The sequence below is a fragment of the Spermophilus citellus genome (assembly GCF_964194105.1).
Source record: "Spermophilus citellus genome assembly, chromosome: 8".
In the NCBI taxonomy this organism is placed as follows: Eukaryota; Metazoa; Chordata; class Mammalia; order Rodentia; family Sciuridae; genus Spermophilus; species Spermophilus citellus.
In genome coordinates, this window is record NC_138189.1 from 6,340,993 (window position 1) to 6,412,285 (window position 71,293).

A 71,293-nucleotide genomic window follows, 5' to 3' on the forward strand; every position below is an offset into this window, starting at 1 on the left:
TGTAATTTCCGTTAATATGTGTTAAAGAAAAACTAACATCATACACATCCTCTGGCCTGGTAGTGTCTGTCATGCTTTTGTGGATGGTATTTTTTTTCCTCTTCAATGTGGATTTAAAGTATTTATACACACAAACGTATATCCCTTTTACCCTCTAATTTTTGTTCTTCCACACTTGTGCTTGTGATTAAACTCGTTTCCTTCTTGTACTCTAGTGTAAATGGTCCCATTTGCTAAAATTCAGAACTTTGATCTATAGCTAACTTGGCCTGGTCTAAGGACAAGGTAACCACCTCATTCTCAGATTGTCACAAGTTTCATCCACACCATTATTCAATAATTCAGTGTCCACCCCAGCTCTAGACATCAGAGTAATATTTAGTCTCCTCTTCCTGATTTATAGCCGTTTTATACATGAATCATAGGAGCCACTGATTAGCTCCTTAGGAGGAGAAAACATTTATTGGGATTGTAAATTCCTACCTAATTTTATGATGTCTTTCCATCAGGATCAGCACCTTTCACTTTACAGCTTATTTGGATGCTTGGGAATTTTATTTTCATCTAAATGCCCCAGAAGGAGCTACCTGAAGCCATGAAGGTCCCCCAGACCTTCCCACGAGTCCCCCCCACAGGCCCCATCACACAAAGCCAGTGACCCACAATGAAGAGAAAAGATATTTAATTATTTCTCAGGCTAATGTCTTAAAGCGCTCCAAGTGTTTTCACAAGTGCAAGGCGGGGATTGTTCTCAGCCAACATTTACCAGTGATTCCGACACACGCAAAAGACTCCAAATCATGGTGCTTTATACTTACTTTTAATTTATGCACTAAAAAAAAAAAAAAAAAAGGTAAAAACGATGACAATTAGGTAACAGTGACTTCAACTTTGCTGTTAAATTAACCTTTGCTCCTGTGGCAGAGGGGCAGGGAGACAAGAACATTGAAGTGTGACGATGGTGGTGACCAGGACATCTTAATCTGGCTAATAAGGGCTCTGAACGCCTGGACCTGGTGCTATAGCCGCTAGCTCGGGAACATGACAGACAACAGTCAAGATACGTTAAAAAAAAAAAAAAAAACCCCACAATTCCATTCTTAAAAGCAAGCACAAAATCGACAAAAGAAACACATCCAGGGTTAATGTGTGCCCCTGTGTGATCTGGGGGCGGTTCCTGGAGGCAGCCCTGTGGCGACACACCACAGGGGAGACAGACGTGGGCTCCTCAGAACACAGCCTGTCGGCTGCAATGCGCATCCCTTCTTCCCTCCCTATGCAGGAGGAAAGGGGGAGCCCACTCACTCCCTGTCCAAGCTCCCAAGCTCCCGTGGGACAGCAAGAGTCATGGGCTGGGTCTCTGTGCTTTGGAGGCTACTGCCTCTGGAATGTTCCGCGTTCTCAAGCTCTGGTTGGGCTGTGGGTTTTAGTTACGCTCCACACGCTGTTTAAGTGCTCACTTTATTTTTCATGTGCAAACTGCTACTGTCTAAAGCTTTCAGAAGGACGCGTACAGACACGAGCACCCTGCAGGGACGCAGGTGGCCACCCAGGCCCTCTTCCCTCCTGGGCGGCGGGGGGCGAGGGGCGCGTTACAGAAACAGTTAAAGAGGATATGCTCCGCTGCGGTTAAACACTAGTCCCTGATTCGGTCCATGGGTGGGGAGGGCGTCCTCAGTAGGTGATTGTCCACTCCTTGACAGAGGCGTCATGGGAGGTGGTGACCAGCGTGTGCTCGTCTAGCCAGGCCAGGCTGCTGACATGGTGTAGCCGGTGTGCATCTGGGGAGAAAGGGAGCCACTTAGGGAGCTGGACCTTCTCTGCTTCTGTGTACACCTCAGTCTAGGAAGATGGAAGCAAGCCTGTGCCATCCACAGGGCTCTGGGAACCTGGTGGCTGTCAGCCAGATCCCCTTCCACCTTCAGAGGGACAAGCCTGGAAGGACAGGAGCGGGCAGCAGCCATGGTTGGCCTAGAGCTATCGACACTGCAAGGTGATGAGCAGCATCTTTGGCCTCTGCTTGCATCCCCCAGCAGCTCCTCCCCAACACCAAAATGTCCTCTCCCTCCACAGGGAGAAAAACTCCTCTCTCTCATGCATAAAGCAAAAAGTTTTAGATAAGAAAACAGATACTCAGCCAATCCTCAGCATCTGGATTTATTTTTGTACTGGGGATTGAACGCAGTGTCCCTTTACTACCGAGCTGAGCTCGATCCCTAGTCCTTCCTTCCTCTCGAGTCAGGGGATTACATGTGAGCACCATGATGCCTGGGGTCTCAGTAATTGGGTTCTGCATCTGTGTTCTTGACCAGCCAAGGATCCGAACTGCAGATTGCCCACAGTGGCTATATCTATCAGAACACAGACTTCTCACTGTTCCCTAAACAACAAGGTATAACAACTATTTACACATTGTTACATTGTTTTAGGTATTATAAGTAATCTAGAAGATGTGTCTAAGTTATATATCGATACCTACTTTATTCAAGGGACCGGAGATCTTGAACTATGATGATCTAAGGTCCTGGAATCACTCCAGAGGGACTACTATGCATATCACCAGTGGTACTGAAATGGGGGGGGTCTTTCCAGTTCCAGGAATGGGGGGCCTACCCTGGGTGGCCCCCCAACTCTGGGGTCTATAGTCCCACCTGGACAGGAGCAGATACAGCCCCAGAAGTCAGCCATGAGGCCTCTATCAGGAGCCTCTGAAGGCGGGTGGCACATGGTGCTGGTGCCCAGGTATGGTTGGACCTCAGGGCTGTATCCACATCACCACACTGGTGGGTGCGGAGCTCACCCTCGGGCACAGAAGGCAAGCTAGAGGCAACTGGTGTTGGAGGTCCTGGCTGAAGTGCAGGTTCAGGACCCCCTTCTCCCCACCCTGCTGGCTCCTACAGTATTTGGTCCTTGATGGGTCTCACTCATGAGCCTGCTGATTCTTACTATGTGGCTGAACACTTCCTTACAGACCAGGACGGCCCCCGGGAACCTGTCAGGCCTCCTCCACCTGGGCCTTGGCACACCCTTCATTCCCTGCAGCTCTGGGGTGGACTCGAGTCATCCTAAATAGGAAAGGATCCAGCTGTACTCTTCTGTGGGCAGAGTAGAGGAGTGGCCAGGGCAACATGGAAGCACCTGGGAAGAGGGGAAACTTGAGAACCTTGCTGTCCCACACAGGGTCGACAGCCACAGACCACTATAGAGCCTTGCGGATGAGCCGCTAGCATAAGTGGAAGTGATTAGATGCTGGGCTAAATCAAATATACTCTTAAAAATGACATATTTCTTTTCAAAACAGAAAATCTACCATCCACATGCAGCTTACGTTTTCGTTCTACTGGATACCATCATGACAGGAAAGGCTGGCTGTGGATGGAGAGTTAGGAGAGTGGATAGGAAAGACATCAGGAGCCCTGCTCCCAGGTGCCACCCAGGGAGAAGTACCCCAGAGTCCCTCTGCTAGGGTCAGCAGAGCACCTTCTGTTAGCCAAAGAATGAGAGTCCCAACTCTACTGGTCACCTCTCTAGATGACGATATAACCCTAGACACTCAGCCCTGGGGACAGCAGCCAAGGTACAAGTCTCTGGAGTGGTCTGGAAGCCCCGCTAGGACATTCCCTGCTAAGGTGTGGGTGGAGTCACCTTGGATCTTGACTCTAGTTTCTGGGTCACTCAGGGTCCAGACGTACACCATCATGTCCATGCCACCAGAGGCAAAGTGCTCGTTGTCTGGTGACCAGGCCAGGCAGACGATTTTTGCATGGTGTCCATAAAAAACGTTGTTCTCCTAATTGCAGGTTGAAAACAAAGGTGGAAAGGTCAGGGTTCAAATGAATTCCTCCACACGAGGGCCCACGTTCCTTAAGCACATGCACTACGCTGGCAGCACTTAGGGGTCTCTGTCTCCTTGAAATAATCACAAGAGGCGTCTGGACAAGGAGACAGGCTCAAAAGGCACAGCCAGGAGCCTCCTGCCATGGGTTCTCCAGGACCATGCTGCCCAGCTCAGAAGGGTCTGAGGCCCACTCACCGAATAGCCATCAGCAACGCTGAACACGGTGACCACCTTACTGGCATCACACACGGCGAGGAAGGCGCCATCATGGGAGTAGGCCACGTCTGTCACAGGGCCCTTGGCCTCCAGGAGCTTGCCCTCGTCCTTCAGTGTGCTGCCCAGGATTGAGTACACACGGACATTGCCATCCTGCAGGTGTGGACAGAGGGGAGTCACTCCCTGATATGCAGGAGATCTCACCCCTTTTGAAAGGAAAGGGCATGCTGATAGGAAGCAAGCCTTTTCCCCTGCCAACAGGGCTCTGGCTACAGGGGAGCTGTTCTTTCTTCCCTGGCACCAAGAGCCCCCAACTAAGGTCTTTAACAGTTCTCCTGGCTTCCTCCCAGCAGGGAAGAATGAGTAGGAGGTTATTAGAACTGAACTCCAGGCCTCCCTATTCCGAATCTGTGCACTGAATGCTTAGGAGCCTGCTCTTTCTGCTCACACCCCACCCAGTCAGATGCCATGCAGTGCTCACAGGCCAATCTGGAGAAACCCACGCACAGCCCTCCAGGGTGCTCCACAGGTACCTGCTCCCTCCAGTGGGAGAGCACTCCCTGTCCACATGCTGGCAAGATTCCCAGTCACCTTGTGCTCAGATACCTCCTTTCAGGGAGGCCACACCTAGCTTCCAGGGACTTTGACATCTTAGTCACCACCAGTTCCACTGAGGGCTGGCCCTAAGAAGCGTTACACATGCCTGGAAGGAGTGAGGGCTGACAAGATGTACAGTGACCCTGCTAGAATCCCCCCAGCCCCGTCCTCCTGTGCTGTCAAGAGCCCTTCCTGGACTCTTGATGCCTACTGGTAGCAAGGGGTCAGGGATTCGTGGTATGGTAAGGAGGAAATCGGCCACAGGGAAAGCATTCAAATCAAAGGTGTGTTCCCAGATTGCCAAGATGGCTCAAGGTGCACCCAGGAGATAATGGCATCAACCACCAAACATAACATCAGGCTAAATAAGCTGAGAGACACTGACTTGCTGAAATGTTACCATGTCATTGAAACAAACGAAGCCTACTGAGTGTAGTACATGAGAAAGAGCACTGCAAGCACAGAGCTGTGGCCCACGTGGCTCATAAAGACGTGTGGCTAGACTAGGAGATACCAGGGCAATGGGCACTGTGGAAGCCTGAGAATCGGGTGTGGTGGGGGTGGGGAGCTAACTCAGCTTCCTCCTCCTTGTGACCATGTGAAGGGCACCTTCTCACCCAATAGGAAACAATTCAAGGTCTAAGGAGCAGGGCGTGGTAATGAGGGCACAGAAGGGGGTCACTAGGCTCAGACCCAAATGTGCCAAGGACCTGGCTGTCCACCCCTCATGAACAGGCGAACATGCCAGAGGGCAGCTGGAGATGGACCAGGAAAGGCCAGTGTGGGGAAGGAGAACAGTGACAGGCCCAGAGCTCCAGAGCAGAGCCATGGGGACAACAGCCACTGGAAATAGGGCTGGGCTTGGGTACAGGCAAGAGGGGGTGGAAAAGTGATGGACCCTCACGGCAAAGCAAGGAGCACGATGGGCCTATGGGGCCCGTGGTGCTGCCAACCAGAGCCAAAAGGAAGAGGTGGGTGAGGGGCTGCTCCTGGGCAGGAGCTGCATGGCTCAGGCACAGGACAGCAGGTGCAGCCACAGACATGGGTTACTTCAGCTATTTAGCTGGCCAAAGGTAATGTTTTACATTTGTGAAAAGTAGAGATGGCAAGGTCTACATATCACTAGGATCACCGAGGATGGTGACACTAACAGCAGTAAACTGTAGTTGTGATTGAGGTGCCAGACCCACCCTCCTGGTCAGAATGACCCCAAGGTCAGCTTTTTCCCAACCAGCAAGAAACCAAATGGAGCAACAGGTCTAACAGGCCTCATGAGCCCCAATGGGGCTGTGAAGGCAGCCAGCAGCCAGGGCAGTACGGGCTCAGACCAGTGAGGCCAGGCTGGAAACAGCAGATGGGCTCTAGGTGGGAAACGGCTCTTGGGGTGGGGGGGACTCCCTTGAGGGAGTCGGGGAGTCACCAACTGGCTGATCCTATGGCCCTTGGTCTCATACCCTTCCGTAAGCCAAAGCAGTGAGTGCAGGAACAGCTTGTGAGGCAGGGTGTGGGGCTGCCGATGGGCAGGCAGGGTGCAAGCTGCAGAGCTGGCGCTACAGCATGTTCCCACATGCCAGGCACTAGGCAAAGCCCTTCTTGCTCGTGCCTGGACAGCTGTGAGGAAGCTCGTCAGCATCTTTACACATTGCGGCTTCCTGAGGGCCACAGCTGGCTGGGGCAAGAAGCTGACCTGCACCCAGCAGGCTGGCCCTGGAGCCTGGCCTGAGCAGGGCGAGAGATTGCTTTCCTCAAGGGTTCAAGGGTGTGTATGATCCTTAGTGGTGGGACTCAATCAGAGGCACTGCTCTCCTAGGACAGGGAGAGGAGGGCACGGGCTGCCTGTGAAGCCTTTAGGACTCGGCCTAACAAATGATAACTGCTCTGTGTGCCTGGACTTGTAGCTACTAAAGGTGATAAGAATTATGCTGTAAATGAACAGAAGCCAGAACTCAAGGCAAACGAAAATGACCAGGTTAATGTTTTACCCAGAGGATGTCAGGTATTCTTTCATTGTTCTCCTGCCAGCTATGAGTCTAACCAAGAGAAACCAAGGTACACCACCCTTATTGTTCCCTCTCACCCCTCAAACATGCAGGGTTGACTCCTACTCCATGGCCAAAATGTCCCCTCCTAGGTGGCTCCCTGACCTGTTTGCCACCCTTAGTGTCTTGGTCCCTGGGCTCCTAAAGCCTGGGGACACCTTGGCCACACTGTGGCCCAGAGGACACTTACTAAAGGTCTACAGATAGAATGACCACAGTGCAAACATGGCCCAGCTCACCAACATACCTCTGGCGATGCTGTCTGCCCACCACAGGCGACACACCCACGGACCTCAGCAAACTGGCCGTGCCAGGAACCAGAGAGGCTCCCACCTCCCCAGCACTCACACAGCTCACGCAGTCCCTAAACTGCTCATACACAGGTTGGAGGGCAAAGGAGAAAGGAAAAGACTTTATTTACCGTGCCTCCGACAGCCACTGTGTCCCCAGCAGGGTGCACTGCCACGACTTCCGGCTCGTAGCCAGGACTGTCGATGCTGAAACACTTCTTCTGGTCCTTCAGCAGGACAATCTGCAGGAGGAGCGGAGCAGCGGTGAGGCAGTGCTCCTCATCCTGGTGGACCTGGGCTCTGAGCATAGCCCAGGGTCAGTTCCAGCCTTTGACCCCAGTCGAGTGGGACAGTGACAGGCCCTGTCAGCCAGTATCTCAGTAATGTTGGCCATTACTGTCGTCACTACATTACGACCAAATATGGGAACCAGTTTCTGGAAAGCTGTGGAGGTCTCTGAAGGACAGGGACAGAGGGAAAGCAGCAGGGACATGACTCTAAAGGGTGGGGTGATGGCATAGCATGTGGGGATTCAGGCTCTGGTTTCTCAAGACAGAAGACACAGCCAGTACCTGTCATGAACACATGTCGCCTGGTACAGCTGGGTGTCTACATGGCAGACAACACAACAAACTCAGTGCCCAGTGTTTGCCTGAGCCCAGTAGGCCAGCAGCAGAGCTCTTATGGACCCAGAGGGGAGGGTGAGGTGGAGGGGCATCACAGTGGGGGCCTGAAAGCCCAGCTGCTCTGCGGAAAGAAGACACCCACCTCCGTGGGCCCTCCGGATTCTGCTGAAAGGGGCAAGAAGACTGCCTGGGGTGGCCAAACTGCACTGGTCTCAGTCCTTAGAACACGGGATGTGCCAGCCTAGGTGTCCAGGGCTCTGCAAGTAGGCAGTAGCCTGATTCTAGCCCTGCCATCTACTGTTCATGAAGAATCCACAAATGGTCCAAGGGATGAGAGCCCAGCAAGGTCTAGACTGCATGCCCAGGAGGAACCAGGCACTAGGAACAGTAACCAAGCAGCATCTTGCTGTCAGCCAGAGGAGGGCCACCTGTCTCACCAGGAGCACTCAGACCTAGAGATAGCAGGGAGCAGTTGTCTCATGTCACAAGGGAGAAACAGGGCAGAGAGAACTTATGACACATGCCCGAGAGGCCCACAGCCCTCAAGGGGTTGAGCTGGGACTCATGCCCAGAAATCAAGAATCCCCGCCTCTGGCTGCCACCCAGGACGGAGGTACCCAGCAGAGGTCCTACACATGCATGGAACCCTCCTCCTCCTGTCTGCCCTGAATTGTAACTTCCTAGACTGCTCCCAGACAGCATGGCCTTGGTGTGTTGACAGTTTTGGCTTGGTTCCATCATACTCCTTTTCCTAAGTGTGGCCCCTGCCTCCTCAGGGGCCTCTCTTCTGTGCTGGGGTGGCCAGCACTTCATGTACCCCTCTGCTGTCTACCTGCCACAGGAAGAAGCAGCCTTGCCTCTGACAGGTGTGGATGAGGGCACACATACCTGCCTGAACCTCCAGAAACTAGACTTGAACCTGGCTTTTCTGATCTAATGTCTCAGGCCATTTGCAGTGCTCCTGGTCACATGAGCTATAATGGGCCCCTGCAGAACTCCTCACCTGGACAGGAGTCACAGATGCCCCTGAGAACCAGGTGAGTCATGGCAGGTAAGTAGAAGGTACACATGCACTTCCTTGGGCCCCTGAGACTTCTGGGAGCCTGTTCCCTGGACTGCTAGGATGCTGCAGGGAAGCTCACCAGCACTTCCTGAGCAGCAGCTGGCTGGGCCCCTACCTGCCCACCTCTGGTAACTCTCACCATGTAGCTCGGAGGCAGGGAGCAAGCACTCTGCTACAGGTCCTGCGCAAAGAGAAGGCCATACCCACATCCTCCCCCACTGCCTAGAAGGGCTGGGGTCCTGATGCTGAGGCTTCTCCCATGTGGAGAAGCAGTTCCCACCCCAGGCGTCCCATGCTCCTTCTGTGCCCAACTGGCCATTCAGGCTGTGTGATAATTACTTGGCAGGGAGTTCCTGTTATCTGGGACACACAGAAATTCATTCTCCCTGAAGCAATTGGGTTCACAGACCCAGGGAAGGGTGGGTGCATCCAGAATGGCAGCTTTCTTTAGCATGGATTGTCATTGGGCCTGTCACCACCTGACTTCCCTGTCCACACCGCAGGATTCCAGGCTGCTGACAAGATGACACGCACCATGAAACAAAATCCTGTTCAAGTGGGTCAGGTATGGATCATAATCAAGGGCACTGTGTTCCAGAAGTTCCAAAAGAGAAGTGAGTGGCCTCAGTGTGGGAAAGGGAACCCAGGCTGTGCAGTCAGCCCACTCAGCCTTGGTGTCACCCTGCCAGCACGAGGCCTGGCAATGTCATCAGACAGCTCTAAACTTTAGCTTCCTTTTTTGTTAAAGGAGCTTAAGATAGGAGTCTGACATGATCATATGTGAGTTTGTAATGCGCAGAGAGGGTGAGGCAAGTGCCTGAAGTTGCACAGCTCCAATGCAGCAGGGCTGGGATGTGAACACAGACATGACAGGACCATCTAGCCAAGCCCCTCACAGACCCAATGGGTTAATGGGCTGCAGTGTGGTCTGCTGTTTAGAGACAGATCCCAGCCCTGCCCTTTTACCTGCCTGACCACAGGTAGCAATGCATCCCTTATTTATAAATTGGGGGCAATGCTCTGCCTAACTGGTACGACGGCAGGGAGCATGGCACAGTGCCAATGGGTGCTAGACAAAAGTGCTGGCCGCAGTTACTGCCACATGGGACATGAGTGGCATTTAGACACTAGACATCACAGTTGGAAGCTTCAACCCCCTATTCCACTACCTGCAGCCAGAATGAGCCAGATCCATACCTGCCCGATGCACACGACCACAGCATATCCCCCAGGGCCGACGGCTACGCACTTTGGTTGAACATCCAGTTTCACAACTCCTTGTCCACTGTGGAGAGAGGAAAGCATCACTTCCACATGCAAGCAGCTTGGCACAGGTGTTCAATATATGTGCACTGCAAAACCACACACTTAGCCATGCAGGAGGAGATCCTGCTGTAACCTACACTGAAGGAGCAATCTGCTACATTATGGAGGGTGGTTTAAAAAAAAAAAAAAAAGACACCTTACTCTATGGCAGTGGTGGCCAATTATGATGGGAGACTAGCTGTGGTAAAGGAGGTGGGGAAAGGAAGTGAACAGTCTGTTCCTATTTACCTGTGACAGGACCCTGCCACCCTATCAATTCCACCAAAGCTCAGCTTCTGTCCCAAGGGCTGCAGATCAAACCCAAGTTTTTTGCTACGACAGAATTGAGCTCTGCTCCCTCCCAACGGTAATGGTAGGACCATTCTTGCCAGTAGCAGAACTTAAGATTTCATTACCTTTCATAGACATTACCTTCCTTTTGTCTTGGCTAATGCTATAAAAAATCATCCCTGAATAACTTACACATGCACCCACTTCTTGCAAACTGTAAACTGAGAACACTTCCATTCAGCTGGGCCAAATGTGGAGCCCAGTGGTTCCCTGGACGGGCTCTGCAAGGTCCCCAGGCTGTGGCTAGCTTTTTGAGAGTCTTGGGTTCTCTTGGAGCGTGTGGCCATGGCCTGCCCATAGGAAGACCTTCACAAGGGACATGTTAGGAACAGGGTCACCACAGAGCAGCAGACACTGGATGCCTTGACAGGAGATATGACAGGGTCAGAGGCTGTCAGTGAGCCAGTGAGGCATGAGTATCAAGTGCACACACTTAAGCAGGCTACAGTGCCTAGGAGGCTCAGCTGTTCCCCAGGATCCTTGACCCCAGGTGAGACAGGTCCCAGGCAAAAAGCTGGGGTCTGCATAGGACAGCAGCACAGGGCAAGGGAGGGTCAACCCCAGGTGTGGGGACATGGGGTCAAGAGGCCCTGTCAAGTCTGAAAGTCTCTACGCCCCACATTAGGGACATGCAGCGCTCCCTCCACTGCCCCTCACCTGCACCTGGAACTTCTGGTCCCTTGATAACAGCTATTCTCTAAGCTCTAATGACTTGTCATTTGAAGACATCAGAGCAAAGCCAGGAGGACAGCATCTCTGAATCAGTGCCTGTGTACCCATCTCATGCTTGAGCAGGTATGTGCTCTGTGCCAAAGTCAGGTGCCCTGAGGGCCTCACTTGACTGACCTTTCCACTAGCCTGGGACTCCATCATCACCCATCTTTACTGACGAGAAAAGAGGTACAGGAGGCCCATCAAGCTCCAGAAGAGCAGGTGTATGATCTGCTATTCACTCCCAGGACAGAGCCTACCCCTGGTCACTGTTTTAGGAGCTACATGTAGGTCACATGGACCCTGTAGCTCAGACCTGACAACAGAACAATGCTTAGAAGTGGAAAGAGCAAATAAAACATCACCGAGAAAAGCCACTTCTCCTAGTGTGGGCCCTTTGTGGGCAGCAGTGGCTCATTCTGGACCCCTCCAGCCCATCCCTGGCCCCACAGGCAGCTCTCACCTGTAGTCCCTCAGCATGAGGTTGGTATAGCGCACAGTGTCATCCATGCTGCAGCTGACGAGCTGCCCAGACTCATCCACAGTCATCCTGGACACCTGATTCGTGTGGCCTTTTCCAGAAAAGGAGTCATTTTCCCCTGTCTCTGAATCCCAATAATGTGGGCAGGGTTAAGGATGGCCTCAGAAGGGTGGTGCCTGCCATAGCAATCCCTTACCCAGGAGGCCCAGAAAGAGCAGCAAAGCAGTTGAGAGGACACAGGCACCCTCCCAGACATTCAAGCCCAGCATTTCAGAAAGCAGTGCAGTGCCCTGACTGCAGGGCAGCAGGTTGTCCGACTCCATGGGCTGAGGTGGTAAGAGCCTGACTGCTCCAGAACATGGAATCCTATCTGTGACAGCACAGATCAAGCATCCCCAGCCCAGAAAGTGCTAAAGTCTGAAACTTTCTGTGTGGACATGATCCTGTAAATGAAAATCCCACTCATTCACATGATGGTACAGTCAAAATGCAGGCATGTTAAAAATACTGTACATAAAGTTACTTTCAGGGTATAAGGTATACTAGGTATACTATAAAACTACTGCAATTTTGTGTTTAGACTTGAGTCCCCTGCAAACTTGTATATGCAAATATTTCCAAATTTGAAAATAATCCAGCCCCAAAATGTCTGAATAAGGGATGTCCACTAATGACTCATGGAAGTGCCCTCAGAGGTGGTTCACAAGCAACTAACTAGACAGCTAGTGGACAGCTCAGATGGACACTGTCTGCTGGAACTCTGGGCAAGTAGGCCGTCTCATTTGTTTTCTGATACACACAGTCAAGCCCATGGCCACCCCAGTGAGGCTGGCTATGCAACATTGCTCACCAGGTGATGCTAGGTGACAGCCCTGGGGTGACACACCTTTCTATGGGCCAGTGTACAGTTTCTGAGCCTGAGGTGTCTAGGTGTAAGTTGTGGCTTAAGCAATGAGACTACTTTTACACTGACAAATAAGAATCTTATTTTCAATGAAGATCATGGTTCTTTGGAAGCTGACTGTGTGTTCAAGGTTGACACTGCTGGGGTGAGTCCAGCCAGGTGCAAGACATGGCTAAAGTCAGGAACTTTAAAGTCCTGACACTGGGACAAGAGAGCAGTGCCCAGGGCCTGCTGAGGTCCAACTGTGACCACAGGAGACTGTCCTCGGGCCTTGTCTGCCACCAGCTGTGATGCTTTTCCTCCCATCCAGTGGGGCAGAGAGAGTCTTACAAAAACCTCAAAGCCCTAAAGAGACAAGGTGGGCTTCTGAGGCGTGAAGAAAGGGGTTTGGAGCAGCCCACTCCAGGAGGGACAGTGGCATGCAGAACAAAGGCTATCTACATACAGGGTGGCCTGGCCCTGCGGGAATATACATGGCAGAGGGCAGAAGGAAACAGTGACTGCTGACTCAACGGAGTGTGCAGGCGCCTGGGCCCCATCTACCCTGGAGTGGCTGCCCAGGGCTTCAGTGTGTCCTCCGAGGACAGAAGGCACAATAGGAACCCTTGGACAGGGGAGCTAGTGTGTGTGTGTGTGGGGGGCCCACATATCTCCAGGGAATGTCACTGAGGAGCCACATGGAACCTCCTTGGGACTTCTGGTCCCAGCTGTGTTGTTCACTGGCTGTGTGACTCTGAGGAAGAAATCTTATCTCTTTCAGCTTGTTTTTCCATTTTCAAGACTCCATCAAGGGGTTTCTAAGACCTTCTGAATTCTAAGACCCAATAACTCCACTGCCTGTGACAGGGACAAGGTTAGCACCAGCTGTCCTTCATAAGAAAAGAAGCTCATGTTCAGAGACGCCAAGCAGCATACTGAACTGCACAGCAAGAAGTGCCTGGCTGTGCAGTGGCTGCAGGGCTTCCTGAGTCCACAGCCTGAGACTAGGAGCCCTCAGTGCAGGCCACACACCACAGAGGGCAGCGCTGCTCAAAGCTTGGTGCTGGCGCTATGCCACCTGGCTGGTCTGACCTCCAGCACCGTGGGAAGAAGAAATCCTGCCAGAGGCTAGAGCCAGCTCCCTGAGTCAAAGGATATTAATGTGCCCATCGTGGCTCCCAGAGTAGATGTAGGACTTGCCGCCGTTTTTGTGCACCGTCAGACACTGGATTGACTTACTGTGGCCCTGTGGAGGAGAAGGCCAGGGCAGGGTGAGCTGAGGACTTGCCGCCCTGCCCTCTGCAACTTAACTTGTCAGTCACTCTTCTGGTGAGAGGGAGGAAACAGGTCCCTCAACATGTGCAGGTGAGGATGCAGAGACACTGGTCGCCACAATGCCCATATACATGTTCCACAAACTGCAGCTGGTCTCCCCATGGTTGATCAATCATCTGACAAACCCATGCCATTTTGTGCCTCCTCCCAGGCACTGGCTCCAAGGACATGGTCCCATAACAGCAGCACTTGAGCCTTTCACTGTCAACATATATGCCTTTGCCCAGCCACTTTCAAGCCACCTATAGGAGGAAATGCTGCTCCTGCCTATCACAGGTGAGAAGCCTATCTGGATTCCACCTTGCACTGGATGAGGTGGACATGAGGGTAATTAGTGCTCACACAGCAGGCTTGCCACTCTGGCTTCGGGCTCTGCCTGGTGAGGTTCTCTCCCAAATGCCCACTCCCAACCAAAGCTGTCCAAAGACCTGACACCCCTACCTGAACCTCCTTGACTGCTAGGGACTAGGGTGCATGAGTGTGTGTGTGTGTGTGTGTGTGTGTGTGTGTGTGTGAGAGAGAGAGAGAGAGAGAGAGAGAGAGAGAGAGTGTGTGTGTGAGAGAGAGAGAGAGTGTGTGAGAGAGAGTGTGTGTGAGAGAGAGAGAGAGAGAGAGAGAGAGAGAGAGAGTGTGTGTGTGTGTGTGAGAGAGAGAGAGTGTGTGTGTGTGTGTGAGAGAGAGAGAGAGAGAGAGAGAGTGTGTGTGTGTGAGAGAGAGAGAGAGAAAGAGAGAGAGAGAGAGAGAGAGTGTGTGTGTGTGTGTGAGAGAGAGAGAGAGAGAGTGTGTGTGAGAGAGAGAGAGAGAGAGAGAGAGAGTGTGTGTGTGTGTGTGTGAGAGAGAGAGAGTGTGTGTGTGTGTGTATGTATGTATAGAGGATTCGTCTAAACCAGACACGTGCTTCCAGAGGTGGCATTTAACCTCTCCTATAACTGCTTCTGGAACAGAAATCCTGGCTGATGTGTGGTCTAATCAACCTCTCCCCGGCCCCAATGTCTCTCTGTTCTTTATCATCAAGTTCAAGTGCCAGCTAGCACAGTGCATGCTCAGGGCTTTTTCCCAGGAAATTTCCAAGCATTTTGTGGGGTTCCACTTGCTACCACAATATGGCATTTACCCTCAGAGAAAGGTACACACAGTTCTTGGCAGGATGGAGAACCAGTGAGTCATTTCCATCTTTCTGGTGGAAACATGGGGGTGAACTCAATTATGTGTCCCTGTAAGGAGCATTATGAGCCAGAGGATCTCTTCTCAACAGCATCTGGCCCATCCTGCTACTTAAAGTGTGGTCAAACCAGTGGTGCCCTTGCTGGGAATCTAAGCCTGCCTGACCAGATGACAGAACCTATGCTCAGCAAGACCCTGGGGACCTGCATGCCCACTTGCTGCCTTGTGAAGGAGGCAAGCTCTCAACCTATAGCTATGCTGTCACTGGTGTCCCTTCCATGACCAGAGTATTAAAAAAGCTGGCTCTTATGTTAAGCAAAATAAAGACACCCAGAAAGTCAAAGGCCATATGTTTTCTCTCATGTGGAAGCTAGAGAAATTGCATGTGCAATTTCTTGTCATTGTTCTTGGGGGGCCCAGCAGAGCAGTGTCGGTCTTTGGTAAGCCTGCTTAGCTTCTCAGGCATGACCTCCCTGCCTTTAGGCTATGCACCCCAACCCTTCCATACTCGTCACCCCAAGGAATCTGGGATCTGATGCACAGAAGGACTTCTGATTCCCTGTCTTCAGGACAGCACTGGGCTTCCCCACCCAAGGAGTCACTTGCACGGAGGCCCCTTCCTGTAAGGAAATTCACCTATAAAGTGGAGATGATGACCTTGCAGAGCTTGGACCCTCTGAGGCACTGTTACCTAGTTCATAGCAGCTAGGCCACAGGGCGGCAGGGAAGTGCTAGGGTTTCCACCCAGAGCAAGTAACCACAGGAGAAAGCTCAGCTGTCAGGATGGGGTTCCTGGCTTAGGATCTGGTTGTGGGCTCACCCAAGTGGACTACCAGAGTCAGGGAGGGTGACCTGAGCTACCAGCAGATGCAGGGACATGAGAGGTCAAAGTGGCAGGGGCAGGTGGAGGAAGAAGGCAGGCCCCACATGGCCTATGGAGCATAGGAACCTGCAGCACCTGGCACGGTTGAGTCCTCCCATGAAGGGTTCAGAAGCCATCACCAAATTCTCCCCAGGCTTTCTCCCTTGGACGTTCACATACTTCCTCCAAGTTCATGTGCTACTGCTCCCTGATACTGAGGGCCATATCCAAAAAATGCACACTGCCCAGTCTCCAGGTCCTTGCTGTCCACTTCATCCTCACACTGCACTACCACCTACACTGGTCTTGCCTTGCAGTCACTAGGCATAGCCCGGGCTCTCCTAACCAGGGGAGGACAATCGTCACTGACCCTGAAACCCTCAGGCCCAACTGTCCAGCTTTCACAGTAGCTCAAGCCGACTTGGCATCTGGTCTCCCACCTCTGCTAAACATGTCCCAGAAAAGCAACCAGTATCCAGGCCTTCTGCCAAAACCTCGAGGGTGAGGAGGTCTGGGGGCATCGCTGTAGTTTCCACGTGGCCTTAGTTCCCCCTCTTCCTAGCCACCCAGGTCCTTTTCCTACCTGTTCCAAAGGGGAACCATAGCCTGGAGTAAGCCTCACCTTGATGACCCGCAGGGGCTTGCTGGGGTTGTTCTTGTCCAGGTAATTGATGTACCCAGACAACGAGATGCTGAGCAGGTGGTCCTTCTGCCACAGGCAGCCCAGCTGCTGGTCCAGAACACTGGAGCCCATGGGAAACGTGCTGACAACAGAGTTCACGCCGACATCCCAAATCTTAGAGGTTTTGTCTCCAGAGGCAGAAAGCAAATGGGTGCTATCAGGGCTCCAACTAATCTACTCAAACAAAAATAAGGAGTCAAATGTCAGAGAATTTCTGAGTGGGAAAAGCCAAGGCGGGGAGGTGATGGGACTGCTCAGTCCCAGGCTCTACTCTAGCCACTGGCAGCCGCTGCCACCTCCCTGTAACCACACAGCTCCACTTTATCACCTTTACCCCCCTTTTCAAAGTTTTAACTTCAAAATGAACAGCAGTGGCTGGGAACACAGACTCGGCCAAATTACATTCACCGTGCCAGGAATCAGACCATACTCACAGCATAAATTCCTCCCTCGTGGGCCTTGCCTTCTCCGAGCGCACACACTTTCTCTCCTGTCTTCCCGTCATAAATGTATATCTTCCAAGAAACAGAAACGTGTGGATCAAGCAACCAATGTGTGAATGCCCTTGGGAAATTAGCACCTATTTCTCCAGGGGCTGTGACTTTACAGACTGAGCCTCCCATGCTCTTTACAAGGACACCCTGTGTCTATGCCTTAGGAGGTGGGAGAGTGGAGGGCGCTTGGAGGCCTGCCTGTCCACTGCCCGCCCCTGACCCTTACCTGGCCATCAGCACTGGCTGTGGCAAATCTGTTTCCATCAGGAGAGAATCGCACACAGTTGACAAAGCGGCTGTGGTCCTGTGGGAAGAGGACAGTTACCAGCAGACCAACTTTAGGAGCATTCTCTATGACATGCACAGCTTCCTCCCACACTAGCTAGGCATGGGAATCTCAAGTCCCAAGAAAATGCCAGTGCTCAGAAAAAATCCAGGCAGTGGCCCCCAGTGCTCAATTCAGCCTCCTCGGCTCTGCTGCCCCATGGCTCTGCCTGGAAGGCTGTCCTTCAGCTAGGTCTCCTCTCCCAGTCATGCACACCCTGACCTGTTCTCTTCTGGGCTCTCAAGAGAGTTCCTGCCTCAACCCTCAGGTTTCACTGCAGCCAGGACCATGAGGCCCTGTCCTGAGGCTCCAGAGCCCAGAAGACAATAGGTGTTAGGGGGCATATGTAGAAGATGACTTCTAAAAGAAACATGGGTAGGCTTTCTTTAGGAACAAGAGTCTGAGGAGAAGTGCTCTGAGTGCGGCAAGGTGGGGGATTCTCACAAGGTGCTGCAGCTTAGGCAGGCCCAGGGCTCCACCCTACTGCTAAGATGTGACAGCAACCTCGGCCCTGGTTACGGTGCTTGAAATTCCCTCCTTGAGTTTAAACTCTGCAGCATGTTTTAATTTTTAGTTCCTTTTGATTTTTCATGCTATTTCCGAGACAAACCTTTCCTGCTTAAGTGTTTTCTAGCATTTGGAGGTAAGATGAGTTGGAGGACAGGTGTAGTGGACCTGCCTGTAATCCCAGCAACCTGAAAGGCTGAGGTGGGAGGCAGGAGAATCCTAAGTTTGAGGCCAGTCTCAAAAAAGACTGGTTATATTAGCTCAGTGGTAAAGTACCTCTGGGTTCAACAACTGGTACAAAGAAAAAAAAGAAATTGAGTTGGAGAAAAGCAGTTTACCAATAGGCACAACCCACCAAACTGCATTTAACTCAAAACTAACTTTCCAAATTCCATCTCAGGCCAGCAGAACTGCTTTTGCCTCTGCCACCCCGGCAACCTGTTTACTTTACCACCAAAAGAGGCAATGGTGAGCCTCGGGCAAGCTGTTTGCAGAACACCAGGCCCAGAAAGGCTGGGTAACTTGAGGAGCGCCTGCTGTGGGAATCTGGCCTCCAGTTTCTTGTTGGGAGTTTTGTTCCAACTGCACCGGCCTTGGGCCCTGGCAGGTGCTGGGCAGGCCCGGGCACGCTCTGGCTGGGAGCCATCCCAGAGGTCAGATCCTTAACTCCTGAGACCAACTGCAACCACCCTGCCATCCATTTCCCAGCTGTGTGAGCCCGCTGCACACTGAAGTGCAATGTCCCTCTGTCCACACTCAGCAACAGCACTCACACCACAATTCCCTCAGGGGCGCAGGGGCCAGCTGAGATGCAAAATCTGTGGAAGGAGGGCTTCTGAGATAGAACCTGCCAGACTGTGCCAGTGCACAGAAATCCTTTGGCCTCCCACTCCTAATCAATTCTCTAATCTTTGGACAACCCATCCTCGATTTTTTTTTTTTTTTGGTACTGGGGATTGAACCCAGAGGTGCTTAATTACTGAGCCATATCCCCAGCCCTTTTTTATATTTTATTTTGAGACAGGGTCTCTCACTGAGTTGCTTAGGGCCTTGCTAAGTTGCTGAGGCTGGCTTTGAACTGAGGCTGATCCTCCTGCCTTGGGAGCAAGCCACTAGGATTACAGGCATGTGTCACCATGCCCAGCCCATCCTTGATCTTTTAATGATCCATCCTTTCCACCCAGATATTCTAAACTCCAAGGAGAGGCCTCTGTAAGGTCCCTGCTCTCTTTAGTCCCATGGTAAATGGCATGTGTTATGTCACCAATTAACCTGTAAACTGTGTTAAATAACTTGCAGAATAGTGGTATTTGGCTAAAAAGAAAATGACGATACTGACCTCAGGAAAAAAAACATTTTTATGTTTTGGGAAGAAAGCAAAGGCAGAGAGCACTCAGTGAGGAAGACCCTGACTGGCAAGTGGGGTGTTCTGCCCGATGACTCACTCACAGTACCCTCCTCTTCCCTTATAAAAGCTCTTTATACCCTAAAGCCCCCAAGATAGAGATTTCAGATGAAAGGCCTCCTCCATCTTCTGATTCCTTCCACCAACTTTTGTCTCTTAAGTTAATATGTGATCCAGTAATAGGATGGGTCAGCATGCATATCCCTGCCTTGCAGATGAAGTCCAATCAGAGTAAAGATGTGACCACAGACAGACCAGATGGCTCTTCCCAGCTCTGCCTCCTCAGGGAGCTTGGCCTGGCCTCTGTACTAGCTTGTTGCACTTCCCCAGTATTTCCTAGATAGTGAAGGGGACAGAAGAGATGTGCTGTCAGCTCACCCCAGGGTTCCTCTGCCTGCAGAGGCAGCAGGGTGTTCCAGAACTGGGAGGCCAAAAGCACTCATCCCAATGGAACAGAGCTGGGACTGAATGTGGTTCAGAGGGGGGCAGACTCCATCGGGAGGAAATGTACCATGAATTAAGAGAATATTTAGCCAATTCCAAACCGTAATGAACTCCCATTTTCACAGGTTCCCTGAGACCACACACAGATACTCCTGGGAATCACCCCCCGATGCCCAGGCCCTAGAACCCCACAGCTGTCTTGTGGTTCAGCCCGAGTGTTCACTCTGAAGGCCTCTAGTAGGGCCAGTGTTGTGTGTCTTGGGGACCACACAGTTTTAAGAGAGGGGCCCAATGAAGGCTATACAAAGTAGATGCCCTTTGAGTGCCAGGGCCACATGCACCCAGGGCCCTCTGCTTTAGAGCCCCAGTTCCGTCAGGGATTCCTGCAACTCAGCCAAGCACCAAGAGTCCAAATGTCAGAAGACTGATGTCTGCTCCTGAAATAGCCCCTTCACAGGCAGGGAGCAGAGAATAGCCCATTAACCAAGGAAAGTGAGGGCTAAAAATAGCGCTTCCCACAGGGAGAACAGTGCAGACAGGGAGTGTTTGGGGGACTGTCATGGCCAGTCTGAAGGCTGGGTGACTTCATGGGCTGCCTGACCTGGCCGCCTCCTGAGCTGGACTCCTAGCCTGTGCCAGTCAACCAGAGGGCTCACAGAGCAATCTCACAGGTCAAGCCTTAGATATAGAGGCCACACTGCACCTGCCCACTCCCTCATGGCCAAGACTCATGGATCCCTGGTGCAGGCTGTGTCAGTAAGTCCCCCAAGAACCCTCCCTTCCCTCCTACCTCCCTCACTGTACCTCCAACCCCATCATCTCCCTCTCATCACAGGAAACCAAAGCTTGAAGCAATGTGATAACTTATTAATAACCACCCAAGTCCACACCATGGGCAGGGACAGGGTGACCCTGGGCTCTAGGTGGCCTGGCTTCAATGTGTACATGCTAACTACCTGGTCAGCTCAGGTGTCCTTTCTGGGAACTCTCAATTCCCATCAGCTTAGGCTGTCACTGTATATAAGAAAATCCACCCCTACCTCTACGTGACCTATGTCCCCCAGATCCTCCCAACCCAGCCCAGCGCATGCCTCCACAGTCCCAGGTCAGCGCTCCAACAACAGGTTTCCCCTTGAACATAAACGAAGGTTTCCTTCCTTCTGCCCAATTTCCCCTCTATACATGGCTTCTTCTTCAGTCACCAGCTGTCTTCCCTGTAAAGTATCCAGAGGGCAGGACTGAGCCCTTCAACTGCCTCAGCGTGGGCTAAGAAGCCCAAAGGAGTACCCTGCCCCTTGCTGCCTACAGTTCCCCGTCACATGGGACAGGAAGCCCTGTTACAACTTTTCTCTGGGGATCAAGGACCCGTTGATTGGACAACAGATTCACTCTGTCCCGGGGCCACTCCCTGCTGTCAGCAGGATCCTGGAGCTATGGGGGCCCAGAGGCTTGCTCAGAGCAGGCAGCCAGAAGCACTTAAGAATGGAAATGTCTGCTTTCTGTCCTGCCATGAGGAAGGACAGAGAAAAAAACAAAAACAATAATCAAGAGCCTGACATGTTTAGAGCTTAGGCTGCCTGGTCTAGAAGACAGCACCTGCATCAGGAGCCACAACAGGTTCTGGCCTAGTTCATTCTCCTCCTCTCCTGGAGGTGGGAAAGTCCAGTTCAGAGTCTGCTGTGAGGGGTGAGTGCCATCCCAGGATGAGGGACAGAGTGCCACCAGCCTGGAAGACCAGGCCCCTCAGTGCACATCTGCTCCCCTTGGAATTGGCAGGGAGCTCCCAGTTCCAGGTCACACGGTCACTGCTACTCCAAGCAATCTATAGGATCAGAGACTTTACCATTCACCATCAACCCTGGGAGCCAGGATGCGAATGCAGCTGTGGAAGCTGTGGTCACCCCAGGGCAGTGAAATGCTCACCTTTCAGGAGGAAGCAGAGGGCAAGTGAGAGCCTGGTGGGTCTTGATCGCAAGTGCAAACATACACTTGTCCCTCTATAGAGGGACACACTTAACATGAAAAAATCCCCATGGGGGGAGCAAGGGAGACCACCCCCTTCTCCTTAGGCCACAGCCAGGTCCTCCATCCACCGAGTGTGAGTGCTGGAGAGGGAGCCCACTGGGCCCAAACCTCACCCCCTTCTCAGACCCAGTCTCTCCTATGATCCTGGAGTGGGGGTACCACATGTTGCATCTAAAATGTGAGCAGGAAAGAACAAGGTGGTGTGGACCTGCTACAGGAGAAAATAGGACAAGGCATATGGGGTCCACTCCAGGAAAAGGGTTTCACCACCACCCCCATCTTCAAATGCAGACAAAGCTGGGCCGTGATCCCAGGTCTGGAGAATGCAGGGGCATCTATCTAAGGTGAGCCAGGACTCTAATTCAGAGGAGTCAGCAGTCTACACTCACCTTGGGCAAAGAGCTCTTGAACAGAAGGCAGTATGACCCCCAAACTTGGGCCAACCAGAAGGAGTGGCCCGACATGACCTCTGTAGAGAAGGTTCCTCCTGCTCTCCTCTGAGCTATGCTTTCACTGCCACTGCAGCTTAGCGTCCCAGGGGTTTGCCACAGCATACTAGGGACTGAAATTCCAGACAACTCACTCTTCTCAAGGCAAAAGCTTGAACTGAAGCCTTGTACCCTTCCCCAGCCATATGCAATGGATCCCTTCCTGATCAGGTGCCTGGGAAACTTCCTATGGCGTTGTCAGCAATCTCTGCACTCCAGGCCCCCAGCTGCCCAGTCTCTCGCCTCCACCAGCTGTGGGGCAGGGAGGACTGTGTGGGAATGGATGGACGGCACACGATAGCACTGCCTGTGGGCTGCTCACTCTCAGCAGAAGGTTCCAGTAGGCAACAGCTACTCAGTCTGCAGAGCTGGGGACAAAAGACTGCTCCTGTTTGGACTTCACTGTAAGAGGAGCTTAATGTCCTCTCTGGTGGGGGGAGTGGGGGGACTCCACACATTTTAATTTTTAAAAACCTTTTATGAAAGAAAGGTGCAGTTTTACAAAAGAAAGGCTCAATTCATTCTTTAGAACTTCCATGTCACAAGCTTTGGAGAACACTGGAAAACCCACACATCAGCAGCAGCCCAGTAGGTGCTCAACCCATCAAGCCTCCCACAAACACCCTTACTGCCTCACATACGTCAATGCAATCCCTTCCTTAACCCATCTGTCTGCACACTTGCCCTTTAGTTTGGGGGGATAAATGGGCTTTCTGACCTCACCCTCACTCCCCATTAAGATGAATGGGGCAGGAATGAGTAGAGGACAAGCAGCCCACAACTGCAGCTTTACCCCTGCGCCTGTGCAGACGTGGACCTGGGCCACATACACGCCAACAATTACACCTGGATTTCAAAAACATCAACACCCACCAGGCATTTTGGGCAGGTGTGGGGTCCTAGAGCATATTCCCTGTCCCTTCCACCTGAGCCCAGAAGAATACCATTAGACAAAGTCTAAACCACCACTGGTGAACATGTGGACATTCACAGGTCTCGAGTCTTCCCACAGAGTGGGCTGAAGGGGAGGGTCACCATCACCTGGGGAGCCCAGAGACACCTAGTCTAAAGGTCACAGCCAGCCTCTCAGTGTCTCCAATCCTTGGTGCACAGCCCTATCCCACTGCTCCGAGGTCCTCAGACAGGACCTGTGGGCTTGGGCTCCAGGAAGGACTTTCTAAGCAGTAGTACCCATCCTGGGGACAGTGCCAGTTGACAAACTCTTCCTGACATACCTGGACTGGTGCTGTGGGTAAATACTGTGTGCTGAGGTTAGAAAGGAAGAGAGAAGACTCTAGCCCAGCCCCCAAACACACACAAAGGACACAGGGTGGAGGGCACAGGCTCAGCCACTCCGGGACCCTGGTTCCATTATGCATCCTTTGGTTGCTCTGGCAAAGGAAAGGAGCCCTTGCAGGGTAGGACAAGAAGCCCCACCCACAGCCAGCCAGCCCAGATCAAAGCCAAACAGAACTTAGTGGGGGACCTGGGAAGTGGGGCAGACTCTGGCTGGCACAGAACCCCTTACTCTCTTCCTTCCACCCTTGGATTTGGGTCTGGGTGTTTGGCTGGCTCAGCATCACTCACCCTATAATTCACAGGACCACTACCCCACTTAAGAAACATTGACCTTGAGCTGCAGTCTTCAACAAAGTTCCCAAAATAGCTACGTCTCTACTACCTACCAATTAGACAGTAGCCACAGGAGATAGGATCTGAGAACTAGAGGGTGTTCAGAAGGAACCCAGGAGCCACATACTTGGCTAGACACAGAGGCCTCACTTGGTTTCCCAAACAGACTGCCAGCCACCCCGAACCTGTTCAGGCTGAGGCTCCAGGATCAAAACGAGGCTGGTTTCACTACAAATGAGAAAAATCCTTGGACAGCCCATCTGTACCAGAAACCAGGATGTCTCAGGAAATTCTGCCCACTGCAAGTCTTGCCCTTGCCCTTTCCTGTGACACTACTGCTAATTATCATTCATTACGTCAGGTCATTAAATGAACAGTTCTTAGGGAACCACATTAAGGACATTATCTTGTTACATTGCTCCTGAGGCATGGACACTGGAACCACTGAGGTTCCTCAAAGACGATGAGTCCCAAGACCCCTCAGCCTGATCCCTTCGAGGGACAAATAGCCTGACAACATGTTCATTCTTGTAGTTAAAGATGGCTGCATCCTTGACTCTCTATCACCAGCACTAGCACCGGCTACCTTTTCCATGGTGTGTGCACAAGACTTGCCAGGAAAGGTATAGGACTGCAGGGTCACACCAAGCCCAGCTGCTGTACCCTCTCCTACTGGGTGTTCGACTCCTACTCTTGGCCTCTAGGCAGCTATTCATAGTTCAAATTCATGACTACTGTCCTCATATGTCTATGGCCATGCTCCTGTCTCACAATGGAAAGCATGAGGCTAAGCAAGGCCTGCTGGGACATGTGCAGAGTGGGGACCCCGAGATCTACCATTTATATCCAAGACTGCCACGTTCTACCAGCGTGCTTGGGGCATGTTCTTTTCAGAGACTTCTGTTTCTTCTAATCATCTGCCACTCTGTAGGCATGTCTCTGATCTCATCGCCCCTACAGGGGAGGCACCAGAAAGACCAATCTAGATGACCTGGAATTCATCTCCTCTGTGCCTCAGCAAGTCTGAGGTTGACACAGACAAACAGCAGGCTGCCAGTGCCCTGGGCCCCCTTTTCTGACAGAGTTCTCCAGCTCAGGACACTCATCTGGTTACAGGCTCAGGATACCCCAGCCCTCACCTCAGATACATGTACACCATCCAGAAATGAGGCCCCTCCCTGCTGGAACCTCAGTGCCAGCCTAGGACAAGGTGAAAGTTGGGCTCTCTACCTTTGCATAATGCTTCCTGTGCTGAACTCCACTTTCTGCCTGCACATCACGGCAGCAACATGCATACTCTGACCTCCCAAATCAGCATCTAAACAGGTTTGAACTCCACCAGGCTTCCATACAACCCATAAAGCTCACCCAAAAGCCCTGAGGAGTCCACTTACACCAATTGTAAACTTGAACTTGAACGGGGGTCCCTCAAAGAATGCAGCACAGTTGTCATCACTCCCTGTCACCAGCCTGTATGGCCTGCTCTGCTTGATGTCCACGCTGTTGATAACTTTGTTGTGTCCTGTGATCTCACCCACGGAAGAGCCACTGTCCCACAGGAAGACTGCGCCAAACCTTTATTCAACAAGAGGAGTCAAGAAGAAAAAAAATCAATCCTGGAAGGAGGAGGAGAAATGCAATAGCTGAGCTGTCTGTGCACTAAGGCTGGGGGTGGACGTTGGTACTCTAGCTTGGGCTGCTAACAGGATATGTTTGACAGGCTGTGACTCTGGCTGCACAGATATCTATCAAAAGAATCCAAGAACAAGCAGGAACAACTCTAATGCCTTTGGGAAGAGACTAGGTATCCATGGCCCAGTGCCAGTGCCTCCTATATGGAAGGCATCCACCCCAGGAAGCTGCCACTGGGGATACCAATTACCACAGATGCCCTGCTGGAAAGGAGATGCCTTGTTCTCAGCTGGCATTCAATGAAAATGTTCTGTGTTAGTTACTATTTGCTACTAAATAAGAAATGGAGCTGTTAAAACCAACAGGGAGGACTTGAAAAGCCCCAGAATTAATACCTGCAAGAACAAATATTACAAAGAGCCTCTGAGAAAGGGAAATAAAGTCACAAGGTTGTCAAATTCAAGTGCTTGAGGGCAGCTGCTGTGGGAACCCTTACCACTGGAACCTGTGCTCAGCACTGCCCCTGCTGGTCACCAGCCTCATGACCAGGCTGGTATCCCCTCTTCACCACTCAGGGAACTCCAGTGATGTGCCCAGTAGAGACACATAGGGTACTGCAGCTTCAAGGGTCATGTGTGAGCTCTTGGGAAGATGCTGATAATAGGTGCATCTCTTTCACCTAACCCACTCTTGCTGCCTGGAATGTGGGCTTGACAGCTGGAGTTCCAGAAGGCAAAGGGCTAAGGATGTCAGAGAGGGAAGAGAAAAGGGGCCTACACCTTGATGAGAGCCCCAATGTGATGCAAGTCTCCCTGGCAGACCAGCCATGCATCTGGGCAGGAGGTCAGAGGGCTGAAGCTGTCAGGAATCAGCCACAGGGGCGGAACAGGCACAGCCCTCACTGCAGCCCCTCCCCTTGGGACAAGCTGTGGTAGGAGCCACGGGAATGGAGGGATTGAGGTGAGCAACTCACTTCTCCCTTCCTTCCCCGACCACGGCGATCCTCTTACTGTCTTCAGTCCAAGCAATGTCCTTGATCTTCCCGGCAAAAGGCTGGTACTCATACTTGAGTAGGTGTTCCTTCTGTGTGGTATCCCAGATCCTCAATTTCCCAGAGACATCTAGGGACACAGATGAGCAGGGTGAGCCAACCCTTCTTCAGCAGCAGCTCTGGTTTCTCCAGCCTAGTTCTAGAGGCTGTGTGTGCCTGGCCTAGGCACCTAGCCAGTCCTAAGTCAAGCCATCACTTGCAAAGGGATGTCATGTGGGGTCTCTGCATTTCGCTTGGACACCATACCCTGTTTAGGTAACAGAAAGCCCAGGGACACACAGAATATGCTCTGAAACAGTTCTGCTTTACAAATGAGGGCATCCAAATGGTGCTCAGGCCTCAGACCACCAAGTCCACTCAGAACAGGACTCCACTCTGGAACAGCACCACTGCACCTCTCCGGTGTGCTCTGCCAGGGAGACGACAGCCCCACTTATCACACATGCACGTGAACCATCCCATTCCTAGGGTCTGGGGCAGAGAAAGATGCTCTCACAAGACGGCCACGGCAGAAGCAATGAATGAATGGGAGCTGTGTTCAGAATGTGGAGCCAGTTCTGCCGTCAGCGCAGCACCAGCAGTGGACACGTGAAAGGAGTACATCCCCACAACCACGATGCTACCAGTAAGCAAAAGTCCCAACACACGCTTCCCAAATCAGCAAGCAGTGTTGGCTGCAGGAAGAAATAATAGCACTTCACACTAAATTTTTCTCATGCTACTGGGTATTGAACTCAAGGGTGATCTACCACTGAGCTTCATTCCCAGCTTTTATTTTTGTTTTAAGAGAGGGTCTTAAGCTGCCAAGGCTGACCTTGAACTTGCAATGGATCTTTCTGCCTAAGGCTCCCAAGTAGCTGGGATTATAGACATGCTCCACTGTGTCTGGCTATTCTGTTAAGGCCTTAGAACCTATGCCTCATCCTTCAAGCAGGTAGGCATAGCTTCTTTGGGGGACTCCAGGCCACTGCAGTGAGCCTGGACAAACTCAGCAGCAGGTTCCAGTAAAAAGCACTTCCGTTTCTTTCTCCCACACTAAGGGAGGGCAGAGCAGAAGCAGTGTAGGGCAACTATCATGCGCCTGATCTTGGGAGCCAGTGCTGGATCCAAATTCAACCTCGGTTAAGTATGAGCTCTGTGGGCCTCAAACAAGTCATGAGGGCTCTTTGTGGTCCTACCTACTACAGGAAAAAGAATACTGTCATCACTTAGGGATGCTGAACCTAACATGTGAAGTCCTAGTCCCCAGTGAGTACATGCTATGAGTTTACTCTGGCTTTGCAGAAAGACCCTTCCCCATGTGCAAACAGAGCCAGCGCCTAGACCCAGCAGGGCAGTGAGATCTGCAGATGCATGGGGGAACACATGAGAGGGGGCCTCTGTCACCTCTGGATGGGGTTCAGGAAGAAAGGCTGGCATGCTGCCAAGGGGTGTTCCAGAGACAACTGACCTGCTTAGTTAAGTCCTCTTGCTAATAAACAGGCTGGGGGTGGAGCCAGCAGAATTGGCAGCACTGGAGAGGACAAGCCTGCACAACCTCACACATACATACCTTCACCCACGCTTACCACAGCCACATGTTCTGCTGTGCTTGGGCACATTCAGGGGCTATGCTACCCCACAGGGAAGACAATGCTCAACAGTACAGGGCAGAGGGTGTCCCAGCGCGTCACAGGACAGGGACCAGCTTTTCCATCTCCTAGGCTCACAGACCTGCTGCTGATCCTCCTGCTAGCTGCAGCTCCATTCCCTGACTGGCATCCTCCCCCATCAGATGATTGGCCTCACGTATTAACTAGGCCTTGCTTGTTTATTTCGTTCTTTCCAGAAGCAGCTGGGGCAGAGACAGGGAGCCTGGGGATCAGGCACCGAGGCCTGAATCTGATGGGCCTAGGCCCACAGCAGTGGCCAAACCCTGATCCACACAGGCCAAGTATCTGCCCTGCAGAGGGCCCTGGAGGGAAAGCACAGTGAAAGAGGCATACCTGCAATGGTCTATTGGCTGAGATAAGACCAGGCAGAGAAATTACAGAGTGTAGGAGATAGTGGTGTCAGGGAAGAGCTCCTTCCCCAGCAGGCTATGGTCCATACCTGGACGAGGAGCTAGCTGAGGGAAATAGCTGTCATTTTCCCCTGGTACCGGGGTTAGAACCCAGGCATATTCTATGTCAAAGCTAGATCTCCATCCCCTTTACCAAAAAAAAAAAAAAAAAAAAAAAAAATTGAGATGGTCTCACTAAGTTTGCCTGGGCAGTCCTGAAAACCCACACTCCTCTTGCCTCGTCTCCCAAGTAACTGGGATTATAGGTATGTGTCACTATATCCAGTAACTGTGCTTGGTGTATCTGCATTATCCCTACACTCCACAAGTGCCACAGTACACAGCCACTCAGCAAATACCATGGGGTGGAGCAGAAGGAGCACGCAGCAGTGGGCAGGGCCAGCTTTCCAGTCCCTAAGGAGATCTCAGCAAGTCTTCATCTCTGGGCAGTCAGCTCTTCCTCTAGAAAGCCTTCCCTGGGCATAGGGCAAAACCAGGTATCTTGCCTTGAGGCCACTGCTGCACTCCAAGGGCTATCTGGGCATCACTGCCCAGATGCCAAGGGGCCTGCATGAAGTGGCAGACCAACATCAAAGCTACCCCTGAGGAAGTTGCTGAAAAGAGAATGGAGGCTGCCCCGGAAATGATCCTGCACTCCAAGGATTACAACATGGGAGTGTGAACTCCCAGAGCTCAAGTCTTATTCAGTGCTGGTAAAAGTCTTCCAGAAGGTTCTGTCCTCCAGCAGCTGTTGACTAACAGCATCTTCTGGCCCCAGAGGGCTGGGGCTTTCTGGGAGTAAGCTGTGGCTTCCCAAGGTACTGGGACTCTTATGCCACACCAGGCACCAGTCTCCACTCACAAGCCAGAGTCTTTCCAAGCCTCCACACTCCAAACCCTCATCCACACTATTTTTAGCCCAGGGCCCTCATCTCTGCAGCAAATGTTCCACTGTAACCCTTAACAGTCACTTTGCTCTACTCAAAGAAATGGATTAGAAATACAAAAATATAATCTCTACCCCCAAACCTTGACTCCTCCATCATGTTTGGATACTTTAAAAAATTACAACCCACTTTTAAGAGGAGAACCTCAAGCTGGGGGTCACTCATTTATGTAGGCCATCTTTTATGCCAGGCTGCTGCACGGTTCTGCATTAGATCTGAAGGCCACTGACTTCTGTCCTGTTGAAAGGCCCCTGGGGATGGGGAGGCCAGGCCTGAGATGACAGGCTCTCTGCTGGGGCAGACAGCGTGGGAGCTGTGCCAAGCTGGGCGGACACCTTCATCAGCCACTTTTCTCTCCTGAGAAAACTTCTCAGAGCACCTGGTATTGGACACAATTTAAAAAGGCACCAGGGTCAAATTTTGAGGCTTAAATGAAGACATTTTGCTGGCAAGCAAGGCCACAACCAGGTGGGGGTGGGTATTGGGCTAAAATAAACTAGGATTAGAGTAAATTTTAAGATGCAGTCAGAGTAGACCTAAACATAAAAACTATTAAGTGCCTACTCTATCCCAGACTTCTGGCCCAGCCCTTCTTTGTGACCACAGCAGGCTGTCAGCAGCCATTAGCACACAGCTCATTCTGCTTCAGAACAGGATGAACAGAAACCCCTTCTCTAAAGCACGCCCTTGCTTCAGTGATGAATAAAATGGTCACCCTGGTGTCAGGTACCCACTCATGTAAGACCTGGGCTAGGTACCATGGCACATGTTGCTTCTTTGGATCCTCCTGCCCTTTAAGGAGGCACTCAGTGCCCCAGCTTAAAGAACAGAAAACCAAGGATCAGGAAGCCAAGCTGAATAACTGCCTGCAGAAGTAATAAGGGAAGAGCCTGGGTCCCTCAACCCTGCAGGCCACCATGACCCACATAAAGAGCTGCAGGGAGTGGTCACATGTCACCACACACAGTGTGAGGGTGGTGCAGACAAAATGGCTATAGCACCTGAAAATCCTGGTCCTCACTCTCCTGGTTGGGTAATTCAGAATTCCCTCCCAACTGTCACTTTCCAGCAATGCTGATGAAGCCCACATCAGCTCATTCACATAGCCCTCCCTGGGGCTGAACACAGGCCACAGATATTTGTTGAGTGTATGAATGAATGAATGAGCAAATTAATGAGATACAGAATGTGCCCTCTACCTTCTGTGCCTCCCTTTCTCATCTGTAAAGGGCCAAACTCTACCTCAAAGAGTTTGACCAGGTAAATGAGTAAAACTCCTAAAAAATGCAAAGATCCTCATACCCCCTTTCTTTGGCCCAGCCCCCTACTGAGCCATACAAAAAGCCAGGCTGGAAAGGGCAAAGGCCAGAACTTGCTCTGGGAAAGGAGCAATGGATAAGGATGACACAAAACATAGCTACAAAACACACACCACACACTCACACCCCCTAGCACCAACATATCATGATGTGACGACCAATAGAGGCCTGGGGACAATCACACAGAAATGTTTCTGCTGATCTCAAAATTGGAACCTACTGAAACATTGCAAAATACAACATGTACTTTCTTGAACAAAGATTAGGTCTGAAATGGGGCATTTTGGAGGCATAGATGTCCTTGTTGGTTCCAACTAAAACTAATCACCTCGGTTTTCTCACTTCTTAACTAAAATCTGCGCGCGCACACACACACACACACACACACACACACCCTTCAAGCTGGGAACAGGACTGGTTCTGAGCCCCACCACAAGCATCCAGGAACCATGCTCATTCAGGTACCTCCAGAGGCGACGTAGAAGCCACTGGGTGCGTACTTAGCCACCACAACCTGGTGGGCGTGCTCTGTGTAGATGTCCGCAACAGCTGGGTTCTGTAGGGAGAAGAGCACAGAGTCAGTGGAAGGAACAGAGGCCAACAGCTCCCTGCCCTCCAAATTCACCTATGAACACCTTCAAGAGTAACAGAGGGGAAATCCTGGAGTACTCCCATCTGCCCGCCCACCTTTCTTGAGTTTAGGTAAATCTTTTTTTCATCTGCTTTTGTGTAATTTCCACAACACATAAATATACTTGTGGAGCGTGCATTTGTACCGAGTTTGATTAAAAAAGAATCCTGAAACTAGCTTCTTCCTGTTTGTGGGGAGCTATGAGCACATGCAGCATTTGGCTATGCTCATTCAGGTACCTCCAGAGGCAATGTAGAAGCCACTGGGTGCGTACTCTCCTGAAGTCGCCACTGCCAGGGAGTACCCATCCTACCCAGGTCACCCCTGTGTCTGGTGTCATCTAGGGCAGCTCCTGGCTCTGAGCTTGGAGCCTTGGCTTGGGAAGACATGCCGATTCCCCATGTTCCCGTGCTTCTTTGAGGCACTACCAAAGGCTGGCTGGACTTTGTGGCAAGGATGGGGCCAGTACTAGGGACTAGGAGCATCTTCAATATTCAGCAACAAGGTGTGAACAAGTGGTTGCCTGTCCTGCATCTCTCTACAACCACAATGGCTGCTCTCAGGTTCCAGTGGCACTTGCTTCAGGGAGGGAGCAGAGAGGTAGCTTTCTAGAGTCTCTGGGCTCCTGATGTCATCTCTCTATATACCAGAATTCCCTGGAAAAGAGGCAGCTTCCTACCCCAGAAGACACAGCAAGTCCACAGGGGAGGAAACAGGATGCCATAATCCCCCCTTTTACCCAACAACTTCCCAGGGGCTTGTCTATTCAGGCAGGCCTTCACCCCAAAGACTGAGATGGCCCTAACCTACAGCCCAACCAACACTTGGCACCTTCTGCCATGCTCATGTGACTTCTGCCTCTCAGCACTGTTCCCTTGCCAGCCACATGGCACTTTGCATCCACTATCCCAATTTAAGCAGCATCTTCTCAAGGAAGCTCCCAAGGTGGCCCCTCCTGGTTCTTCCATGCCTCCAAGGCATTAGCACATTCCTGAGACATTTATCTCTTTACCTTATGGCTTTTAGCAAGTAACATGTGCTCAGTAAAGGAGCAGCAGTTGGCTATGTCCGACTTTTGGGGAGGAAAAAAGTTCACGTTAAGACTTAACAGCATTATTTGGTATATGTGATTCATAACTTAATCCACTTTGAAATAAACATTTGCAAGTGAAATAGAGATATAGAGTATCCAAAGAAGTCATTATGAATGGCAAATAAGCATATGAACAGGGACTCAATGTCATTAGTCTTGGGAAATCAAAACCAAAACTATACCAGTACACACCCGCTAGTATTAGTAAAATTAAAAAGACCAACATCACTGCATGCTGGCAAGGATGAAGGGGTGAGGGGGATGTTCAGACAATGCTGTGGAAACACAAAATCTTAGTTGCAAACGATTCAGCTGCACAGGTTGTTCACACACACCCTACACCCAAACAACAGCCCCGCTCTCAGGGTATCTCCACAAGGAATGAAAGCCATATCTGCAGAAAGACTAAGACAGAAAGCAGACAATCAGGGCAGAATGATTGCTGGGAGCCAAGAGGGTTTTTCTTCCCGACTGTAGCCAGTCATGAGACGAGATAAGACTCCTCAGGACTCAAGCTGTTCACTTTCTCTATTATCACATCTTTATGGAGGCCAAGATGCCCAGTGTCCACCTTCCATCTGCCTAACCCAACCCCACCTGCTCAGACTGGTCCTCTGACATCAAGTTCCCTCACAGAGCATGTGGCTGACCCCAAGACACTAGCTCAGTGTCCATTCCAGCTGACTGAGGGCCCTGCACTCACAGAGGGAGCTCACCAGACTCTACAGATGACCAAGCCAATCCCGAGGGCAGTGACCTCCTCCCTAGGCTGCACTACCCTCCAAGGGTGGGGTCCCCTCAGAAAGGAAGGGCATCCAGGAATGGAAGATGACTAGGCAGGGGCCACTGGAGGAAGTCCTACCCCTGAAATTCCATCCCCTAAATGGCCAGGGCGTTTGCAGACATGGTGTGTGGAGCCCCACAGGGCACAGAATCCCGCGCGGCCAGATGAATCACTCACTCACTCTCGTTTGTATTCCACATACAACTGGGTCAGCTATGGGGTGACAGACTCCAAATTACAGATAATGACTTACATCTGAGTCATCCAGCCTCCTCCCACCCTCCTCAGCTCACAGTGGGAGGCCGTTACTATGCCAGGAAGGTGGCACACTTCCCCTGCCCCCAGTGTCACTCTGGGTGTGAGGCCCAATCCAAACTCGCTGACAGCCCGTGTCCTTGCCCTGCAGATGCCCTCCCCAACCCCCCACCCCACCCCAGGGTCTCCTGTTGTCCTGAAGACAGAATTCAGGTGAGCAGCCCATGTGTGAAGGAGTCCTGGAGTGAAGAGGTGAGTTGGGAGGAAAGCCACTGCAGGAGCAGGGGCGTGCAGTTACCACTGTGGTTATGTCTCCTTGGGGCTGGGATAGGACCCACCTCCCAAGTCCCTCTCCAGCGCCCCTATAGGCTGAATGGGCTCAAGCAATTCCAAGACTCAGGATTACAGGCAGAAAGCAGGGAGCCCAGGCACAAGAGGCCCAGTGGACCTCGACCAAGGGACTGCCCAGTCTCCATTAGCTCCCAAGCATTTCCTTTTCCCACCCACTCCCAATTCAGTTTTCCTGTCCCTCTTGAGGACACATGACAATGGCTTTCTAGCCATTCCCTCTACTTACCTCAGTCTGTCTTTTGACACCTCTAATACTCCTCCCACCCCCCTCACATGGATGTCCTGTCTGTACCGCAGTCCTCTCTTCCCTGGGAATCCTGTCAAACAGGAGAAGCTGGAAAGACTCCCTCTACACCTTCAGTCTGTCCTGCAAACAAGCACACAGCTGTGCACAACTCAGCCATGCTCTACCCAAGGAAGCACCCAGCCTAGCCACCCCTGCAGCTCCCAAGGTTCTCTTGCTTCGGGTGTTCTTAGTCTCAAGCAGTGAGAAATGGATGGGGGGGGGGGGGGTGGCCAGGTCAGAGGTAGGGGTAACTGACAGGCCAGCTGTGATGGCCCAGGGTCCCACAGCTTGGCTTGCTCAATTCCTAGCTCGAAGTGACACTGACAGAACATGGTGCAATGTTGGACAGGTCTCCCAACCAAAATGTTGAAACAGGCAGACAAGCACTACAAATGAGGCCTCTGTGCACTTTAGTTGCTGAGGGCACCAGGGAGCCCACAGTGGAAACCTTGGGCTTCTAGCAGTGCCAACCTGGGCAACAAGAACACACACTTCCAGGCCTGAGAGCAGATCCTGCTGGGCTGGGCCTATGTGCTAAACATGTGCAGTGTAGGGCCCTGCTGACCAAGGCCAAAAGCTGAATCGCTGCAGAAACACAGCTCCAAAGAAGCGAGATAAACCTTTGCACTTTCAGAAGAGATCTCATACCTAGGGAAGGCTGAACCCAAAGGCTCAGCTCTTGGCGGCACTGTCCCACAGACAGATCTTGAAAAGTGCAACTTGTTCCTTTTCTCAAAAAATTACCCAACACCTGCCCTGTGCCAGCCCTGGAGGCCCAGCCTGTGTGGATGGCCCTGTGATCCCTGAGTGCATCAGTATCCCTCATGGACTACCAAGACAGTATCACCTCACTTCTGCCCCCACTTGTCTACCCAGGCAGGACATTACTGAGTAGTCACCTAGGAAGTCTTAGGGACAGCTAAAGGGTTCAAGTCCTAGCACCTCCCCCCAGCGTCAGTATCCTCACCTAGAAAAAGATGAATGGCAGCCCACATCCAACAGACCCTAAGGTGAAGGCAGAGAGCATACCTGCTGTGAGAGCTGACTCGGTTACACCTCATGCTGCCCATAGTAACATGCTCCCTGCTTGTTCTTCTAGGTACGAACACGGAAGAGAATGAGGCAAGTACAAGTGCCAGGATACCCTGCATGCAATGCACTGACCTGCCCTAAGAGGCACGGGGTAGTGAATGGCAGTGCTCCTGCAGCTCAGCAGCTGACCAGAGAGGTAGGGCTAGGGACGGAATACAGAGGTGAGATGGCCCGTTTATAAAAGATCCTAAATGCAGGTACGTCCTTCAGGAAGAAGTGACAAGCCAGCCGCAAAGCTGGGAACCTGGAGACATTTCTTGGGCAAAGGGCACATTGCCTGGCTCTTAGATGGGACAGAGGAAGAAAGGGCCCTCCCCAGGGTGAAGGACACAGAAGGACTCCTCTGTGCAACCTGAGCCAGTGCGGCTTCCACAGAATGGCCCACAGGACTCTCTCCCCACTGCCTGAAGAGGGAGGCTGCAACCTTTTTTTTAAACCTCAAAGATGGTTGTGGTATCACTCCCCTCTCCTCCCCCACAGGAAAGAAACACATCAAGGCCACTCTACAGGAGTCCTGGATGAGAATCCCAGCGCTATTTCCTCAAAGATACTGTGTCTCAAGCCTCTTCCCTGAGAACTCTTTCTCAGCCCCCAAGACCCAACAGTAATGTGCTGCTCCTCCAGCACCTCCTTACTACCCTGCTGCATGGCTGGCTCTTCTCTCATGTTCTCAAAGCTCTGGTGATTCTTGCAAAGTGCTTTAATCTGGTGTCAGAATGTCATTTATCGGGGTTCTCAAAAGGAGCACACTGGCATTTTGGGTCCAATAATTCTGTTAGAGGATGATTCTCTGTGTTGTAGGATGTTTAACGGTATCTTTGGCTTCTACCCACTAGATACCAGTAGCACAAAAATGTCTTCAAACATTGCCAAACAGCCCACAGAGAGATGAGGGTGGGGGCAAAACCCACCCCTCCTGAGAGAGTGATTAAAGTCTCAGCCCCTGGCTTACAGGCATGGTTCACCAGGGCGTTGAGTACCAGGAACCAAGGGATGGCTGCGCCCACCCACGAGTCCATCATGCATTCACCTGGGAGCAACTTCCAAACTTGTCTCCCTGCCTCAAGCCTGCCACTGCAGGCTTGATCTTACCACTTGTCTGCCTACCTTTTCTAAGGGCTCCAGTGCTCTCCAGCACAGGGCTGCCTACCCCACCACCACCACTATCTGCTCACAGACCACCCCAGCCTCATCATCTGCTGTTCCCAACTCAAAAGTGAGTTCCCTTATTAGAAGGGGAAGTCCTTCTAATAAAGACACACATGAGCAGAGACTTAGGGAAGGAGGAGGGAGCAAGAGCTGTAGTCACCTGAGGGAGACTCTCCAGGCAAGGGCAAGCAATAGTTGAAGGATTCCCAACTCAAAAGCCACTGCTTCCCCTCACTGGTCAGGGGGTCAGGCTGAAGGGTCTCTTGGGGTTCCTGGCTCCAGAGGATGTGTGTGCCCGGGGGATCAGCACACCATTTCCTTCTGCTGCCTGAAACTCATTTAATTCCTTCCCACTACAGTGTGCTCTGTGCGGCTAAGGCTTCTAACCTCACCTCTCCTTGCAAGTGTAAGACCAGACAAGGGACCTAAGTCTTCAAGCTCTGTCCCATTACCCACACGTGCAGGGACATACAATGGGTCCTTCTGCATGGGACAGGTAGCAGATCATGCCAAGTGAAACCTGGTGTGTTCAACAACTTCCAAACTGGTCTACATCTTGCTCAAGAAATTAAGTTCACTGACACAGAACCTGGCTACAAAGCAATGTCAAACTATTACAAACACTTTACTCCTTGAAATTCAATTTTATAGACATAATTTCCTCAAATGTGTATTTTAATTCCAGAATCTAGGAACTGGACACTTAAAAAAAAAAAAGTCAGTCCCACACTTGCCAGCATGGCAGAACTGTCAAAAGTTCGTTTTCAGGAGCAAGTGGAGTGATCCTGGCATAAATCACCACAAGGTTCTTCCACAGCCCCTGGAGTAAGCCTCTGGTGTCTGCACAGGTCAGACAAAGCAGGGGCAACATGAGCCTCAAGGTAGTAGTGTCTAAGGACCTTGCAGCCAAGAAGGAACCTCCACAGACCCGAGCAGACACCAGCCCACGGGGCACCTTCATGAAGCCCTCTGCATGCACCAATATCCCCTCCTTGGGTTGCTTCTTGCCAAGCAAGTAGCCCATGCTGCTCACTGCAACCTTACTCCAGGAGCTCTCTCTTGGGACAATTAGTTCCTAGATAGATGGCCACTATCACACCACTACATTACTATAACCCTGGAGAGAATTTCTCCTTTAAGTGAGGCATGGGATGTGTTGAAAAAGATTAAAAAAAAAAAAATCCCTTCATTTAGCAAGTGCCATTATGTTGGGTTCACAAATCAACAAAATAAATGATAGGTAGTTCTCAGTAGAAAGTTGACAAGAGTTCTCTCCAGTGAGTTTAAAAGATGGGTTCCACAAAAACCTAGGTCCAGTCACCTAAACTAACAGAACTTTACCTCGACTCAGGCAGGAAAAGCTTGGTACTTCAACCAACTGTAACTTTTGAGCAACTGCCTGTGCCAGACACTCTTCCAGGGTGAGGACATACTGTGTCTGAAACGGGGAAAGCCCTGCTTTCCTGAGGCCAATGTCTAGATGGGACCAAAGGCAGGCATCTAGTTACAGGGGGCAGTGGTCTACCTGCCACTGTAAAAGAGGAGTGTGTAGAAATGCTTATTAGGGGAAACCCTTCTAATAAAGACACACATGAACAGAGACTTAGGGAGGGAGGGAGGAGGGAGCAAGACCACAGTTACCTGAGGGAGAATATCCAGGCAAGGGCAAGCAATAGTTCTAAAAAGGATGTGCAGCATGTCCAAGAAGCAAGCAGGACTGGAGTTGCCAGAGGGGATGAGGAGGCCTCCTCTATTGAAGAACTCTAGCTTTCACTCAGAAAGCAAGGCCACTGGAGAGTAAGCACCAAGGAGACTTGATCCCATGTGCCTGAACACAATGCCAACTCATGTTAAGAGCCGACTACTGGGCAGCAAGGGTGGAAGCTGGGAGAATTGTCTGGCCAGTTTCAGGTTCTTTTGGGCAATAATCCAGGTGGGGGAAGATGGTAGTGTGAATGCAGATAGAAGTAGAGGACTGCTAATTTGTCAGAATTCTGCAGATACTTTTAATGCAGAACCAGCTGGACCTGGAGAATCAACTGTGGTGGGGCAGGAAGTGGGGGACACAGTGGAGTCCCAGGTCACAAGCTTTAACTGCTGGAGGGATGAAGTCACTTTCTTGGGGTCAGGGGGAGCACGTACAAAACTCAAAAAGTGGCTTGGGGTATATTGAGTGTGATATGCCAACTAGATATCTCAATCTCCCATGATCTTCCTTTTCCCTAAGCTTGTATTCTAACCAGACCATCTTTCTTCCTATACCCTGAATGTTCATGAGAATCCATACCTCACTTTCCCTAGAGATACTCTGCCCTGATAAAAATCTTTACCCTCTTTTACTTGAAGACCAGCTGCCCATCGAACAACCAAGTGCCTTACAACATCCAGTACAGGGAGGGATGTAGTAGTGGCAGGCAGCTCATGCTGTTCAAGCACTACAGGAACTTAAAAACTAGGTAGGAAGGGAAGGGGATGTGCCTTCAGTTGGGAATGGTGAGCCCTGGAGAGAGGTGTGAATGAGGACCTCAGAAAGCATAGGCAGAAGAGGCTTCATTGGGCTAAGTCCTTGCAAAGGGGTGCTCATCCCTGGCCTCTACCACCTGACTGAGCAGGATCCTCTATGCAATTACAGACCACGTGGGAGGAAGGGACACCAGCATAATAGTAGCCAGGGTTATTCCATGTAGTTCTAGATGGAAGTGAATAGACTGCAATGATTTTGGGAGGTGATCTTGGGGACCAAGCCAAATACTGTTCCACATCCCTGAAAATACTTTAGTGCACCTTTACTACCAAACTACTGAGTGCCTGCTTGAGGCCACTTCAATTTTACCTTCTCCAAATCTAGAACTTCATTCCAAGTTTTTTTTTTTTTTTTCCTTTTCTTTTTTGGTACCAGGGATTGAACACAAAGATGGTTAACCACTTAGCCACACCCCCAGGCCTTTTTTGTATTTTATTTAAAGACAGGGTCTCACTGAGTTGTTTGGGGCCTTGCTAAGTTGCTGAGGTTGGCTTTGAACTCACAATCCTCCTGCCTCAGCTTCCCGAGTTACTGGGATTACAGGTGTCAACATAGTGCCCAGTCCATTTTAAGTTTTTGATGACTATTTCCCAGCTCTGAGCATGGCAGAGACAGCTTTCTAGGAATCCACGTGACTAGCAAGTTGTTAGCATCTTCAAGGTAGGTTCGCTCCCACCCACCTCATCATTTGAGGTGCCCAGCAATCACTGGCAGGCAGAATCCACTGACAGAGCTCCATCTTTAGTAGAAGAACATCCGTAACAGGATGGCTTACCCAGGAAGAAAAGGACATAGCCAGCACCACCTCAAACCAAGAAGTAGTCTCTGCTCTTACACACATGGAAACAGGCCCACAGATCCCCTGCTTTCCCACAGGCAGCTAGCTGTAAGGTTAAGGGCCTATGATGAGCCACAACCTTGACCCGCCAAAGGTACCTAACAGCAGAGATCGAGTTGAAGCCAACATCTCTTGTGAGCAAATCAGTCAAACCCAACCTTATCAATCCCACACCTAAACACAGCACAGAAACCCTCCCAAATGGCCTTGCTGGCTCCTCCTGCTTCTACTCTGGGTTTCACCTCCCAGGCTGAGTATGGGAGAAGCAATCCTGGAAGTGGGTTTTTTTTTAAAAAAAACAAAACAAAACAAACAAAAAAAACAAACAGATTGGGTTATTTCAATACAGAGAAAAAAAACATGAATTTGCAAGGACTTCCCTAGCTAGCTCTAGAAGGATTTTCAGCCTGGGTACAAGGTGCCTGCAGAGGATGATTCATGGGAATAAACTGGTTCCTGTTTTCACCGAGTCTCAGATGGGTAGCGGCAGATCAGGATGAAGTCCAGAGGACTGGGTGTGTTAGTCTGGGCTCGGTGCACTGGGAAACGAAGGGCATTAATATGATTCTGCATGAGGGCCATTTACCCAGTGCTCAATGTGTGCCAGGCATGGCTGGCCTTGAGGACTATCAGCTCATTCAGTGTCAGCCCCAGGGAGTCAGAGGAAGTGTGTGTGTGGGGGGAGGGGGCCATCGCCTCAATTTTGCAAATGAGAAAACTGAGCTCAGAGAAGCCCAAGTCACCCCATCACCAGGGATCAAGCCCATAAGGGTCTGTCTGATCCCTCAATCTAGGGCCTCAGTTTCCCCATCAAAACAAGGGGGCCTGGGGGCTCCTGAGGTGCGGCTCCAAAGCTGAGGGGGCGTGGCGCCCTCCCCCACCCCAGGCCACGGGGCGGGAAGACTAAAAGAATTCATCTACTCCTCAGGAAGGGCGCAGGGGCAGGGACCGCACCAGGACGGGTGGGTGCGGGGTACTCACGTCGATGTTCCTCAGGATGACACACTTGCCATTGGTGTACAGAAAATTGTTGCCCTTAGGGTCGCCGCCGAGGATTTTGGAAACGCCCCTCTCCACCTGGGGGAGGCTGGCGAACACCTTCTCTGTGGAGACACGAACGCACAGGAAGTATGAGAGGCGGCCCCTGCCGCAGCCCGGGGCCCAGCGGAGGGTCCCAGGGAGTAGAGGGGGCCCCCGAACCGGCCGAGGCCGGTCACCTGTTGCCTGTCGCGGGAGGGGCGGCCGCCACTTTCGAGGAGCGCAGGGGCTGGCGCGACTTCCTGGTCCATGTCCGGGGCAGGCCCTCCGAGGCGCGGGCTCCGCCGCCTGGCCCGCAACGCCAACTTCGGGCGGCCCGGGCTGGGGGCGCCGGCCCGCACCCCGGGCGGCTGGGCGCCCGCCGACCCGCACCCTCCCCGCCGCCGGGCGCCGAGGCCGGCAGCCGCGCCCGCCCGGGGCCCAGCGCGCACTCACTGATCTCGTACGGCATCCTCGCCCACTTGTTACCGCGCCGTGCTCGCCGAGAGCTTGCGGGGCCCGCCGCGCCGCGAGTCACACCTGGCCGAGGCCGAGTCGGAGTCCGGAGACTGGGACCGGGCGGAAGGCGGCGCCGGGCGTGCCGGGCGCGGAGGGGGCGGTCCGAAGCCAGGCTCCGGGGCCGGCTCGCGCCTGCCCTGCGCGCTGCCGCTGCGGCGCCCAACCCGGAAGCGCGGCCCCGCGCGCGGCTCGCCCCCAGCTTTGACCATATATAGTCAAGCGCTCAGCTCGGCAGCTGCGGCCTCGGGAGCATGCGCGGGCTGCCGCGCCCCTCCTCCGGGCCCACCCCGGAAGTGACGTCCCACAGCGGCTGAGGCCCTGTGAAAAGGCGGCGCGGGGCCCAGGCGCTCTCAGAAGGGTGTCTGGAGTGGGAAGGTGCGGGTTCTCGGGGCGGAAGGCTGGGAGGGTACTAGCTGCTGCTCTTGAAGGGGGCGAAGCGCGGAAGGCTTGGGCACAGCGGGTCGGTGGTGGGAGCGGGTCCGGGTCTTTTTCGGGTTCTTGGGGTGGGCTCTCCCCAAATTTGAGGGTGGCGGCGCCGGGCGTTCCCGAGCCCGGCAGCCTTCTGGTTTTTGCAGAAGTCTTGAAACCCGTGCTAGTTCTGCAAACAGGCTACTTCTTTCTTTTCGGGTATGACTAATCTCGTTTTCTACGAGTGTAAGACGAAGTTAAGATGGCTGTGAGGAAAACGAAGGCGCCAGCTTCGGCCTCTCAGAAGCTGGTGAATTTCGTGCGTGTGTAAAGCTCTATTGAATTCGACGGGGCGCCTACAAAGCAAACGTGGCTTAATCGTTCCCAAACTTGAGGGGAGATAATTCTAGTTCCCTGCTCCTTAAATTTCTTAAAAGCCAAGAAATTAAGGGCCGAAAGGATGTGGGTGCTAAGAAAACCGGGGGTTGTTGCCTAAAAAGGCGAGAGGAGAAAAAGAACTCCCACTTAAGTCGGCAGAGGGGAAAACCAGGTCCCCCGAAGCACTGCGGCTTCGAACCTTGACTTTAAGGAGGGTGGGTGCGGATGGGGGCTAAGTGAAAGACACTTAAGGATACTTAAAAGTCCCAAATCCATGCTAGGAAACCTGGCAGTCGGTGATCCTCATTGTTCCTCAAGCTGCTGAGTCCTGTTGGATACAGCTTCAAGTACAACCATCTTCATTTGCTACCTGGTCTGCTGGGTACTACTGCAGAATCCAGCCCTCACCTGCACCTCATTGTTCTCTAGGGCACCTGGGCTCTCTTAAAATTGACTTAAAACATGTAGGGGCTCCAAGATCTGAAGCAAAATGAAGATTTTACAGTCCATCAGGGTCTGATGGGGCTCAGGGTTGCTTCAGACTCCTACTCTTGGGGTCCCTTCGTCCTCTTTGCACTAACATCAGTATCTTTGTTGCAGGAACATCCCAGGCATGTTCCTGTTCCCAGACCCTCTGATATTTTCCTACTTGAAACTTTCTGCCTAGGGGATCTACCTGGGTGACTTTCTGGAGTACATCACTGACTTTTTCACTTATCCCGATCACCTTACTTTAAACTTCAGCCTTTAAACAAATATCTGTAGCTCTATAGCAATCACATGTCCTATAAGCAGACCTATTCCTGGCCCTCTTCCTTTCCCTGTGATACTTGTTGGCTGGAACATAATTTAGGTGTTAAGATCTTAAAATACCTAGTGGAAGAAGTAAATGGACTCCAGGTGAATTGTGCCGAGTGATCTCTTGTGTAATGAGAGCAAACAAATATCTAGCTCTATAGCAATCACCTGTTCTCCATACTTGCTGGCTGGATCATAACCAAGGCTCAAATGGATGACCCCCACTTCCCACCAACCATTCTTGAGGAAAAGCAAAAGTGGCTCTCTAAACTGAAAGGTCCTAGGAGTGTTAAGGCTATACAAAATGAGATTCCTGAAACAGTCCACATACAATTGTACTGGTCCTGAGAAACCAGCTCTTGATCAGACCTAAGTGAGGCCGTTAAAGCAAGTATTGTAACTAGGTCCACTCCTGTACACTTGGGAAAACTATGAGGAAAACTAAGGAACCAGCTTCAAGCCCTTGAGAGTGGGTAGCCTTCATGTGTGTGTATAAAGCCTTGTTGGAGTTGACGCTGCAACCACAACGCAAAAATTGACTCAAACATTTGAAAGCCTGACAGGATGCTGTGCTTTATGGCTTATTTAAGCTTAACTAGGAAGTTGCATGTCAGAGCTCCAGAATACTTGGATATGGGGGCAACTGTTAGCTACAAAAATCACTTAAGTATCTAGAGAACATTTGGCGGGCAATTTGTTGGGCTTGAAAAGAGACAGCGGGGCATTTGCCTGATAGGGATAAGCCAGGGAGACCTGGGTTGCCTCAGGGGTGGGGGTTCTAACACCTCAATAAAGCCAGCTGTGGCCAGTTTATTGGGTTTACTGTAGTACCCTCAAACCTTGAATACATCCTTTAGTACCCTTATGGTTGGTATTGACATTCAAGTGACTTTCAGCTCTGTGAACCCGCCCGGCCACTTTTCTACCCACTTCTGTAACCAAGTGCCTGGCATCTCAGTGGGAATATGTTAAAGGGGCCTTCTTGGGCCAAAACCCAGGTTGAGATCAAACTTCACCTTTTAACTTACTGCTGTAGATGTCTCTGGAGGGTCCCCACAGTGATCACTGTCCTGTGTCCATTTGTATTGGCCGAAACCTCACACCCCACTCTCCCTGCCACGTTTTCCTTTACCAAATTTAGTCACTTTGAAAGTCTCACCACCATTGTCCTGGGAAAGCTTTTTGCTTCACGTGGGCACTTTTACTACTTCCTAACAGGTTTCCTTATCAACTAGGTCTCTCATGACAGCCCGAATAGTTTTAAAAACCTGTCCTTCTTCCTGTGTTTTTGAGGAAAAATGACCTCTAGGGGCCTCCAAGGCCCTAGAATGCTCTGACCCTGCTGGCTCTCAAAAGCAGCCTAACACGGGAGGTGGGACTTGTTCCAACACTTAGCACAGGGACTGCCAAACAACTAGAAGCCGATTTTCACTGAGGAAATCGGTGACATAAGCACCAAAATTTTGCAGTGAGTTCCAGAATTTTTAAACTCGCCACTCTCAAATACTCAGGCTAGACTTGTGTATTCCCTTTGCCTGAGTTGGGTAACTTGGAAAACGCTAAACTGTTTTTAGGTGTGTTAAGATCTTACAATATCTATTGGAAGAGGGAAATGGACTCCAGGTGAATTGGGCTGAGTGATCTCTCGTGTAATGAGAGCAAACACACATAGCTCTATAGCAATCACCTGTTCAAGAAGTTGCCTGAGCCATTTCCATCCCTGCAAACTGGGATTCTACAAGAACTGTAAGAACCATGCTCTTGGAACCTTTGGGCAAAGGCAGAAAAGAGCAATAGAACAGTTCTGAACTCCCTCCAAGGCTTATGCTCCCACTTCCTCTCAGCCCTCATGTTAAGGCCAAAATGAAAGGGACTTCCTTTGCCCCGTTTCCTCCTCATCGTAGGAAAAGATCTATGCCAGGTGCTGGAGCATGCAGCCGGGAACAAGGTAGATGCCGCTTCTCCCTCCAAGAGTTCTCTGTAGACTACTACTCCTGGAAGTAATGTTGGGTGCAGTCACTGACCTGGCTTTCAAAACAGCCCCCCAGGAATGTCATTACCTCTCCATGTCCTTCCTTGGACTTCGTAAAACTTAGAAAAATCACTCTAGAGGATTCTCTAGACTCAAGTGGGTCACTTCTAGCTCCACTATCTTCAAGTGGTCTCACTGCCTCTACCTCCAATCTGCACCAGGAGCAGATCCTCCAGGGGGCTGCTAGTGAGCTCTAGAGGCCATCTAACCCATGGGTGGGAAGTGATTGTCCACAGCCCAAGTTAAAGTGCAAAGTATTTGATTAGTCTGACTTCGAGATGTACTAGAAACTATCAACCCAACCCAAATTGAATCAAGTTTCCTTTCATAGTCTGTTTGGAGTCTAAGCAGGGTGTGGGATCCCATAGGGCAAAATTAGCCATGAGGCATTCAGCTGTGACTGCAGAATCTTGGTGTGGGGCCTGGGGTTGTCGCTCTAAAAAAAGCTAGGCTATCATCCCTCAAGCGTTCTCTACTGCTTCTGTCCCCCCAGGACTGACCTACCTATACAAAACTTTACGGAATTATCAACCTCTGCATTGTAAAATTAATGGGCAGCAAGTGAATTCTTATCCCCAGCCTGAGCAAGGTTAGTGGATCCTCTCTTAGCCTATTTATAAATACCTTTAGTTTCCAATTGAGCAGCTTGCTGGGGAAGTGGATACCCAGTTCCTTTAACCAGGGCCACGCTAGCTTCTAATCCCCTATAACTTATGGAACCTTGTGTTTCTATGGTAAACATACTTCTAAGAACTGAACACTACTGGCAATATCAATACCAGTTGTAACATAGTCCAGGTATTTTGCTCAAGTTACTGCTCAATTTCTTTAAGCTGCCACTTCATAGGCAGCTAAGCTATTAGCTGAGATCTTTATAGGGTCTAGGCAAGGGCTTAACCAGCTGAAGTTGACAAATATCATTTGAAAGTCTTAGGGGGCCTAAACTTTGTCCTGTATGGCTTCAATCAGAACTTTTCCCTTAATTGCAAGGGGGCTCTGGGCTGTCATTGTCTTCCGTTCCCCTTTTTGCACAAACTCCTGAGGGTGGTGCTCAGCCGCTTCTCTTGCCCTGACCTGCTGGTGAGACTGCATACGACAGTGCCCAGAGTGACATTAGTCTTGTTCTTTCTCCTGCCTGTCTTGTCTGCCTCCCTGGGGACCAGCCCCTTCTAGGACAGTGTTGTATGCCCTCAACACTGGTTTAGCACCCTGAGGGAGCTGCACTAGCTGTGAGCTCCCAGCTCTCATTTTTCATGAGGCAAGGGCTGAGGTTATCAAGGGCTGAGGTTATCAATCAAGTTCAAAAACCAGTAGTGTACAACAACCAGGACTCAAGGTCAGATTGCTCCTCTCAGATCCGGAGCTGATGGCCCTTAGCATGTGAGAGGCTGAAACTGAAGGACCACTATTCACATCATAACTGTGCTCCTGAGTAAATTACCATTCCAGTGAGTAGAAGCCAGTGGCTTTTATCCCACCGAGTTCCAGGATGGTGTAAGTAACTCCTGAACTGAGTGTCATCTTTTGGGCAAATATTGATTTCCAATGTTTCTGCCTTTCCTACTGACTTTAGACCAGAGAGACTAGCGCTTGCTGACCTCTGGTTGTGGTCATGACATGATCAGCTTTGGGCATTGATGTCTTGCCTGGTTGTGCCCATAGCATGGGGGTTTGGTTTTGTGGTCACTCTGTATCCCTCAGTGCTGGCCTTGGGGGTGGTCTTGCCTGGGGTGCCCACTGCTGATGCTATGGAGTTCCTAGTCCTGGGCCTCTGCTGTCTGTACTCTCCCTTGCAGACCCCTTGGCCTTTGCCTAGTGCTGAGTACCTCAGCCCTTCAACCCCAGGCCCGCTGCCTAGAGGAACTACAGACCTCCATACTCCAAGTATCAGGCTTACTCAAATTTCACTGGATCCAGCACTCTCCAGAGTGCTGAGGATGTTGGGAGGTGTTCCTGAAACATCTAGAAGTCCACCTTAACTTTGGCACCTACCACTGCAGAATGGCTGGCCATCCTGGATTCCTTGGTGGCAGCCCCCTGGCTGCTTCTAAACTGTTTCTTTAGCTTTCGCCGTAGTCTGACTCTCTGGACAGAGGCCCAGCTCATTTGCAAAGCACAAACAGGTGTTAGCAGAGTTTAAGTGCTCCTTTCCACGGAGAGGGATGCTGACTTCTGGTCACTCTGGGCTTCTCCATTCTCTTCTCTCTTGATGGGGAGAGGTGAGCCAACTCCTAGGTGAGCTAGAGAACAGGGTAAATGTCATTCAGCCCTGAGATTGGGTCTCTGCCTGCTGCTGGGAACAGGCTCTGACTTGCTTCCTTCAGGTATTCATGAGTCCATGTAGACATCACATCCAGGCAGGCATGCGATTGTTTTTCTTACTATGGCTGCCATAACAAAATACCACAAACAGTGGCTTCAACTGTTGAAGTCCAGAAGCCCCAGATGGAGTGCTCAGGGTTGATTCCCTCTGAGGCTGAGGGAAAATCTGTTCCAGACCCCTTTTTCAGATTCGGGGGGGTTTGGCAGCCTTGGTGTTGCTTGGCTTGTGGGAGCGTCACCCATTTATCATGTGACATTCTTGTCTCCATTTTCCTATCTTGTAAGGATTACTGAACTAGACCCATGTTCTGCAGTGACCCGATTTTCAGTCACATTGAAAGTAAGGACTTCAGCATATGAATGATGGGGCATGATTCTGCCTTTAACCGGTCAGGCTGGGTTTGTCATTCTTTCTCCCCTAAACAAGAATACCAACCCTAACCTTTAAGCCGGCCCCTTTTGTAGGAAGGCTATAAGGACAGTTGGTTTTTTGCTAAAATATGCCCATGGGATGGTGGCAGTGACATACCATAAAAGTTTTGTCACCCATTCCTGAGGCACTAGCTCCTGGGAAAACCTTGAACCAGGGTGCAACTTGAGGACCCCTGGGCAGGGTCCCCTGCATGACACCTTCCTGGCCAAAGTGTTGCTGAAATGATAGCAGCTACTCCCCGTGCCAGCATCTGACCCAAGGGGAATGAGAATTTATTCAGTGTTCAGTGTAACAGTTTAACAATGTGCATACAACGTTCAAATGCAGCAACTTTAAAACGGACTTTAAATGGCAGCCTTTAAAACTGCACTAGAGCATTTTGCTTTGTTAGGAAGTTACTTGGCATCTGTCTGACCTGAGAGAAGCCCTGAACACTTCAGCTTCCAAGTGCAGTCAGAGGATGGTTATGCTGCAGACTGAGGCTACTGTCTCTGCTCTGGGTGGGAGCCTAGGTCTGTGCAAAGACCAGGCCAGGTCCTTGGCTAGGCTCCAGTCACTGCCACTGGGTGTCATCATTGGGACCGGCCAGTAAGGGATCCTATATTATAATTTAAGTAGTGTTGTGGTTTATTTTCATAAGATTAAAGGGGAGATTTCAGAGTTGAGTTTGGACATGGGTGAGTTCAGACTGATGCCAGTGAATCAAGCGGCCACCACCATTCTCACTCGGGAACACTTGGCAGCTAGTTTTGACTTTTAAGCAAGGACTTTAGTTTGCACTAAACTGAGGGCCTTTTGATACAAGTGTTCTTGGTACTACAGTGGTCACATTAAGGACAAATACTGCAGTTTTGGCCACAAGATTTAGACACTTGGGAAAGTAGGGGTAGATCCTCAGCCTTGCCCCTGCAACTTGGAGGTGACTAAGGTCAGGCAGTGTACCTGGTGTCCGCCTTGGTATGCTGTGTACATTGAATAAACGAGTCTGTCATAGCTAGTGTTTCAGGGAAGTGACCCCTAAGTGTGCATAGTAGTGTTCCTGTAACTTCAAAAGCTTGGAAGACATAAATGCTTAATTATGGGCCACCATTGTGGGGATGTGTCGTTTGTGAAAGGTCAGAAGCAAATGTAAAGTCTGGAGTTGTTGACTGGTAGGTTTTTCTTTGTGAAATTGTGTATTGAGTAAAACTTACAACCTAGTTTTTACTAGGAGTAAAATCGCATTCCTTGGAAGTCCTTAATGTCTTGTGGACCAGGTGTGCTAGGTAGCTGGGGTGCTATGCAACCATAGGTGAATGTCATCCCTCTTACTTAGAAGTGACTCCAGTTCATCTGAAGGATCAGAATAACGAATGGTAACCTAGAAAGTACATGATGGTATGTTCCCATGACAAGGAAATAGGACTGAAGTGACTGAGGCAGTTTCAAGGAAAATCCCTGAGGCCCTCTGAGGTCCAGACTCATGGCACTTGAGGAGGGGCTTCAGGACCCCAAACATGACCAAGGTCAGGCTTACTTTGGGTCATAACTTCAGCCATGTGGAGCAGGCTGGATATAGCAAGGCTGGAGATAGGAGGACCAGCTGGAATCCTGGAAAGGACTAGCATGACTAAATGGCCGGCATGAGGTGGGAGAGCAGCAGGACTCGAATGTGTGCAACATTATATACAGGGCACGGCAGAGCACAAAAGGAGCCCAGGGATGAATGCCTTTCTGACTCGGACAACTGGGTGGACTTAATCACTGAAAAGCTAAGCCACAAGCCTTAAGGAACTTATGCCTTAAGGAACGTGGCTGAACTCCGTGCTGAGGGATGGTACACATAACCGAGTGTTGATAAACTAGCTGATTTAAGGGGCATCTATCTTGGACACAAGTACTTGTCGCCATTCTCATGGCAAGTTAAATCACTGACATGACCAAAATGACAAATAGCAAGTGACACAAGCAGTGGCTAACTGCTGGATCAAGAACTCTCATTTTGGTTACTTGGGCACACCCAACTTGGGTAGGTTTGTTGAATTCTTGGGTAATGTAGAATTGGGCAGTGTACCTAGTCTGTAAACTAGTGCTGTGGACACATCTTTATTTTGCCCCCACAGATCTATGCTATACGTGAAATCATGTGGTTGCGTCAGAGGCAGTGATAGAATGGGACCCAGGATACTTAGCTTTCTCACTTGACACTGATGTCTGAGTCTATAAAGTAACTGGCAGAACTGACTTAAGTTTTTTTGTTAAAACTCTTTATGAATGTGGTAAAATTCTCAAACTGCTCAGATTGTGCTGAGTGCTCAAGATGTTAAAAGGACAAGGGGGACCATGCCCAAGTCTATGCTCATGACTTAGGCTGTGAGAAGGTAGGGCCTCCTCCTAGAGACAGACTCCCTCTGGCAAGGACTCACTAATGAAGTTAATTAGACAAAAGGGTGGTGGGCTCAGACAGGGAAGACTCTTCCTAACCTCTTGATGTTAGAGTTCTCAGTGGGAGCTCCACCTTGCATTAAGTTGAATTTTATGGATGCAAAAAGCACGGTACTCCCTGTGGGGGAAGGGTGCGCGGAAGGCAGGAGGTCCTGGTAGCCAGTGTAAGGTGCACTGTGATCCTGGTGGGTCACTCAATGCAGGGATTTCAGAGGACTACCCTAAGAGGATTGGGGAGCAGGCCTGGATCTCCAGGATGTGCCAAGCTAGGAAAGGCATTGTAACTTTTGAAAGACTTGAGGAAAGCTTTTAAGATCTGTCGGGGAGAGCTCTTCAGAAATGATGGCGAGAGGGCCTGAATCTTGTTACCAGCACATCCCCAGGGACTGGCAGAGAACTTGGTGAATGCCTGCTTTCCTAGGGAAGGAAAGTGGGGATGGTGCCACTGTTAGCAATTTTCTGTTAAGTTCTCCCAGTTTTTTTATCCCAGTTGCCAAAAGATGAGCAACCATTCTCTGGGAACTTAAGTTCAAGTTACGTAGAAAGACATGATTCCCCTTGATGACCCGAGCTTGTATGATGCCAAAAGGAGGGGTTCAGCAAATACTCAGATTGCAGAGGATTAGAAATCTTAAGATTCAGATCCTGTTTCAGGAAGATCGGGAGATCCCCTCATTCCCAGCCTTCAGGTCGGGAGAGGCAGGTCTGTCAAGCTTGGTATACTTTTATCCAGTGGCCACAGAAATGTGAGGTCAGACAGGCTGACAAGATGGCTATCAGAAGATATTCCAATACCATCTAGGCTGCCCAAACTACTTCATTTCTCCATAAGGTCTCAATGCTCCAATGGGTCGCATTTGAATGACCTGGAAACTCCCAAATAAGAATGCAGCCTCTGAGGAAAATGTGGTTCTGTAGGAAAACCCTATTCTGACCTGTGATGAGCTCCTTGGGATCTTGTGCTCTGAGAAGACTCGGGACTTCTAGTATAAGGGAGAGGCAGCACATGGCTGGGGACAAAAATCTCATACCAACATTAAGTAGAAAGGTATGTACAGCATCTTTTATGGCATCTCTGGGATAGGCTAGGATCCTATCTCAATGCCCTTAGATATAGAGAGGATTTAGTGGCATCTGTGCTTAAGATTCATGAAACACATGGCTCATCACAACTTGTCTCCATGTCAGGGTGATTTTATGCTATTAAAGGTAATCATAGGTCACTTGAGCTACTATTCTATGCTTCCAGGTGCTCCTCACCACCTGGAATTGACCTTGGGATACTTCCTAGTTGGGTTTTGCAGCAGAACAGGGTAGACCATTGCCCTGCCTCAGTGGGGTTGACCTTAATTTTCCTGTTACAGCTACTTAATCTGGGCTGACCAGTCTTGAGGACTGAGCTGACTTCCTAACCTGTCTCCCGGTTTTAATTTTACACTGTGGAAACTGGTTCACACTTTCACTCCTAGTTTTCGGATATGTCTGTAACCCATACATAACTGGGTACTGCTTGGCTGTCCTGATCACCTGAGATTTTGCTCCCTTGATCTTATGGTGTCCTGTTTTCATGGGGGCCATTCTGTTCTTACCAATGTCTAAGTGGTTTCAGGGCTTTCCCTTAGAACCATAAATTCATGTGCTCCTTGGGTTGACCCCTGCAATATTAAGTACCTAGGCTGAATCATCTGTGTTGGGTAATTTGCATCTGATCCCCTTAAACACTGTGGTGTCCAGATGTGAGGACACTAGTCAGGTGTGAGTTGTCACTATTCACTTTAATTTTTACTCGTAGGTGGACACACCACATCTATTTGGTGCTGAGGATTGAACCAAGTGCCTCACGCATACTAGGCAAGCGCTCTACCTCTAAGCCACAACCCCAGCCCACTATGCTTCATTTCTTATAATCTTGTTTACCTTTCCCATTTGGAGTTACTTTTGTCTTCAAATTTATTAGCTTATAGCAATGAATAGTCTTAATAAATTTTTTATGGAATCTTGACTACAAGTACAAGCAAAAGACCATAACCTACACATAACTATGCAGTTGAAAGATAGTAAAATGGAGAACCTTTTGCCCACCCCAACCTGAAGGCCAACTTCTCACCCACCCTTTTTGGGGAGGTGCTGGGTACTGAAACCAGGGGTACTTGACCCCCTAAAGCCTATGAGCTTGCTGAGTTGCCAAGACTGGCCTGGATTTGTCATCCTGGTGCATGCATCCAGTTAGGAGATCCTTCTATAAGCTTCTCTTTTTCATGGTTCTAGGGATCAAACTTGGGGCTTTATACCTGCCAGGCAAACACTATACCACTGGGCCACATCTTCAGTCTGAGGAATGTGATGAGGATAACCATCCCTTGACTACCCAATTGCCACTGGGCTCCAGTGAGTAGAATCTACCTCTGACAGAACACAGCAGGTATAAACCTAGATGTCATGGTGAGGCCTGGTGTTCCTCACAAACTGCATCAATTCCACCTGAATCTGGGCAAGTTTCTCAGGCTTCATTTTTATTGTTGTAAATCCAGTTGTGATAGCACTCCAGAGATGGGGCATAGCCCTTGGCTTAACAGGATCAGCCTAGCAGTATGAAGTGGCTTGTTCTTCAGGGAGGACATGGAGATGTGGTTCCCATAGAAGAAATATCAGTACTAGGATGGAAGGATGGCATTTCAGCTTGGTCTGTGTCTCAATCCTGTAAGACCAGGCTGTCTGACACCTTCTGGCAGAACTCGGGAAGGTTTAGGACTTGCATTTCATTGATAATCTCCTTAGATATCCAGGTACTTCAGCTGATGGGTACTCAGACACTGGGATAAATGCTTTGTCTGAATCTAAATGGAGTCGAGCTCAATGAGTCTTGAAGGGGGCCTGGCTCCTGAGTATTCTATGCAGTACTGTGAAGACATCTTATAAACAAAGCTCCTGGAGATTGTTCAGCCTTCTCAGACAAAGGCTTTGTTTATAAGGGTATCACCTATTTTGCCATTGGGAAAAAAATTTAGACATTTGGTGAAATGATTACTGGTCTTGCTCGGGTAACAAAATGTTTGTCCCTGACCCCAGGAAGCATCCACTTTCAGCCCCTGGACAGTTTAGCTGCAGAACATGCAGAAATGTAAAGATGAAGCACAAATTGATCCTTCACTTCTCACAGCACTGCCTTCTCTGCAACCCACAGTGAGAAGCGGTTAAGGAATTCATCCTTGACCATTTCCTTGAGACCTGTGAATGTCAAGGGCTGCTTTGCTACCATCTTTGGAACATGTTTCATTGTTGCTTCTGACATGAGGCCTCTGGGTAGGGATACTAGCTATGGCTTTGGATCCTATGATCCAGAAGTTCTGATACACGTCCCAAAAAATCTAGCTCTTGGAGTTTCTGCCACCTGGGGCAAATCTTTGGGGCAAGCAGCATGTCCAGTCCATCCAATAGTTTGGTGTCCTCATCAGGGACCCCAAAGAGGCAGATGAAGGACCAGGCCAGCACAATCTTCAGGATCTCCACGTGATCTTCCATGAAAACCTGATCACGAGCAGCTGTAGAAAGAGCATCTTGGGCAAGTCCTCCAGAGCATGATATGGCCCTGGCCTAGTGGCCAGACTCTGCTTCACCAGTTCTGGAATAAGGGTAGGGTCTTGGATGTTCCTTCTGATGGGTCTGAAAGGAAAAGGGTCCAGACCTGGATGTGGGTGGCAGGTTGCTGAGTCTCAGTAGGGCCAGGTGGTGACTCCAGTCTCCAAGATTCTTGAGTGATCAAGATTGCTTTGAAATTCTGAACTATGTTGAATGTGATTCTCGGGAAGTCTTGCTGCTAGGCTTTCACGGTTCTTACAGAACAAGGTACTTTTGCACCTTTCTGTTAGGAGATAAATGTTTTGCAAAATTTGATCACTTTCATTTTTAGAAAGCACAGCTATGTGCACTCACAATGCCAGTATCTCCTGGCATATGACCATGCTGGCTTTGAGAATCCATTGACCTTTTGCTGATTGTAGTTGAGAGAGATTTCCTTTTTACCTTAAACTAGGTGCCAGGGTTCATGGGCATGTGTGAAGTTCTGTGGGAGAAGCTGTTTCTACTGTGGGAGAATATAATAAAGGATGAGAGGGTGAAGGGATGGGAACCACCTACCCCTTCTATGGGAGAAAGGGGAACATCCACCCTGCTTTGCCGGAGGAAGCTGCATTGTCCTGTGAATTCCCCCACTTAATTATCCCATGGAATTGCACCTCTGGTCAATGAAGTCACTCTTGCATGCCTTGTCTTTCTGGATAAGTCTGTGGCTGACCTTATACAGCTGTGCTGTGTAGGACCTTTATCAAGGAAACTTGCCTGATCAGAGCTCCCAGGTTGGGTTGGGCCTCCTCCCTCCTCCCACACTTTTCGTGTTCAAGCTGGATGGGAAGAACTAGACTCAAGGTTATACAGCTTCTGTGTAGCGGGTGCTGAAGATGGAACCAGGATCTAGCACATGCTAGGCAAGAGCACTACCGCTGAGCTACACTTCTAACCCCCAGAACTCGGGCTAAAATGGAGCTTCCTACTGACAGGGTGCAGCTTAATTTGCAGACAGAGGCCAATATGTTATAGGGAGAAGGTGCCTCCTGATCTTGCTGGTCGTCTTGCCAGACGTGAGCTACATAGAAAGGCTTCTGTGTGCATATGTTGGCTGAAATGATCGGCTACAACTGGCTCTGGCTTACGTGGCCGTGGCTCTCGAATCATCTTGAACCAAACATGCCTTTGATTGCAAGGATCCAGCCAGATTATATCCCCAGGAAAGGGTTTCACCTTGTGGCTAAAGCAGACTTGTCTGCGTTCTCAGTTTGAGCAGACCTAAGGATTTGAGCCAAGAGCAACTCCGGTGGTCTGAAGAGGCTTAAGGACAGAAGGAGGGCTTAAGGACATAGCGCCAGAACTAGTGGCCCAGAGAGGAACTTGTCCAACTATGTTGTATAAAACGAAAAAAATCTACGCTGCTTTCAGCCTTCTGTGGCTGGGGCTGTGTGGGGAAGCAGAGCTGACACACTATATGATGCATATGGGGCAGGAGCCCTGAGAGGCTGCATGGTGATCAGAGTCCAAGAGGTTATTCCAATGATGAGGATTTGGTAATCGAATGTTTTCCTGAAGAACTTAGATGTGAGGATGGCTGACTTCTGCAAGCCATGATCTGACCTGAGCCTATTGGGTGTTGTCCCATCCTGTATAGCTTAAGGACCTTATTCAAACTGCCATCAGCTGCAGTAACTGCTCCATTCCCCACATGTGCTGAACTGGACCCCACCATGTGACTACTGATCAGCTGGAATCAGTGGGCCTTGGGGCAATGACTATTCAGAGAACAGGGCTTTACTGGACCTTTGTCACTGAACTCTGGGACAATGCTTTGAACCTCAGGAATGAAATCTTGGGGCTTAATGAAGCAGGTTGGACCAAGATGATATAGCTACAGTCTCAACTCCAGTAACATGAGGTCGCTGCTACTGGAAGTAATTCTTTGAATTCAGTGTTAACAGTCTTCAGTGAACTTTTCCAAAACACACCTTGCCCCCCGGAGAATAGATGGGAGGCCAGGAATGTAGGTAAGGGATCCCACAGGGGCAAGCACCCAATTCAAGGTATGTGGGACCACCTTAAATGTTTCAGATCCTTCAGAGGCAAGTGATCAGCATGGAGAGGAATCTATCAATGTTGGAAGACTTTGCTTTCTGTATTCTTAGAAAAATTGACTCCTGTTTGAGAGCCACAACCAAGTCAAGATGGCACCTAGCATTTTGCCAGGAGTGGTTGAGAAGTAAAGCAGTGAGCCATTAAGATAATTAAGTTAAGCTGTGTATAATTAAGATAATGACTAGCTTGTTTCAACTTAGCATCATCCAGTTACAGCAGTATATTCAGTTGTGTATATAAACCTCTGCTGTCTGGCAATAAGGCGGCTCCTGCTACCTTGGGTGCCTGCTACATTGAATTCTCTCGGTTCCCGTTGAGTTCCTGTTCTCGAGGAGTTTCTGTTGAGTTCCAGTTGAGTTCCCGTGGGGTTCGGGCAATAAAGTAGTTCCTGTTTGAACCTACAAGTGGCTTGTGACCTCCAGGTTATTTGTGCCCAGCCAGACTACGGCAGGTGAGAAAGCCTCACTCCCATTTACCAGTCCATGCATAGGTAGGCTACCTCTTATGTGCCAGATTTCACTGGAGGGCAGAGTGGAAATGCCACCTATGAAATACCCTCAGTATAGCCAGTCATTCTAGAGTCTGAGTAAATACCATTGGGTTTTTACCATGTTTCTTCTCCTTGTTACAGACCTGTTGACTGTACTTGGGGTTATGTGCTTTGAGAGTCTGCTGTGAAGACACCAATAGACCTGAATTGCTTGTCTCTAGAGTCATACCCCCTAGGAACAGTCTTCTCAATCCTGTGGCTCCAGGCCCTTTGGATGAGCTAATCCTGTTACTGCTTTCCAGTTCTGCAACTCAGATTTTCTCAGGCTATTTTGAGTTTGCCCATGCAGTTTCTGACCTTACACAAGGGAAAGGCTAGAGGGCGTACCTGAGGCTCTCTTGCTCATCACCAAACTTATGAAAGAGCATAGTGCATCCAGGGTTAAGTGCCCTGGATTCAGTTTTGCTCAAAAATCTGAGTACCTAACATAACAAGGAGGGGCCACAGCTGCTAAAGTACTGGTCCATGAGTGCAGGTAAGAGGGATTTGCCTGGGGCACACTGGGAACTCCCCAGGCCTGTTCGGCTCAAGTTGAGGTTAAATAGGAAGTTGCCCGAGACCTGGTCTCAATGCTCAGCTTCGATCCCAATATGGAAAGAGAAAGCTAGTACTGAGGCCACAGCACCTGCTTGTCATTGGGCTACGCAGGAGGCAGTTGAGGATGGAAGATGAATGATTCACATGGACGCTGAGGATGTGGGCAGCCCAAGACTTGGGGTCAGGTGTCCAACTTGACAGCATTGTGCTGGTGGGATAGTCGAGGCTTCCTTGCTCTGGTCTTCACTGAAACTTCATCTCAACCGCTCTTCGCTGGCTTTTTGCAAGAGGGTTTCCTCATGAATACCATAGTGTCAGTGATTGAAACTCTCCATTCTTGATGGAGATGGTTATGGATGGACACAGATGGCTTGATAGGGTAGGTGCCACCAACTGTCATGGTGCATTGTTGGCTCATATTTCCAAGGATGACTTGATATGGCCTATGAAGGTGAAACGTCAAGTAAAAATGGATCCTATCAGCTTAGGGCAGACTTGAATTGATATAATCAACCTAATTGATTTGAGAAGTCCAACTGAGTTCAAGGAAATAAGTGTTTCCTTAACCCTGGTGAAAGGCTACCCCCTAACCCATGAACATTCCCTTAGGGGTTATTGCTTAGCCACTTCTCAAAGTTAACATCTGTACTTCCCTAGAGGCCCTATTCAGTGAAAGAGGAACCCCAAATGTGATGTACCTGAAGGAGTTGGCTAGGTGGGGGTCAGGGAAGGTGGTCAGCTCTGCATAGGGACATGGCTGGGGTAAGCCCACCAAACCATTGTGGGGAGGGATCGGCTGGAGTCTTGTTCAGTTTGTTCACCTGGCAAGGTAGACCGAAGAGTACCAGAAGCTTCTTGGGAAATCACTTGGGAAAACCTCCCTCCCCATTCCCCTAGTCCTTGCTTTTTGGACGCTAATGATAAGTGGGTAGGTCCTATGAAGGGCAAGTGAGGAATGAGAAATGAAAGACCAGGCAGAAATACACACAAGACTTTGTCAGACCTGACAAAGGCCATCTCAACCCAGGAGTGGCAAAACAGGCTTGGGTTCCAGGACTTTTATGGGGCGGGCTCAGGAATCGGAGCTGGGCAGTCAGGGGTTGGGTTGGTATAACGGAGTGGTGTTTCTCAGAAACGCCCTTGGGTGGGAAAGTGAAATTTTTTTCCTTAAACTGGCGTCTCACGATGGCCATCCAGATGCTAAGCAAGGACCTTACACCCTGTGCTATGCCCTCACTGTGGGAATAGGTGACTTCATTTGCTAAGGAACATAGCCACATCTTAATCTGAGTTTCTGCTGGGTCTGTCACATACCCATAATCCCAGCAGCTAGGGAGGCTGAGGTGGGGAGGATTGCAGGTTCAAAGCCTGCCTCAGTAGCTTAGTGAGGCCTTAAGCAACTCGGTGTAGACCCTGTCTTTAAAACAAAATGTATGAATCCAGGGGAACTTAAGCACTGAAGCCATAATCTCCAATTCTTTATTTCAAAAAACTGAGTACCTAGCATAATTGGGAAGGGCCACAGCTGCTAAGGTACTAGGTCCATGAGCGCAGGTAAGAGGGATTTGCCTGGGGCACACTGGGACTCCCCAGGCCCCTTCAGTTCAGGGCTCGGGTGGGATTGCATGTTTATCCTGGGGATGGAACGTTCTTGGTGACCAGGTTCTAGAACCCACGGACGCGGTGTGGTAACTGGGTTGTGAAAACATGATACAAGGATTGATGTCTGATTAGGCCCTTCATCTTCCCATTTGCAGCATATTTGGGAACCTTATTCCAGGTCAAAAAGCCAAGCATTCATGGCCCTGGTAAGAGGGATGGATAATACTCGATGCAGGGTGTTCAGGCCTACTGGCCTTACTGCCCCTACCCTGCCACAGTGTAGAGGTTTTAGTTCTCAAAACAAGCCAGCATGAGTCCTTGCTCGCCTCCTGCAGAGTTCTTTCTATTCTCCTGGACCCCAGGGTGGGCTCTTGATCTTGAGGGGTTTCCTGGAATTCCCTGGAAAAGGGTATTAGTGATAAGCTCACGATTTTTTTGGCATCTGGTAACTTGGAGAGGGATATCCATGACATCGTGGCTGCTTAGTGTCAACACAGGGTACCTTAGGGGTGGCAGCTGCTTGGGGTTAATGGAAGTGGTTTTGGGGTAGCATCCTGGCTAATGCAGATTTTGGCAACACATGTCTGCCTCTTGTAAGCTAGAGCTGCCCTGCAGCACAACTAGGGTTATTTGCAGAACCAGAAAAGATTTTCTAATCTGAAACCTTTACCTGTGTAGGTAGCTATCAGCCCACCAAAATGACTCCTTGTGTTCTAGGGCCCTTACTTGTGAGGGCCTATGTCAGAAGGCTGTCCATAAAGAGCTGTCTGGCCGAGGAGAGAAGCCACGCCACAGAAGTCAAGTTTGTAACCTAGTTGAACTGGTCAGTGTTTTCATTTCCTGACAGTCCCTTACAACTTAGAAATCTTTATCTCAAGAATTGCCTCTGCTCAGCCAACTTCATAGGCTGTTTAAAAAAAAAAAAAAAAACAAAACCCTGGGTTGAGGGGTTTTGGCAGGTGTGGCAGGCAGCCTGGATCCCATGGGAGTGTTTCTGTGGGGCTAGGAGTGGTCCTATGGAAGTGGAGCCCTCCCCTGGAGTCTGGATCCCATTCTGTGCTGTGCTGGGTACTCCATGTGGGTGAGTTTCTTGCAAACTTGCTGATTCTTTTGTCAATGTCAAAGTTGAACTGTTGACTGTAGTCCTTGTCAGACTGGGAGCTCTGGGTGATGCTACATGCTGGGAACTTTGACTTGATTGGAAATGAAATCCAGTCATGCAAGTGTGACTATCCAGCAGTTTCTACTGGGGCCCCACTTGGGAAGAGATGCAGCTCCAACAAGAGAACTTCCTGCTGGCTCACTTCAGCCTGCTGGGTGGGTTTTAAAAATGTTAAATGAGTCTTTTCCCTGTGAAAAGCCAAGTGAAACACACTGGCCTTTGATGCTCTTGGTGTCCTTTTCCTGAGGGTATGAATGAGGCACATTTGGTAAATCTGTTCCCTCAACTTTCTTGTTCCCTCCTGAGATTTTTTTTTCCAAAAAGGTGAGATACCAGGGTGCCACAAGGAATCAAACACATGCTTGGAAGTAGCTTGGCAAGGCAAACTTTATTCTTCCAGAAGGCAGGCTACTGAACTAAGCCTGGCAAGCAAGCGCACACAAGCAGGCTGCCTTTTATCCCTAAAGCAGTGCTGCAGCTTCCTCTGAAAGGAGCTCTGTTTCAATCTGGCTACTATTAAAACGGGAGGGCAAATGAAAGGGCTATAGTTGTGATTGTGGATACAAGTTGGGGCTCAAGGGGCTAGGCTGTGGCTCAGCGGTAGAGCACTCGCCTAGCGCGTGTGAGGCCCTGGGTTCGATCCTCAGCACCACATAAAAATAAACAAAATGAAGGTATTGTGTCAAACTACAACTTAAAAAAAAAAGTTGGGGCTCAAAAATGGCTCCATTCTTAACATGGTTTCTTGTGGAATTTAAGTTACTGTAAACATGTTAGAGCTCAACTTTGAAAGAGAACACTTAGTTTTAATGTAGCCTTTTCCTGCTGAAATGGGAATGTTGTTCCCATCTCTAGATGTTTACTTTTGTATTAAACTTTCCCTACCTGATCCAAAGATACAGCATAGGCAATAGGGGCTTCTTGGCCTGGGAGGGGCCTATACCCCTGACCAACACTTTAATATCCACAAATGGGCCCCTGCAAGATAACACCACCATGTTACTTGCTGGTGGACTAACTTCCTTGAACAGGTATTTAAATTTTATGTTCTAATACACGGCAACAGTGGTTGAACAGGTATTTTGGATACCCTAGATGCTCTCAAGTATATGTAGTCCAGAAGATCCTGCGAGGACCAGTGGTTCCTGAGGATTTCCAGTAACTGCAGTGCGGGTGGGGTGACTAGTATAATCTGTTAAAGTCCCTTCCCTTTCAGGGTACAGTTGGTCCTCTGGCGACCCCTCTTATGTTGAGCAGAACCTTGTCTCTTAGCTGACCTTCTGGAAGGTCAGTTGTCGGATCGGGCAGAGCTTTGCCATATTCCAGGAGAGCCTGCTGGGTTTTGCCTAGGCTAATCATGTAAGGTGTGGTATGTCTTTGTTAAACCAAAAAGTGGTGAAGGAAGGGCCTGCAGTGTAGCATCTTGAGGGTGTATAATTCTAGGCAGCTCTTTGGGGCAGCTTGATTCTGAAAAGGGCACTGGACCTCAGCACAGTATGGCTAAGGCTTAAGGATCCGATTCTGGGAGCTGGGGATGTGAAGCTGAGTACAGCATAATTGCAAGAGCTGTAGGGGGATTTTTAAGTTTAATAAAATGGCCTGTTATCACTTCATGGAGATTCTGGGCCCCTAAACTGGGGAATGCCTCATACTTATATACCTTTTGTCTCTTCCAGTGAGAAGTCTTCCCCATCTATCCTGTCTAAATATCAGTACATTTGAGGGCATTTGGGTTGTATCTAAGTACTGATCTTCCCCTGGATATGTACCCCAATACTGGGCAGGCTTTCAAAGTGTGGGGAAGGCACTGGATGGATTCTGGGGTAGTTTTTTATGCAAACTTGATAATTTTGAACAACCTGCTTAATAGTCCTGGTCTCTTACTGGAAAAGCTACTTTATCAGGTCTTAGAGGATGTCTCTTAGGGGACTCTTGGTGGAGGTCACCTCATGTAAATGTTTAGTTTTCCATTGATCATCCTCAGGAACAATCTTGGCTTATCTGAGCAATCTCATTAACATGGTATCCCCACTCTTTTGTATTTCTGTGGAGGGCATTTGGGTATTTTAACTAGAAGGCTGGGGGACTAGGGCCATGTTTATGCCACTGCATGGGATCATTGGCTTTGGCTACAAACTTTGCATTCTAATTTGCCATATTCTATCTTGGTGCCACCTACAGTTACTTCCCACCTATTTAGGAAGTCACCTAGACTTGAAATTGTAATACATTGGAGAATTTGCAGATGTTAGATACTGAGGAGCTGTAAGAAATCAAGCATGGGCTCAGAAGTAGCTCAACAAGGCATACTTCATTTCTGCTATGGAACAGTCCAGCTGCCAAGCACACTTGGGAGGGCCATCTGCCTGAGAGCCCTAATGTGGCACTGCCCCTTACTGACAGGAGCTCAGGGTTAAAACCCACCTGAATGGACGAAATATGGGCAGGCAAAAAGAAGGGCTTTAGTTACAATTGGATACATATTGGAGCTCAATTGTCAACAAGTTTTGTAAAATGGCTCCATTAGACATGGAATTTAAGTTACTATAAACACTTGCTACAGATTTCACTTTCACAGAAAATGCTAATCTTACATCACCTCAGTGGCCTCTGGGCCCCTGGATTTGATTGTTTGGAGGATTGGGCTACCATCCTTGTGAAAGATACCATTGTTGGAGCTAGAACCCTTAAAGCTCAATTTAGTCTTTCAGAGTATAAAGAATTTGGGATAGGCCCAAAGCAGGAAGGCCCAAATATGTGACCCAGCAGGGGATGGCTCCAGTGCCCTTTGACCTTTAGTCTAGATTTCTTTCCCCTTGCCCTTTAGTGTTCATATTAAGCCAAGATTTGGAATCTGGAAGGTTATGGAAGAGGACAAGTGAAACGGTTCACCTTAGTTCTCTGGTCCTTTATCAAATTGGAGCGTTCATAAGGGGAATAGAGTCGGGACAGTAGGCTGTAAGTAACCTAGCTCTTCAACCTGCCACTCCAAGGGTGATCTGAGGCTCCTCTGAGGTGATGTTGCTCTGGATTCCTGTAGCTGCAAGGGTGCCAGGGCCTTATCCCATGGCAGGATTCATCTTCCAGCAGTGCCAAGGGGGTCCTTGGCTTAGGTTGCCACTTGGACAGCCTGGCAGGGGTGACTGGAGCATTCCCACCTTCTAGCAGTAAGTGTGCTGAGCTCTGAGGGCTGTGGAAGGTTTTTCGGCTCCTGGAAGGGCTTTCCCGGGGTTATCGGGATTAGATTAGGGCCACCCACAAGCTGGTTACCTATCCTACTGGTTTGCCACCTCTGCCCTGTCTATCATCTGACACCTTAAAGTCCTCAACCACAGTAACAATGAGTTTGTCCCTGTTCTATTTGTAATTCTCATGATCTGTGGCCATTAGGGTCTCTTCCCTCTGCATTAGGATCTACACTAGTGTATTTGCTGAAAGCCTCTGCTAGCCTGGCTAGAATACAGCTGGACACTCAGACTTACCTTATAGGTTGACTATGCATCTTCTGTCCTCAGCTGCTGTTCACTCCCTATGACCCCTGTGGCCATAATCCCACCCAGGTCCTCTGGCATGGTCACTCCCCACCTTGTATGCAGTACTTCCTGGGCACAATACATGCCTATCCACCTCCTGCAGTTGCAATGAACCAGGACTATGCATCTCGCCAGGTATGGGGCTGAGACAAGCTTAACTTTATGAATCTATCCTGGAATTTTACTAGTTCCAAATTATTAGTGAAATCTTAAGATGTATTACATGCAGGAAAAGGTTAATTTCTTGGGGGGGGGGAAGGAAAGTTTCATATGGTTCCCTTCTCCATTAGATTTTTCTGAGGAAAAACCCAATGAGCTGGTTCTTTGTCTCAGAATGAAACCCCAAGGGGGAGGCCAAGGTGGCTTCCTAGTCGGACTGACATTCAGGAGGATGCAATAGTAGGGGAGGCTTGGGAGGGGCAGGAGAAGGGGTCACGTGATCCTGAATCTGTCCTCAGGTGAGGGGCATGGAAGAGCTAGTCATCTAGAATGTTCCCTTGGATGTGGGGGGCTACTTACCTAGACTGAGATCATGAGTTCAGAGTTTTAGTGGACATAAAGTCTGTATACAAGAGAACTTCTGTTATTATAAAAGTGGTCTAACTGTTCAATACTGAGATCTTTTCCAACTAGAAAAGAGGTACCAAAAAGAGAATTTGAGAATACTTTATATGCCACCCATTCCCAGGTGTTCTGTAGACCTGGTGTTCTAGAAGGAAAGTGATACTTCATGAGATGGAGTGGGAGAGGAGGAAGATGAGACTTGAATCTTCCACATGCCACACTGATAGGGGACTTGAAAGCTACCAACTTCTTCAGGGGGAACAATCCTGTTTTCCTCGCTGGCCTCTAGGGTGAGCAGCCTGGCAAGAGCCACCTATGTGAGGGGACTTGAACCCCTCCTAGAACTACAGGACCTCTTCATACCTGTTGCCTGGACTCAAATGGGGACTGAAAGGAAAAGGGAGGAACGAGGAGACGGAAAGAAGGGGTGAGGGGATGGAGAGAAGGGAGCTTTGCCTGCAGGGGTGGGGGAGCAGGGAGCCTGGAGAAAAGATCCTTGCAGCTGCACTGTCACGGGCAGGGGGTGGCATTCAGAGCCCCGCAAGTCTGACCGCTGTTCTCATACAGGGAGGGCCCCAGCAGTTCCTAAGTGATGCCAGCATGGGGAACTGACTCCCTGATGAAAGGAAATTAAGCCTCATTGGTGCAAGTGTGTGGGCAAAGCCCTTCTTGGCCTTGAAGGCCCCTACTTGGGAAGGGAGCCCCAGCTCCCTCAAAGCCTCAGGATGGCCTGCTGGAACAAAGCAAAGCTGGTTTTAGATTGCCGGCAGGGCTGGCTGTTGGACTGTCAGAAGCATCTTTTCCTGTGAGAGGCTGTCTAATGGAAACATCCTGGCTCTGTACTTGGAACTGAGACTTCTAGCCCTACAGAACATAAGGTTGCAGGGACAGGAAGCAAAAACTTTCCTATAGGTTACTTAGGGGTAATAGTGATACCATTTCTGTCTCTACTCCTTGATTCCTAGACCCATGAATTCTGGCAATAGGAGACAGTACCATATAGTGGATGCTGGTTCAGGGTATAGACAGTTTTTTGAAGAATCTTGCCGTATCCCTGCAATGTATTGCCACCTAGCTGGCACTCCAACTGCATCAAAAGTCCATCCCATCATTCTACCAAACCTGCTGCTCTTCAGGACGGTGGGGAACATAGTAAGACCAGTGAATCCCATCAGCACAAGCCTGAGCCCATTGCTTCATTTCTTTGGCCATGGAGTTCCTCTGTCTGAGGCTGTGCTGTGTGGAATACCAAGATGATAAGGCATTCTGTAAGGCCACGGATTGTCGTTTTTGGCTGAAGCACTGTGTAGGGAAGGCAAATCCACAATCAGAATAAGTGTCTACTCCAGAAAGGACAAACTGCTGCCCCTTCCATGATGGAAGTAGCCTAATACAATCAACTTGCCACCAGCTTGCTGGCTTCCTCTCCCCCGCCCCCCAGGAATGATGCCACATTGGGGGCTTAGTTGGTCTCTGCTGTTGGCAACTGGCGCTTGGCACTGGCTGTAGCCAAATAAGCCTTGGTGAGTGGAAGTCCATGCTGCTGAGCCCATGCATAACTGCTGTCCCTGCCACCATGACAACTTTGTTTTGTGCCCAACGGGCAATGATGGGGCTAGGGAAAGAGACTGACTGCCATCCACAGATTGGGTTATCATGTCTACCTGATTATTAAAATCCTCTGCTGAGGTCACCTTTTGGTGGCATTTACATGAGACACAAATCCTCACATCTTTGCCCATTCAGAGAGATCTATCCACATGGCAACAAGGACATTTGGGGGAAGAGCTAATTCTCCAGTTATGTTCTTTCCAGTTCCCTGACCAGCTAGCCAAACCATTGGTTATAGGCCAGTTTTCCTTCTAGGCAAAATGCACAACCAGGTGCCCTTCCCATTGTGGAGACTTCCCTTTACCACTGTCCTTCAGAGTCCTTCCAGAACTGTTCAAAGGTATCACTTAGTCACTAAATGCATTACTTTTTTTTTTTTTAACAAGTGGTAAACTGGGAGCATCAAATACATTGACTTTATGAATCTCTTCAAATAGTTCATACCATGGATTATCAGTGCTCTCTAATAATACCAGTAGGGGAGACTTCAAATTTTTTAGACCTAAAGGTAGTAGCCGGCCAACTCCAGAACTCACAAAACCAACTAAGGAAATTAATCCTTACAATTCTGTTTCTCCAGAGCCACACCACTTTGTACCATTTTCTATATTGAGGCTCTCCAGAGGAACAGAATCAATAGGCAGTATAGTTACAAAAGGAGGGACTTGTTAGGTTGGCTTATGCAATCAGAAGCTGGATAGTCCACAATGGCAATCGGCAGGCTGGAAGAACAGTAGCAGTGCAGTACAAGAGGCTGAAGCCTCATATCAAGAGGGATTGGTGCTTACCATAGTCTGAGACCAAAAACTTCTGGAGAATTTTCTTTGAAGGAGAAGCAAGAGTCTTATATTCTCAGATGATCACAGCAGCAAACAAGAACTCGAAGAATCAAGCTTGCACCTGCTGCTTTCTTGTTCTTCCAATTTTTATTCTATCCAAGTCATCATCCTTTTGGTCAGTGCTGCCTGCACTTATAGGAAAGGTCTCTTCAGTTGGCTATCCCACGTGCCAATCATTCCTCAACACACCCATAATCCTAATACAACATCTCAATCCAATCAAGTTGACAATTCAAATTAACCATTACAGATTCCAAGCTGGGATCCTCACCTGGAAGAGTCCCAACATCTCTTAGTGTGCCTTTTCTCAATGTCTTCCTGCCTGTGAACTTTCTCTAGCTCCTCCAGCCGCTGAGACAGATACGGTGGGGAATTCCTTGTAAGACTTGTTCTGGTGCAGTTCTGCCAGAAGACCGTGCAGTGAGCTGGCTCTGGGCTTGCTATTGGTCAAACCAGGGCCAGCACAGCCTGTGGCTGATGGAGAGTAAGCAGAAGGGGGATGCATCTGATTAGGGGTACAGCTAGGTATGTCTGAGAAGCCACATAGATGTGGGGGTGGACCAAGATGGCACTCGGGAGAAACTTGCTAGTTTCATGTAGTATTAGACCTCCGGGAGGAATGCATCATTTGGAAGGGTTCACATAGCAAGCACAGACTTCAGGGAGATGGAATAGTCGGAGTGGTCACTGGATCTTGGGAAAGGAATACATAGACTCTGAACACCTGGAGTATACTGAAGTTGCAAGAGCCTGAGTGTTCTTCGGGCCAGTGGAAGTGCTCTTTATTTGCCATTTCAGTGGGAATTCTGCATTCAGCTTTGCATCTTCCTGTTCAAAACCAGTAACCTTGATTTCCACTATGAAGCCTGAAGGTCCATTATAGATGGCGTGGTCATTGGCCTGAAAGTGTCCGTAGGGACATTGTGGCTCTGGTTATACCCAATGGGAAAGGTTCTGGGGTTTGATTCCTAGAAACTTAGCAAAGCTCATTTCGAGTCTTAAGGAACACACAATGTCTGGGAGTCTAGCTGAGATTGAGCACCCTGGTTACTTAGGCAGGTGGACATGGGCTCTGGGACACAAGAATGAGGGATATGATGGAAACATTTTACTTCGGACTAAGGAAGTGACTTTGGCAGGAATCCTTCAGTATGCTTAATACTAGCCTTTATCTCATTAGTAATTCCTTCCCCAACACAATCCTGTCTCTCTCCCCCCCCCCCCCCCCATCAGAGCTTGGTAAGAAGCATTGGCCCAGGCAGCCTTGCACAGGGAGGAACCTAGAGATTCCTGGTGGGGGGGTGGGGGATGGGGGACAGACAGGGGATGGACCGGGGTGTCGGGGAAACGGGTACATACATTCCTGACATTTTCAGTCAAGTGTGAGTCTTCCCAGGCTGACGGCTCCCCAGGCTGACGGCTCCCCTTGACTTTAAGGCTGGAACCTGCTACCTCAGGCCGATTCTGTGCAACTGTCATCTGACTATTAAAAGTCAAACTGGGCTTTTTTTATCTCAAGTAGGATGTAGGATGTGTCTCTCTCCTTCCTGGGGGGAAAATTGAAGATCTTGGTTCCTGGGTGCACAGGACCTCCTGTGGTGGTGTTTTTGGACTCCATGTCTGCTGTTCTGCCTTGTGGCCACCAGGTGGTGCCAAAGGATGCCTCTCATCCACTAGGCTAGAAACAAATTCCATCAGCTCTCCAGGGACTCCGGGATAGATTAATTTTGAGGCCTACATTGAATGTTTCCTCTTTCTCTTCCCTCCCCTTTCTGTAGAAGAGTCGCACCTTGTGTGTACTTCTGAACTGCCTGGGGAGACATGTCTAGTGAGGAGACATGGGCACCTCAGGTCTGCCCCTAGTTGGGTACTGTGCCCTAAGCAGGCACTCATTAACATTCTGTCCAGGGGGCATCTTAGTCACTCATGTGACCTGAGACACAAGTTTGTCTTCAATAACTTAAATATCATAAAGTCAAAAGCTTGATTCAAAACAACTTTAAATCCCACTTGGCAAGGTCAAAAGTAAACATGTCAATAGAGAGTAGATCTAGGTAATACTTGTTAAATACTTAAAATTCCTGTGATCTGTCATGTAAGCTTGAAGTAGCAACTGCTAAATTTTTACTTCTGAATCTTTTAAGTATTTTAGGTATAGATATTATGAAATCAAACTGAAGACTAATGAATACATAACCAGCAATCATCTCTAACCTGAACAGCCTAATGCTACTATAAAAACATCACTTACATACAGAATACTCGCCAAACATGCTGCAGATGTGAATCTGGATTGTTTCCTCCCCATCACAGCCTCATTGAGTGGTTTTCTGAATTTTCACCATATCTGGTGGGAGGAGGGTACCATATGTACAAAAGCCTTGTTTCCTCTGTTCTGGGGGCCAGTAGGTAAGATGCTGGCTAAAGCCTTGCCATTCCATTTCTGCTCCTTCCTTACCAAACACATTTTCAGGAAGTAGTCCCACCCATGGGGACTGAAGGGACACTCGCAGAGTCCACACACAGTCCTAGGACCATGCTACACACTGGATTGTCACACAAGAGACTTATTGTCAGTAACAGGAGGCATACCTGACAAGGCCGTCCCTCCCAAGAGATCGGCCACCTGTTGGCACTCGGAAGCTTTATAGCTCACAAAAGGAATTTCATAGTCCCCCACCAGCATTTACCACATGTCCACTACCCCCACTTTCATTCTAGTTCCTCTTTTTCCCAAGTTTTTACAAGATCTATTTTTGCCCCATTTCGTGTTGAATGGAAGACTGTGGAGCATGGAAGGGATTTGTTGGTAGACTTATTCACTCCAGGCTGCTCATGTTAAATTCCTACTTGGGAATTTAAGCTGGGATGGGGTTGAGCATGGGAAGTTAAGCAGCTTTGCTTCTGAATCAAAACTGTGGAATATCTAGATAAAATGGCTCCCAACTCGAATATGGTGAATCTAATGCCAATATTGATCTGATGCTGATAGGGACTGTCTTCTCCGGGATTGAATCCTTTGTAGTGACATTACAAAGCCTTTTGCATGGTCAACATGGAAACTTTCAGTCCTTCAACCAAAAACAATTGTAATTAATCTGCTAAATGCGGGACTGGGGCTAGTTTACATCTTGTCCGAAAATACTTCCTTTATTTCCTGTATTATATATGTGGCTGTCAAATATAAACTGAAGTGAGTTCCCTCATCACTGGCTGGGAGATGGCAACTTACACATGCTAAGTTGTCTCTGCAGTCATAGCACCTGAGAGGGGAAGAAGCAAGTTTGGGTAGGCACAGGTGAACTTGACACTCATGTAACAGGTACTTTGACAAGACCCACAATTACTTATTTCATACATGACAATAGTGGAATGCATTACACTCAATTATCTATTCACAGCAGTTTTTCATGACTCTGTATACAAAGCATGTTCTCACCAAATTATGCCCTTATACATGAACCAGTTTTGAAGCCAGGTGGCCTTTGGCTGCCCTGAATGGATCTGCCCAACTGGATTTTTATACCCCTCACACTGTTGGATGTGGCTTCCTTGAGAAGCAGCATGACTCGGGAAGCAGATCCCATTGTCATGAGAACAGTGCTGAGAGGGATGAGTATCTTGACCCTCCCAGTCCGGGATGGTTGGGTGCAGCTCAAGATACGCTTCGGGGTGTGCATGATATCTTTCCAGGAACGAGCAGACATGCGCTAAACCTCTCACCCTAGGGTCTATTATCCTGGTTTTCACTGGAGTCCCTCAATTCTAAGGCCAGACTCCTACTGAAGAGAGCACAGGCAACAAGCTGCAGGGTGCTTCTCACTTGTTTGCACTGACTCTGGAAGATTGGCAGAAATAGCTGGAAGCAGAAGCAAGATCAAGATCTGACTGGATTGAAAACGATGCTGTGGGTTTTGCCAGGTTAAGACCTCCATCCTATTTCCAGAGATCGCTAACATTTTTTAACTAGTGCTATAACTTCAACTCTGAAGTTCCCTAACCCATTACTTTATCCTAGGTGTGATGACAGATGAAAGGACTAAAAACTTAGATTAGCCAAATGTCAGGGGACATGTGTTGGCTCCAAGTGAACTTAGATACTTTCCTGGACACTATCATGCTAGCTCTAGTAGTCAGTTGAAGAAAATTCTGCCTGCCTTGTCTCAGATTTGCCCAGAATTCTCCTGTCTTTGAGAAAGTCACGAATCTTTCTTGGTCTCGAGACTAATTTGGAGTAGTGATGTGATTGAAAACTGGAGCTTACGTGCATCCCAAATCAGACTGGACCTGTGTAAGCCTTGATGAGTTGATGGCTTCACCTAGACACTGGCCTATGACAATCATGTAGGCCATCTGTAGCCGAGCAGTCCTCATTTTGTTGCTTATTGTCCCTATTGTGGTCAGGGCTTATATGTGCTTTGTCACAGCAGGCTCCTCAATCTGGAACTGGCTAACAAGAGGAGCATGTGCCCTGAGTAGGAGTTGGCCACTGTTGCTGATGGGCAAGATAGACATGGTGACTCAAACCTGAGCTTTGGGTCAGGCTTACTGGACCTTGATAGTGACAAAATGCCATGTGTGTTATCATGTTCTAGATGATACCACATGTTAAAATAGGTTGGAAATCATCTAGAGCTTACATACAGCCTATTTTCATTAATGATAAAGAGGATATCAGTAGGACACTAGAACAATAGATGTTGTCTTGGCTTATGAATTTCTCTCTACACATTGGCTTGATGTCCTGTGACTGGCGAATGAGCATTTTCAGGGGTGACTTGTGGGCTGCATTCCTGTAAATTGTCCTTCCTCTGGTGTGTCCTCAGTCACTTAGAAGTAAACTGAGCACATGGAAAGGGTCAGTTCTGCAGGTTGTTTCTCGCTGAACCTATTGCATCCATAACTGCTGGAAGTAGAAGACGCTGCTCCTTGAATGGGCAGCATGTTTCTTAGTCCCCCACCAGCATTTACCACATGTCCAATACCCCCACTTTCATTCTAGTCCCTCTTTTTCCCAAGTTTTTACAAGATCTATTTTTGCCCCATTTCATGTTGAATGGAAGACCGTGGAGCATGGAAGGGATTTGTTGGTAAACTCATTCCACTCCAGGCTGCTCATGTTTTAGTCC

At 49.7% G+C, this 71,293-nt stretch overlaps 1 protein-coding gene across 2 annotated transcripts; it reads right to left on the minus strand.

Annotated features, from left to right (window-relative positions):
* Positions 1-665: 665 nt before the first annotated feature.
* On the minus strand, positions 666-41,461 carry WDR1 (WD repeat domain 1). 2 transcript variants are annotated; one of them, XM_081304099.1, is made up of 16 exons: positions 41,230-41,461; positions 40,738-40,859; positions 31,219-31,309; positions 26,369-26,516; positions 25,158-25,338; positions 17,164-17,241; positions 16,878-16,958; positions 16,384-16,617; positions 13,557-13,646; positions 11,500-11,654; positions 9,867-9,954; positions 7,112-7,222; positions 4,034-4,207; positions 3,646-3,790; positions 3,329-3,369; positions 666-1,781 (listed from the first exon to the last, which is right to left on the minus strand). In XM_081304099.1, the coding sequence occupies exons 1-15, from the start codon at positions 41,243-41,245 to the stop codon at positions 3,338-3,340; spliced, it is 1,746 nt and encodes a 581-aa protein (XP_081160225.1). In that variant the 5' UTR covers positions 41,246-41,461; the 3' UTR covers positions 666-1,781; positions 3,329-3,337. The 2 variants fall into 2 exon arrangements, with proteins under 2 accessions (XP_081160225.1, XP_081160224.1); XM_081304098.1 differs by lacking the exon at positions 3,329-3,369 and having other exon boundaries at positions 41,230-41,459.
* Between the last annotated feature and the right edge of the window lie 29,832 nt (positions 41,462-71,293).

What these genes read in the sequence shown, in the direction of transcription:
- WDR1 (XM_081304098.1), bottom strand. An exon ending in CAGCCAGTGCTGATGGCCAG is followed by an intron (nt 16,959 to 17,163) that starts GTAAGGGTCAGG and finishes GTTTCTTGGAAG; the next exon opens with ATATACATTTATGACGGGAA. An exon ending in GCCACGATGGGCACATTAAT is followed by an intron (nt 11,655 to 13,556) that starts ATCCTTTGACTC and finishes CCCTGCCCACAT; the next exon opens with TATTGGGATTCAGAGACAGG.